The sequence below is a fragment of the Squalius cephalus genome (genome assembly GCF_949319135.1).
Source record: "Squalius cephalus genome assembly, chromosome: 2".
Classification (NCBI taxonomy): Eukaryota; Metazoa; Chordata; class Actinopteri; order Cypriniformes; family Leuciscidae; genus Squalius; species Squalius cephalus.
The window spans coordinates 4,545,899-4,617,987 of NC_137123.1; the positions used below are offsets into that span (position 1 = coordinate 4,545,899).

General features: G+C 36.9%; 2 protein-coding genes and 1 long non-coding RNA gene across 4 annotated transcripts; all 3 read left to right on the forward strand.

Annotated features, from left to right (window-relative positions):
• Positions 1–1,521: 1,521 nt before the first annotated feature.
• On the forward strand, positions 1,522–13,700 carry LOC307154789 (glutathione hydrolase 1 proenzyme-like; the record flags this gene model as incomplete). Its single annotated transcript, XM_079864873.1, has 6 exons — positions 1,522–1,529; positions 6,442–6,639; positions 6,756–6,886; positions 9,988–10,077; positions 10,265–10,423; positions 13,651–13,700. The coding sequence occupies 6 exons, from the start codon at positions 1,522–1,524 to the stop codon at positions 13,698–13,700; spliced, it is 636 nt and encodes a 211-aa protein (XP_079720999.1).
• A 409-nt stretch (positions 13,701–14,109) lies between these two features.
• LOC307154790 (glutathione hydrolase 1 proenzyme-like) lies at positions 14,110–26,367 on the forward strand (the record flags this gene model as incomplete). The annotated part of the gene is made up of 8 exons (XM_079864874.1): positions 14,110–14,161; positions 14,225–14,374; positions 17,466–17,602; positions 23,762–23,937; positions 24,595–24,707; positions 24,820–24,935; positions 25,496–25,603; positions 25,845–26,367. 8 exons carry the CDS (start codon positions 14,110–14,112, stop codon positions 25,962–25,964), a joined length of 972 nt encoding a protein of 323 aa, XP_079721000.1. The 3' UTR covers positions 25,965–26,367.
• Positions 26,368–68,018: 41,651 nt separating this feature from the next.
• Positions 68,019–69,049, forward strand: LOC307151933. 2 transcript variants are annotated; one of them, XR_013819950.1, is made up of 4 exons: positions 68,019–68,125; positions 68,336–68,457; positions 68,556–68,625; positions 68,724–69,049. It is a non-coding gene; the product is annotated as an uncharacterized lncRNA (long non-coding RNA). The 2 variants fall into 2 exon arrangements; XR_013819951.1 differs by having other exon boundaries at positions 68,024–68,125; positions 68,336–68,625.
• Positions 69,050–72,089: the final 3,040 nt, after the last annotated feature.

Here is a 72,089-nt window from a genome sequence, read left to right on the forward strand (position 1 = left end):
AAATTGAGCGGAAGTAAGAAGTCTGACGTAGTCAGGCTACTTTTTTTGATGAGGTGAGCAGAAATTCCAGAAGCTCCAGTCCTTGAATTATACCAGGTGAACCATTGATCCATAGATGGCGAGCCTTCCCAATGAGCCGTGAATCTCCACCACAGCATTCAGGAAGCCTGTGGTAGGATTGTGTCAGTTCAACTAACCGGCACCAACGAGATTTTCCCTTGACTTTGACTATTTCCCTTGACTAACTGACTTGAATTCTGGATTTAACTTTGGAATTCCTAAGGAAAATTTCCAAGGAACATTTTCAACAAAGAAAGGACATTTTATTTTATTTTATTCTAAATTTATTTTGGGCCCATAGGTATTGTGAACAAAAATTGTTGTGAAGTGTTGAAACATTTTGTTGAACTAAAAGTTTACACGTCAAACGTTACACCTGTGTTGCATGGTTATTACTGTACTTCTCAGCTCCTACGAACCTAGGGTGTACATACTCTGAAGTGGGTTACACTTGCTAGAACACAAGTGAAACCTTTTTTATAAGTCTGTTGTCTTTTACTTTTCAAACAGGATTAGACTGCACAAACCGGATAGGTCATAATTTATACAAATTTATACAAATACATAGCCTGTGGAGGAAGTCTACCTGTCCTCTTGTTATTTCTGCTCTACATGGATTACAACACTTTGACTTAAAGATCATTGGGATACAAAATACACCAGTAAGATATATCAGCTTCTACATATATTACTGTTTGTTTGTGTAGCTTGTTGAGATATATTGCTAAAATATTTCCTAACTGTATGTAACAGATACCGCTGTCTCACACAAATATGTTCTTATAACACATACTATTGTTTAGTCAAACTTTTATTTTAGAAATGCATTGTTCTAGAATAACAGGTAGAATGTGGTGAGATTACATTTGTTTAACTTTTAAAATCTCAAAACAGGGTTTAATTACAGGTTACACAAATATGAAGAACAATCTTGTTTGTCTGGTCAATCACTATCTAATTTTAATTTTAGTTTTAATTTTTTTATTGATTTAAAACCCTTGGTTTTTTTTTTTTTTTATTCTACAGATTACATCAGTCCAGTCCACTTTTCTACATGTATAAATCCATCTATACAAGAAGAGAAAATCAGTTTTAGGACATCATGGATAAGAAGTATTTTGTTTGCAAATTTCATTTGATTTAGTTTATTTAGATTTTTTTTTCATGTGAAACCCCTACCAATATGTCAATTTCTTTCCATTTTTATATTAATATTGATCAATTCCAACCCTGTTGAAACAAGCCTACATTAATGTTTGCTTTAATAGAGGATTCAAATGAAAATCAACACATGCTTCCGCTTACGAAAAGAAGTTTATTCAAGTGTGCCATTAATATACTTCTTTTAAACTAATAATAAGGTATACATTCAGTCTACTTTTTAAGTACTTCTCAGAAATATATTTTGCTAAAACAAATGTGGCATGCTAAACAGTCAGAGAAAAAAAAAACAATGTTAAAATGCAGAGGTGGGTAATCCAGGGGCCAAAGAGTAAAAGTCCTGCCATAAGTCAATCTGGTTAGTAATAAGTGAAGCTGGTAATGCTGTTTGAGTTGTTTAATCCTCCTCTGCTGAGATCTTCACAGATTAATGTCTTCTTTTCTCTTCAGTTGATTTCATCTAAGGCTGTGGCTGAAGTCAGTTGTAGTTCTTGTGTTTCTCTGTTCTTCAGTGATTCTGCTTGTTAACAGCAGGTGTTCATAATTAATGCTCAATCACCACTTAATTATCTCATTAACTTCAACACTGCTTCAATGGTACTTTAACTCTGTAGTGTGCACACATATGAACACTGAGAAGTGTTAATTTAACATGGGCGTTTTTCTGTGTACTATTACATAAATCTTATCTGTTTCATTTATATATGACTTAAAAATAGAGCTGGGAGATATATCGCAAGATATTGTTATGCGCATCTCATCAGTAAAGCCGGTTCCTTGATTAGTAGTAAATCGCCATCACCTGCTTTCAGATGAAGCGGCATTTACTACAAAGAGCCGTAGTTAACTGACAAGCTGAGCCATATCACATTAATATCGCGGACGTATCGCCAGCGATATTTAATGCGATATGGCTCAGCTTGTCAGTTAACTACGGCTCTTTGTACACAGCGAAACATCCAGTGTTAAATTAACACTCCTGGGAGTGTATGAGTCCACACTCAAGAGTGTTTAAGTTAATGAGATAATTAAGTGATTAATTTAGTCATGATTGAGCATTATTGAAGACACCTGATGTTAACAAGTAGAATCGCTGAAGGAGAAAATCGCAAATTGTAAGTTACCATTAAGGTGATGGGTGTTTGCTTTAGTTGGGCTCTGACCCTTTTATGTGTACTTTAGATTTTGTTTGGCTGTTATGTCTGAGTTAAAACTGCCAGTTGAACAAAGAATAAAAAGTGATCTGATGGTGTTGGTTATATTATGATAATCATCATTTGAACTTGTTCACTGAACTCATTAAAATCCTTCTTTCTGACTTCGATTTATGTTGTTAGTTACAGCATAACTGTGAATCTGAATAAATGGCCAGAATTTTTTATGTAATTTAAAGGATTTCTTAAAAGATGTTTAAGAAAAATCATTCTTTTAGGCACACACAGATGTCAAGATTTAGTCTATGCATCTCAACAATGGTGAGGAGCAGAATATTCAATGAGGAAAAGTAAATTACATAGACAATTCAGATCATAATTTATTCATACCGCAATGCATGATGGGAGCCATTAATGAGTTGTGATTGGTGGCAGCCACTGCAACATGCTTTATTATTGTCACCATTGTTGAGATTCACAGGCTGATTATTGATGTCTGTGTTTTAAATGAATATGTCTGAAAGTCTTTTTGATCAGAACAATGGTTATTAAATTTGAATTATAAGTAAAGTACTGATAATCATAGGCTGAAGAATCACAAAACTGCTGCTAACAAGTTAAGCCAAACTATCTCAATATGTTTCCTTTTTCAGATCACAGCATGATTATGTCAAAACGTAGCCAACACTATAAGATAACATTTTACTTTGTTCAGTTAACTGTTATAAATCAATAACAGCAGACGAACAACAGTAGGCTAAATATTAAAGTAATCATATAATGGTCTAGAGCCCAACTAAAGCAAACACCCATCACCTTAATGGTAACTTACAATTTGTGATTTTCTTCTTCAGTGATTCTGCTTGTTAACATCAGATGTCTTCAATAATGCTCAATCATCACTAAATTAATCACTTAATTATTTCCTCAGCCCTAAATGCCGCTTCATCTGAAAGCAGGTGATGGTGATTTACTACTAATCAAGGAACCGGCTTTACTGACGAGATGCGCATAACAATCTCACGATTTAAATCGCCCAGCCCTAGCAAAAACTCCTGTGTCAAATTAACACTCCTGGGAGTGTATGAGTCCACACTCAAGAGTGTTTAAGTTAATGAGATAATTAAGTGATTAATTTAGTGATGATTGAACATTATTGAAGACACCTGATGTTAACAAGCAGAATCACTGAAGGAGAAAATCACAAATTGTAAGTTACCATTATTGTGATGGGTAGTTGCTTTAGTTGGACTCTTTAGCTGGACCTCGCGGTCCTACCCCAAAGCAACAAATAAAATAAAATTCCTTATCAAAATTTATAAGGAAAGACAAGTATTCTGTTTAGGCTTGGCTTGTAGGGAATTCCAAACCTGCGTATATTCAAACGCACATAACTATAGAACCCATTCTAAATGCGCATGTGAACGCCATCAGTGTTTCTCACAGGTTCGCATTTAAAGTCTGTGTAGAGAGAATGGTGTCGTCTTAGCGGCCCCTAATTTAATAACAAATGATCATTGCGACGGAAGCAAATCAATTAAAACTAACTTTAGATGGAAATAACTTAACTCTGCTGTACAGCCGAAACAATCTCTGTTGCCTTAAATTATACGCTTATCTCTGTAAAGCTGCTTTGAGACAATCTACATTGTTAAAAGCGCTATATAAATGAAGATGACTTGACTTGACTTGACTAGACCATTATATGTTTACTTCAGATTTTGTTTGTCTGCTGTATCTGAATTATAACTGCCAGATGAACAAAGAATAAAGTAATCTGATGATGTTGGTTATATAACGACAATCATCATTTGAGCTTGATCAATGAACTCCTTATTTGCTTATTTGTGACTTAAATTTATGTTGTTGACCACAGAATAACTGTTTTTCTGCATAAATATCCAGAATTTTAGATGTAATATAAAGGATTTCTTAAAAGTTGTTTAAAAAAAATAAAAAATCTTTCTTTTAGGCACACACAGATGTCAAGATTCAGTCTATGCATCTCAACAATGGTGACGAGCAGAATATTCAATTAGGAAAAGTAAATTACATAGGCAATTCAGATCATAATTTATTCATACCGCAATGCATGATGGGAGCCATTAATGAGTTGTGATTGGTGGCAGCCACTGCAACATGCTTTATTATTGTCACCATTGTTGAGATTCACAGGCTGATTATTGATGTCTGTGTTTCTAAAAAAAATTTGAAAGTATTTTGACCAGAACAATGTTTATTATATATTATGGGTTAAAAGAAATATACTGATAATCATATGCTGTAGACTCGTAAAGCTGCTGCTAACAAGGTAAACCAAACTATCTCAATAAGTTTCATTTTTTAGATCACAGCATGATTATGTCAAAACATAACCAACACTATCAGATCACACTTTTCTTTGTTCATTTGACTGTTATAAATCAATAACAGCAGACAAACAAAATTTAAAGTGAATGTATAAAGGTCAAGAGCCCAACTAAAGCAAACACTGATCGCCAAAACGGTAACTTACAATTTGTGATTTTCTCCTTCAGTGATTCTGCTTGTTAACATCAGGTGTCTTCAATAATGCTCAAGCATCATTAAATTAATCACTTAATTATCTTGTTAACTTTAACACGCTTGAGTGTTAATTTAACACTGGAGTTTTTGCTGTGTAGTAAATGCCGCTCCATCTGAAAGCAGGTGATGGTGATTTACTACTAATCAAGGGAACCGGCTTTACTGACGAGATGCGCATAACAATATCGTGCGATATATCTCCCAGCCCTACTTAAAAATATGAATTACATTCAGATTATTAATTGGTTTATGTTAAAACTATGTAATCCAAATGGATGGAAATTCTATATGCAATTTAAATACATAAATCTTAGGTTTAGACATTTTTTTTTTTTTGAGTGTGTTCACGTTGGCCTAATTGGATTAAATTGAAATTTTTAATGTTTTTGTTTCGTTTACACTTTCATAGAGGACATCACAGCAAAATAACTATGTAGGGCTAGCACAAGATGGGAAAAGTTTGATTAATTCTTGTTTACTTGTGTTCATTTAATTCATTTTTATTTTAGAGCATTTAATGTGCTTCTTAACAATATTTTATTTATTACACACAAGTTATTTTTTTATTTTTATTTTTTTTTACCCATCAGCCCTCTGTGTCTAAATAAGAAATAAAAGTCCCAGAGTTAAAAAATGTGTAAAACGAGGCTGTGTGTGACTTGGTATGACTTGATGACTAAGTTGCGACTTGACTTGACTTGACAAAGAGTATGACTTGACTTGACTTGACTTGATTTGACTTGACCCTTACAACAGAATGACTTGGCTTGACTTTGACTTGCAATGTTAAGACTTGGACTTGACTTGAGACTTGAATTTAGTGACTTACTCCCACCTCTGCTAACCAGATTGAATTGAATTAACAGAGGTTTAGATGTTGATGTTTTATTGAAAACGTTTGGTCACCATTATGGTGATCAGTTTTTCTTTTAGTTGGGCAGTTTGACTCTTGGCTTTTTTTACGTGAGTTAGTGATTTTTGAACAACAAAGGTAGCCAGAAACAAAGATGATTATTTTAATGATTCACTAAACTCATTTCTGACCATAAAAAGGTAATTCATTATTAATAGATGATAAATATCAAATATCTTAAACATACTCATATATATCTATTGGTCGCATTTGTTATTGCAATGGTTTTGATTATCGTACAGCAGCAGACAGCAGTGGCAGCAGAGGTTCAGATTTTTAATATAGTAAACTGTAAAAGTTGATCTAGCAGTTCTCAGAGTTGTAGAGGTTCAGGATGTAGTGTATTCCATGATAACAGGATCTATTGTCATTGAATAATTTGACAATATTTGGTGATGTTTTGATGGTGAAAATTATGACATGATTTGGTCAGGTATGCCAGTTGATAATATAAGTAAGAGATAAGCGAAGCTCAGCCTACAAAATATATAAAATGATACCACAAAACATTTGATTTTTTGTTTTGTTTTTGTGTGTAATGAATAAATATGAAACTTCTCAAACTGTCCTCTGGTGGTTTACTTTCAGATATTGGTTTGCCATCGTGGTTGCAGTGGTTTTACTGGTGCTCATTCTGACACTCTCTCTGACACTCACTAAGAGACCCACTCCGACATCCACTGTTAATTGCTATGATAGAGCAGCGGATGCTGGGAATTGCTCTGTTAATTGCTATGATAGAGCAGCAGTGGCAACGGATGCTGAGAAATGCTCTGAGATCGGGAGGTACAGAACAATTACAAAGAGACACATTTATGTTTCTGGGAGAAATTTTGCAACCCTAGTCTGCATTAATAATATGAAGTTCACTTGACTTTACACAGAGCTTTTTGTGTTTGCAGGGACATGTTGGAGCGTAACGGTTCAGTAGTTGATGCTGCTATTGCTGCTCTGCTGTGTCTGAGTGTGGTTAATCCCCACAGCATGGGCATCGGAGGAGGAGTGGTTTTCACCATATACAATGCATCAACAGGTACAGATATAGGCTTTGAGAGACTTAAATCAAACTCCCACAACAATCTCCCACAACGGCTACATATCAAGAAACACAAAACATACCTCCTATGAGTGTTCATCTTTATAAAGCACACCTTGAGCTACAAAATGTTTTCTAATGTGCAGTATCTGAAGATTGTCTTGGGCTGAGCTGAAAAATAGAGCCCTTAGTTAAACAAACTTAAAGGGACACTCCACCCATTTGCATTAAGCTTTGCATTGTTAGAAACCGAGTCATACTATTGAATGGTCGTGCAACACTCTCTCATTTTCCCCTGAGACGGGAGAAATCCGTTATTTACCTCTTACACTTCCTCCTACAATGACGCAAAAATCGTCATTTTGCGTCATTGTCGGAGGAAGTGTAAGGGGGGGGGGTATTTCTGTTGAGACTACAAGCACTAGTTCCTCATCTTTCCCAGGGGGCGGGACCCGCTCACGCTACAGACCTATTACAGATCAGTGGGTGGGACTTTACTCTCTGAAACTGAAAGCAATATCCTCCATCTTGTTTGAAGCTAAGCTAACAGGCGCTGTGGAGACAGATGTAAAGTAATGACAATAGCGGAGGAGAGTGCTCAATATAGAAGAAGAGGATTTTGGAAGTCTGATGCTTGAATCAGGTGTTTGTGGCTACCTTTACAAGCCGCATTATAGCGAAGAGCAGCCGAGGCAGAAGACCTGCCTGCCGCGGACGAGGAGCCCGGACTGGCTCGAGTTAGGGCGGACTGGTGGCGCCGGTGATCTCACTATGCAACTACGAACCGCTACGAACACAGAGATAGAGTCCGTCTGCGGCAAAGAATTTCAACGATGACAATTTCTCCTGGACGAAATCTCTGAATCAGACGAGGACACGGACGTTTGTGTTGAGAACTATCCTAGTTTCGCACCGCATATGTTCTGACTGAACATCCAGGTACCATGCAATAATTCACCTTTTCGAAAGAAATACAAACGAGGAGTAATGCACTAATGAGTTCGCCAACTAACTAGACATTTTGTGTGAATGTGAAATGAATTTCAAGCTCTGGTGGTAGCTAGCCTTGTAGATGGAAGAGTGATTTCTCTTATAGGCAGATATGCGCTTTCTGGATTAGTGGGAGTGGCTTATCTCTGTAGCTGTGCAATGTGGTGCATTGTGGGAGTTGTTGTCTTTCATACAAATGCGTCCTGAATAGGGCTGGGCGATATATCGCGCGATATTGTTAGGCGCATCTCATCAGTAAAGCCGGTTCCTTTGATTACTAGTAAATCGCCATCACCTGCTTTCAGATGGAGCGGTGTTAAATTAACACTCCTGGGGCTGTGAGTGTATATGAGTCCACACTCAAGAGTGTTAAAGTTAATGAGATAATTAAGAGATTAATTAAGTGATTATTGAGCATTATTGTAGACACCTGATGTTAACAAGCAGAATCACTGAAGGAGAGAATCACAAATTGTAAGTTACCATTATTGTGATGATTGTTTGCTTTAGTTGGGCTCTTGAGCCTTATATATTTATTTTAATATTTACTGTTGTTTGTCTGCTGTTATTGATTTATAACAGTTAAATGAACAAAGTAAAATGTTATCTTATAGTGTTGTTTATGTTTTGACATAATCATGCTGTGATCTGAAAAACGAAACTTATTGAGATAGTTTGGTTTAACTTGTTAGCTGCAGTTTAGTGATTCTTCAGCCTATGATTATCAGTACTTTACTTATAATTCAAAATATTTAATAAACACTGTTCTGATCAAAAGACATTCAGATATTTCATTTAAAACACAGACATCAACAATCAGCCTGTGAATCTCAACAATGGTGACAATAATAAAGCATGTTGCAGTGGCTACCACCAATCACAACTCATTAATGGCTCCCATCATGCATTGCGGTATGAATAAATTATGATCTGAATTGTCTATGTAATTTACTTTTCCTAATTGAATATTCTGCTCCTCACCATTGTTGAGATGCATAGACTGAATCTTGACATCTGTGTGTGCCTAAAAGAATGATTTTATTTTTTAAACAACTTTTAAGAAATCTTTTATATTATATAAACAATTCTGGGCATTTATGCAGATTCACTAACAAACAACATACATCGAAGTCAGAAAGAAGGATTTTAATGAGTTCAGTGATCAAGTTCAAATGATGATTGTCATAACATAACCAACACCATCAGATCACTTTTTTCTTTGTTCAACTGGTGATTATAATTCAGAAACAACAGACAAACAATATCTAAAGTTAATAATATATGGGTCAAGAGTCCAACTAAAGCAACCATTGATCGCCATAACGGTAACTTACAATTTGTGATTTTCTCCTTCAGTGATTCTGCTTGTTAACATCAGGTGTCTTCAATAATGGTCAATCATCACTAAATTAATCACTTAATTATCTCATTAACTTAATCACTCTTGAATGTGGACTCATACACTACCAGGAGTGTTAATTTAACACTGGAGTTTTTGCTGTGCACAAAGAGCCGTAGTTAACTGACAAGCTAAGCCATATCGCATTAATTATTGCTGGCGATACGTCCGCGATATTAATGCGATATGGCTCAGCTTGTCAGTTAATTACGGCTCTGTGTAGTAAATGCCGCTTCATCTGAAAGCAGGTGATGGCGATTTACTACTAATCAAGGAACCGGCTTTACTGACGAGATGCGCATAACAATATCGCGATTTAAATCGCCCAGCCCTAGTCCTGAAGTTATTTTTTGTCTTTCCTCGGTCACGAAGGCACCAAATTAAAAATTTATTTTACATTTCGACTACATATATGACCCACTTTAAATAAAAAACAATGTTCAAATGGGTGGAATGCCCCTTTAAGGTGATGCAGATGTTATTTGCCATTCAGCAGATACAATTCAAGCAGATACGATGAATCATTAAAGAAGTGGCTTCCTGCAACATACTGTATATGACAGCCCTTTCTAAGCTGCACCCACAGCTTGCTATTAAAGATCTCAAGTTCTTAAATTCTTCAGTGTCCTATCTGGCCGAATCACTGCAACCTCTGACCACTGGGCCCCATCTTTGTGTTAAATTCAAAGTTTCATGCTTTTACCTTCAGGAAAGGTGGAGACAATTAATGCCAGAGAAACCGCTCCAATGAATGCTTCACAGAACATGTTTGGCAGTGACCCCGATAATGCAATATCAGGTAAACCACCATAAATCTACATATCTCCAAATCCAGCCTCCATTACGGTTTTAAAGCAGATTCAGTATAAGCACATTCGTCCACACATTAAAACAGCTAAGGTATGTCTCTGATTCTTTTCTTTTTTTCTTGCCCGTTTGGCCATTGAATGACTTGACTTGTCTGTTTTATATGAATCTCATGCCAGGGTTGTATATCGCTGTGCCAGGAGAACTGCGTGGTTATTGGGAGGCACACAGGAATCACGGGAGACTGCCATGGAAGGAGCTGTTTGAGCCCAGTATAAATCTGACAAAGGAGGGTTTTCGGATTGGCAAGGCCTTGGCTGATGCCATCATGGAGACTAGTGAAATAATTCTGAATAATACAGCATTGTGGTAAGAATATGTGAACTGTGAACAACCGTAAAACTAATTTTCCACAAAAAAAAAAAAAAAAAAAAAAAACTTTCTCAATGGCAAATATCCTACACAGCAAAATCCCCAGTGTTAAATTAACACTCCTCAGTGTTTATATGTGTCCACACTACAGGGTGTTAAAAATTAACACTGAAGCAGTGTTGAAGTTAATGAGATAATTAAGTTAACACTGAAGTAGTGTTGAAGTTAATGCAACAATTAAGTGATTAATTAAGTGATGATTGGCCATTAGTGGTGACACCTGATGATAATAAGCAGAATCATTGACGGAAAGAGAAACACAAGAACTACTGACTTCGAGTCATTACACATTGTTGCACTTATTATTACCAGTTTGACTTTATTTCTGTCATACATCGACAAAAGTTCTTGAGAGTCAACAGAAGTTTAGACGGTAATATTTTATGGAATTTTTCTTTTCAAGTTACCATTTTGGTGGTCAGTGTTTGCTTTAGTTGGGCTCTTGACACTTTTCATTTTTTAAGTTTTTCTCTGATTGCTACAACTCAGTGTTTATAAAACACATTTGTTATTGCAAGAGAAAACATGACCTGCTCACAATATGTTTTGATGATAAAAACATTATCATCGTGTAGTGTCCTGATTCACTGATGTGAGAGTCTAAATTTTTGACTATATGCTTGATGTCTTGTTTTAGTATTGGTGGTTGTAGCTCTGAGATTCTATAGTTTGAGATCCAACAGCAATATCAAAAATTTTGAAAATACTTTGAGCAAAGAAGTTATTGTGTTTAAAAACACAGACATCAAGTATCAGCATATGAATCTCAACAATGGTGACGATAAACAAACTAGTGACGAACAGATCAACTCTGAACATCACAAAACAAGCTACTAAAGTCAGAACAAAACAATAGCAAAATAAAAGCAAACAGAAAAAAACAATGAAAATTACAGGACAATTCAGCTGCATAATTTATTCATGCTGCAATGCATGATGTCAGCCATTGATGCGTTCTGATTGGTGGCTCCCATCATGCACTGCAACATTAAGCATTTGTTTGATTGTCACCATTGTTGAGATTCATATGTAGATTCTTGATGTCTGTGTGTGATTTTAAATCCTTCAGATCATTAAAACATTGCTGGAAGTAACTACTGTAGAGAAAAATTAATAAAACAATTAGATAATTAGTTTATAATGCTGGGTGACATCATTGAATCAGGTCACTAGTAATTTCATCATTGAAACATAACCAGGGCTGCTTTTTCAAAAGCATCTTAAACTTAACTTGATTGCAGACCAACTGCAACATATGGTCTGTACGATCAAATTAGGCTTGTGATGTTTTCAGGAAACACAGCCCAAATCATAGTTACTCTTGCCACAACACATATGCTCTATAAACACAGAGTTGGAGCAGCCAGAGAAATACTAATGTTACAAAGTAAAGGGTCAAGAGCCCAACTAAAGCAACCACTGACCACCATAATGGTGACATGAAACGAAACATTCCATAAAACATTACCATCTAACCTTCTGTTAAATCTAAATAAGACCGTGTGTAGATGTATGACAGAAATAAAGTCAAACTGGTAAAATAATAAGTGCAATAATGGTTCAAAGTCAGTAGTTCTTGTGTTTCTCTTTTTTCTGTTCTTGTGTTTCTCTTTCCTTCAGTGAGTCTGCTTGTTATCATCAGGTGTCACCACTAATGGCCAATCATCACTTAATTAATCACTTAATTATCGCATTAACTTCAACACTGCTTCAGTGTATTATAATTATCTCATTAACTTCACCACTGCTTCAGTGTTAACTTAATTAACTCATTAACTTCAACACTGCTTCAGTGTTAATTTTTAACACCCTGTAGTGTGGACACATATAAACACTGAGGAGTGTTAATTTAACACTGGGGATTTTGCTGTGTACTGTCAGGAGAATGCTCTGTTTCATTGTGTTTGTTCTTCACTTGACATATTTTCTAGTTTGTGTCAGTTTCATTCAGTTCACCTGTTGTTCGTTAATTAACTCATTAGTTCCCTCGTTTAGTTCTGGTATAAGTATTCCCTGTTTTGTTCAGTTCTTTGTTCTTTCTTGTCAGCACTGAGTGGTTGTTTTTCTGTGTTTTTGCTTTTATTGTTGGATTTAAGACTATTTCCTGGTGTTCTCATTCGCTGTGTGCTTCCTTGCAACAGCCACCAGTGACACTACAACACAGATCTGACACTATTATAATATTATATATCTCTACTTACAGCATGTTCCCTAAAGCATTAGCCTTTTAATTTATGGAATTATCTTCTGTTCTTCTTTTTCTTCTTTCCAGTGAAGTATTTTGCAATAAATCAGATAATAAAACACTCTTGAAGGAAAATGACAATATAAGTTTTCCTGAACTAGCTGTCACATATGAGAAGATCGCAAAAGGAAAAGCAGATGTCTTTTATAATGGGTCATTAACTCAGACTATAGTGGATGATATCAAGGCTGCAGGTTATTTCATGCTTAAATTTGACTTTATTCATCTAATGTCGAGTTCACACTACACGATTTTAGGCACGATTTTCACTCGCCAACCGGTTTTGCGAGATCCTCGACAAATGCCCGAAATCATAGGCTAGTCAGTGCTCATTCACGGAGTGACAATCACTAAAAAATTTCACACAGTGTGAATGATCAAAACTTGATCTGAGAGAATCCTGCTGTGTGAATGTGTTCAAAATCCTGTTGTGTGAATGTGTTTAAAATCCTGTTGTGTGAATGTGTTCAAAATCCTGTTGTGTGAATGTGTTTAAAATCCTGTTGTGTGAATGTGTTCAAAATCCTGTTGTGTGAATGTGTTTAAAATCCTGTTGTGTGAATGTGTTCAAAATCCTGTTGTGTGAATGTGTTTAAAATCCTGTTGTGTGAATGTGTTCAAAATCCTGTTGTGTGAATGTGTTTAAAATCCTGTTGTGTGAATGTGTTCAAAATCCTGTTGTGTGAATGTGTTTAAAATCCTGTTGTGTGAATGTGTTCAAAATCCTGTTGTGTGAATGTGTTCAAAATCCTGTTGTGTGAATGTGTTCAAAATCCTGTTGTGTGAATGTGTTTAAAATCCTGTTGTGTGAATGTGTTCAAAATCCTGTTGTGTGAATGTGTTTAAAATCCTGTTGTGTGAATGTGTTCTGACTGAAAACTACTGCAGCCAATGAGAGCAAGATACAGGACAGCGGGAAGTTCGAGGAGGAGTTATAGACCAGAATATCAGTGTTTTAATAAATATATTTACAATTATATCAAACAGAAACAAAGCAGAACCATTTGCTTGAACATCAGCACATTGCAAAATTATTTATTTACCCCGACTCTCTTTGCAGAAACACAATCCTTGCTCCCCTCGTCTCCTCAACCATTCCCTCCTGCATAATCTGTTTTTTTCTTTCTTCCTTCTTTTCGCTGCAAATCAGCACACAGACAATTTGGATCACAGACTTCTTTCAGGCTATCATTTTTAATAACAATTTCAGTGTTGCGCGAGAACTCCTGTCTCACGCACACGTGATCTTGCGTTATTTCCTGATTACTTCTCGCGTGTGTTTGGTTGTGAAACGTAGTTTGCGGACCAGAAGCAGAAGTTGTCTGCGATTCTATCTTGTGTAAAGTCATGCAGTGTGAAACCTCCTGTTGCCGATCCATCGTGCAGTGTGAACACAGCAGTGACTGAATGTTCCCCAGATAATCCTGCAGTGTGAAAACAACTGTGATCTTTCATTACACAGGAGGCAATATAACACGTAAGGACCTACTGGATTATAAGCCAGTGGTGACTGAGTATGCATTAAACTTTACTGTGGAGAATTACACATTTCTTGCTCCTGATGCTCCATTCGGTGGACCTGTACTCGCTCTGATACTCAACATTCTCAAAGGTCAGTGAGTGTGTGTGTGTCTATGACAACGTTCACACAGAAACAGAATAAGGTTGTCAGTCCTATATTTAAGTCCTTATGGTTACATTCACACATAATTTAGTTATTTTCAGGACTCACCCTAGTGAAAAAAATACTTATACTTTATTGTATTTTAAATATATTCCCTTTTTCAATAGTACATTGCAAATATACTAACAAAAATTTTACTATCTTTAAATATATTCAAAGTGTATTAACATCACGCTTTGAATTATTTACACACTTTAAAAATAATTGTACTGTACTATATTTTCAAAAATTATATTTTAGAAAAATATACTTGGAGTGAAAATTCTGTTTATTTTTTAAAAGTGTAGTTATTTGCACTTTATTAAAACTATATTTTTAGTATATTTTAACTGTGTGCTGGAAATGATCATTGCATTGAAAGTACACTTTCAAAATACATTGTAGTATACAATAGTATTTTGTATAAAGCATAGCTAAGTATAGTCTTATTTTTCTATTAATGTCCAGTTGTTATTGAAGTTAAAGTGTGCAATTTGTAATATACACTTGTGTTTGGCTCCGATAGCCCCGTGGGCAAGTGCACTGACCTGAAGTGAGGGAGCCCCGAGTTCGAGTTTCGGCTATTCATGACTGCTCCAACTCAGAATCGGTCGTACATTTGATTGTACAGACCATTTGTTGAAATTGTTCTACGATCAATCGATCATGTTAGGCTTAAGATGCTTTTGAGAAATGTCAACAACGGTGACAATCAAACAAATGCTTAAAGGTTGTCTAAGCGATGTCAGGCCAAAACATTTTTTGTCACATACAGCAAACATCTCCTCACTATCCGCTAGCTGCCTGTCCCCTGAACACACTGTAAAAAAACGCGGTCTCTGTAGACACCACAGGCTCCACAAACGGCAACAAAAACAAACTGTGCTCACCCGCACCACGAAACATAACAAACAGAGCTCCAGCCAATAACCGACAAGAAGTGTTGGAGGGTGGGGTTTGCGCGTTTGCGGGGTTAGTGCGCGTGCACATGAGGTGGGTGTGTGGAGGAGAGAGATGAAGAGGGAAGTTTGAATTATGGCCGACACACGACCAAAGAGACGACGTTCCGATGAACAGAACAACTTGCAAGAGGGACAAGGATAAGGAACGTGCGAAGTCCCGAATTTACATCGGAAAAACCTTTGAAATGTGGCGAGACCTCCGCCGGCAGAAGGGATTAGCTACTATCCGACATTCAGTTGCTCTGTTTTTGCAGAACAGGTAACGTTAAATCCACTTTTCTTTCTAAACTGACGTTCATGTTCGCCAAACCAACACAAGGATGTAATTAGCTAGATTTATGCAGTCAGCGTTAACTTTGGTGAATACAACATGTAGCCTACGTTATGTTTCTAGCAGCGATCAAGCAAATTCACAGTAACGTTAGGGCGACAATTTGTGTAAGTTAAGGGTTGTTTTCATCCACGGTTTGTCGTGAATTTGAATGTTCATTTATAGGCTATTGACAACTTTGACTAAATTGGTTTACAACGCCGCCGTTGTTTATGCTCACTGGGAAACGCGAAGCTAACGTTATCTTGCTATCATTGCGTCCTTGTATGGGAGCTATTTATAACCTCAGGTGGCAAAACGATTTTAAGATAATTTTTCTCTTTTTCTGCATTCTGTTCTGCAATATATAAAAGCATTTATCTAACTTGGCGACATTACACATTGAATGAAGTATCAGTAAAACTTAACTTTGTAGTGACTATTTTGACTTTCCTTTATGCCGGAAGGGAGGGGAGGAGGGAGGAGACGGGATGAGGAGGAGGGAGGGTCTAGCCAGCCTCCGTTTTGTTCGACAATAATTCGAATGTCAACAAGAAGAAACGTCTCCCGGGATCGCTTAGACAACCTTTAATGTTGCAGTGCATGATGGGAGCCACCAATCAGAACGCATCATTGGCTGACATCATGCATTGCAGCATGAATAAATTATGCAGCTGAATTGTCCTGTAATTTTCATTGTTTTTTCTGTTGGCTTTTATTTTGCTATTGTTTTATTATGACTTTAGTTTTGTGATGTTCAGAGTTGATCTGTTTGCCACTAGTTTGTTTATTGTCACCATTGTTGAGATTCATATGCTGATTCTTGATGTCTGTGTGTTTAAACACAGTAACTTCTTTGCTCAAAGTATTTTCAAAATTTTTCATATTGCTGTTGGATCTCAAACTGTAGAATCTCAGAGCTACAATCACCAATACTAACATGAAACATCAAGCATATGGTCAAAGCTTTAGACTCTGAATGACAACAGTGAATCAGGTCACTACATGATAATGTCATCATAAAAAACACATTGTGAGCAGGTTTTCTCTTGCAGTAACAAATGTGCTTTATAAACACAATATTGGAATAGTTGGAGAAAAACTAACACTAAAAAAGAAAAGGGTCAAGAGCTCACCTGAATCAAACACTGACCACCATAATGGTGACTTGAAAAGAAAAACAAAACATAAAACATTACCGTCTAAACTTCTGTTGATTCTCAATAACTTTTGTAGATGAATGACAGAAATAAAGTCAACCTGGTAATAATAAGTGCAATAATGTGTAATGATTTGAAGTCAGTTGTAGTTCTTGTGTTTCTCTTTTTTCGGTTATTGTTGTTTCTCTTTCCTTCAGTGATTCTTATTAACATCAGGTGTCACCACTAATGGCCAATCATCTCTTAATTAATCACTTAATTATCTCATTAACTTCAACACTGCTTCAGTGTTAATTTTAACACTCTGTAGTGTGGACACATATGTACACTGAGTTAATTTAACACTGGGGATTTTGCTGGGGAAACACCTTTCTCATAAAATTACATTTTTGGATATACACACAGTTATTCAAAACCTAAAGCTATGTACATTTCTGTACAAGATTGAAAGTATTTGAAAAATTCACGGTAAACACATAGTAAATACAAGAATTAGTGTATGGTTTTGCAGATTTGGTGTGTGGTTCTGTTGTTTGAGTGTCAGGTTTCAGAAATTGTGTGACAAGAAAGGATTTTGTGTGTAAGTAGTTGAAAAACTGTAATTTCAGGTTACAACATCTCAAGCAGCAGTATGTCCGCAAGAGAAAACAAGACTTTGATGTATCATCGTATAATAGAGACCTTCCGCTTCGCCGATGCCCAAAAGAATAAACTGGGTGACCCATATTTTGAAAACATCACTGAGGTGAGTTCAACTCTTCTTATGGATTCTTATGGTTTTAAAGAGATAGTTCAACAAAAAAATAACAATTCTGGGACCCCAAAAAGACAAGATGGGGAAACTTTTCCCTCCATACTAGGGCTGTGCGATATATATCGTGAGATTGTTATGCGCATCTCGTCAGTAAAGCCGGTTCCTTGATTAGTAGTAAATCACCATCACCTGCTTTCAGATGGAGCGGCATTTAGGGCTGAGGAGATAATTAAGTGATTAATTTAGTGATGATTGAGCATTATTGAAGACACCTGATGTTAACAAGCAGAATCACTGAAGAAGAAACTCACAAATTGTAAGTTACCATTAAGGTGATGGGTGTTTGCTTTAGTTGGGCTCTAGACCATTATATGTTTACTTTAATATTTACTGTTGTTTGTCTGCTGTTATTGATTTATAACAGTTAAATGAACAAAGTAAAATGTTATCTATCTTATAGTGTTGGTTATGTTTTGACATAATCATGCTGTGATTTGAAAAAGGAAACTTATTGAGATAGTTTGGTTTAACTTGTTAGCTGCAGTTTAGTGATTCTTCAGCCTATGATTATCAGTATTTTACTTATAATTCTAAATATTTAATAAACATTGTTCTGATCAAAAGACATTCAGATAAATTCATTTAAAACACAGACATCAATAATCAGCCTGTGAATCTCAACAATGGTGACAATAATAAAGCATGTTGCAGTGGCTGCCACCAATCACAACTCATTAATGGCTCCCATCATGCATTGCGGTATGAATAAATTATGATCTGAATTGTCTATGTAATTTACTTTTCCTAATTGAATATTCTGCTCCTCACCATTGTTGAGATGCATAGACTGAATCTTGACATCTGTGTGTGCCTAAAAGAATGATTTTTTTTTTTAAGCAACTTTTAAGAAATCCTTTATATTATATCAAAAATGCTGGGCATTTATGCAGATTCACTAACCAACAACATAAATCGAAGTCAGAAAGAAGGATTTTAATGAGTTCAGTGATCAAGTTCAAATGATGATTGTCATAATACCTACACCATCAGATCACTTTTTTTTTCTTTGTTTATCTGTCAGTTATAACTCAGATACAGCAGCCAAATAAAATCTAAAGTACACATATAATGGTCTAGAGCCCAACTAAAGCAAACACCCATCACCTTAATGGTAACTTACAATTTGTGATTTTCTCCTTCAGTGATTCTGCTTGTTAACATCAGGTGTCTTCAATAATGTTCAATCATCACTAAATTAATCACTTAATTATCTCATTAACTTAAACACTCTTGAGTGTGGACTCATACACTCCCAGGAGTGTTAATTTAACACTGGAGTTTTTGCTGTGAAAGAGCCGTAGTTAACTGACAAGCTGAGCCATATCGCATTAAGTATCGCTGGCGATACGTCCGCGATATTAATGCGATATGGCTCAGCTTGTCAGTTAATTACGGCTCTTTGTAGTAAATGCCGCTTCATCTGAAAGCAGGTGATGGTGATTTACTACTAATCAAGGAACCGGCTTTACTGACGAGATGCGCATAACAATCTCACGATATATATCGCACAGCCCTACTCCATACTATAGCAGTTCAGTGTGACCCTTTCAAACTCCAAACACATCAAACATGTTCCACAGATGTTGGATCAATAGCCTTGTTGGCAGCGGTTTGACATATAGCACGACCCCAGCCCGGGTCCCGACTCAGGATCCTTTGCTGATCTTGTTTCACTCTCTCTGCCGTGTTGTTTCTTGTCTCATCTACACTGTCTTGTTCAATAAAGGAATACAAGTTTGATGACTTGTCAAACATCATGACTTGTCCACTTTTTTCCAAATGTTAAATCCATACAATAGCTTTGTGTGAGAAGCAGATTGAAAATCACTTGTTTATTCACTGATAATGTTCATATGAACCAAATGATGTAAGCAGTGACATGACACACAAGATCTGAAAACCTGCAGTTAGTGACATCAGACTGATGCGATTGAATCATGTTGTGATTGTCATGGTCAGAACCCAGTCAACATGTTGATCTCAGAGTGATGTCACCATGTGGTCACACCATCAGCAATCTGAGTTCACAGTGATCTAAAAGTGTAACAGCGCTCTCACTGTGTGCTCAAACTATGACCACAATATGAGCTCATCCCAGCTAGAAATGTTATTGTTCTATGAATGTTTTGAGAGCATTATGTTATGTTCTTGTAATATTTTCTGTAGCTAATTTGATTTTTTGTTGCCAGAATGTTCTCCTAAAAGGTAGGATAACACTCTCTAAAAACATTTTAAACATGTTCAGTGATAACATTGATAGAACATTATCCCCTAACATTATAAAGTTTTAGTGGGAAGTTTCCCAGCAGACACAGGACTGAACCTCTTAAAACAGTTTGTGAAAGTAATAGTTTGATTTGGTCATCATTGTAGAGGTCAGTGTTTGCTGACCTTTCTTTGCTGCTGCAAAAGTCTTTGACAAACACACTGTCACAGCGGCCAAAAAAGACAAAAGGTATAATAAGAGTTAAGAGCCCAACTAATGGAAACACTAATCACTGTTGTGACGACTTCAAATGAAACACATTAGAGTTAAACCTCTGTTAATTCTCAATAAAAACTTCTGTACCCAGTCAACACTATGATCTCACAGTGATGTCACCATGTGGTCACACCGTCAGCAATCTGAGTTCACAGTGATCTACAAGTGTAACCTCACAGCGCTCTCACTGTGTGCTCAAACTATGACCACAATATGAGCTCATCCCAGCTAGAAATGTTATTGTTCTATGAATGTTTTGAGAGCATTATGTTATGTTCTTGTAATATTTTCTGTAGCTAATTTTATTTTTGTAACCAGAATGTTCTCCTAAAAGGTAGGATAACACTCTCTATAAACATTTCAAACATGTTTAGTGATGACATTGATAGAACATTATCCCCCCTAACATTCTTAGACAGTTATAGCGGGAAGTTTCGATGTTTAGAAATTATGTTTAAGAGGTTTACATGTTGAAGTTTGTTTGAAGAGTTTGGTTTGGTCACCATTGTAGAGGTCAGTGTTTGCTGTAGTTGGGCTCTTTGGTCTTGACTAGGGTTGGGCGATTTAAATCGCGATATTGTTATGCGCATCTCATCAGTAAAGCTGGTTCCTTGATTAGTAGTAAATCGCCATCACCTGCTTTCAGATGGAGCGGCATTTACTACAAAGAGCCGTAGTTAACTGACAAGCTGAGCCATATCGCATTAATATCGCGGACGTATCGCCAGCAATAATTAATGCGATATGGCTCAGCTTGTCAGTTAACTACGGCTCTTTGTACACAGCAAAAACTCCAGTGTTAAATTAACACTCCTGGGAGTGTATGAGTCCACACTCAAGAGTGTTTAAGTTAATGAGATAATTAAGTGATTAATTTAGTGATGATTGAACATTATTGAAGACACCTGATGATAACAAGCAGAATCACTGAAGGAGAAAATCACAAATTGTAAGTTACCGTTATGATGATCAATGGTTGCTTTAGTTGGACTCTAGACCCATATATTATTAACTTTAGATTTTGTTTGAATCATCATTTGAGCTTGATCACTGAACTCATTAAAATCCTTCTTTCTGACTTCGATTTATGTTGTTGGTTAGTGAATCTGCATAAATGCCCAGAATTTTTGATATAATATAAAGGATTTCTTAAAAGTTGTTTAAAAAAAATCATTCTTTTAGGCACACACAGACGTCAAGATTCAGTCTATGCATCTCAACAATGGTGAGGAGCAGAATATTCAATTAGGAAAAGTAAATTACATAGACAATTCAGATCATAATTTATTCATACCGCAATGCATGATGGGAGCCATTAATGAGTTGTGATTGGTGGCAGCCACTGCAACATGCTTTATTATTGTCACCATTGTTGAGATTCACAGGCTGATTATTGATGTCTGTGTTTTAAATTAATTTATCTGAATGTCTCTTGATCAGAACAATGTTTATTAAATATTTTGAATTATAAGTAAAGTACTGATAATCATAGGCTGAAGAATCACTATACTGCAGCTAACAAGTTAAATCAAACTATCTCAATAAGTCTCCTTTTTCAGATCACAGCATGATTATATCAAAACATAACCAACACTATAAGATAATATTTTACTTTGTTCATTTAACTGTTATAAATCAATAACAGCAGACAAACAACAGTAAATATTAAAGTAAACATATAATGGTCTAGAGCCCAACTAAAGCAAACACCCATCACCTTAATGGTAACTTACAATTTGTGTCCATCCATGTCCAATTACATTTCTAGCTGGGGTGACTCACATCGTGTCCATAATATGAGCACACAGTGAGTGCACTGTGCGGTTACACTTTTAGCTCACTGTGAACTCACATTGTGGTCATATGGAGAGATCACTGTGAGATCAACATGTTGACTGGGTAGACGTCTGACAGAAATAAAGTCAGTCTGGTTAGTAATAAGTGAAGCTGGTAATGCTGTTTGTGGAGTTGTTTAATCCTCCTCTGCTGAGATCTTCACAGATTTAATGTCTTCTTTTCTCTTCAGTTGATTTCATCTTAGACTGTGTCTGAAGTCAGTTGTAGTTCTTGTGTTTCTGCTCGTCTCTTTTTCTGTTCTCTTCTTTCTTTCAGTGTTTCTGCTTGTTAACAGGCTTATTAAGGCTGAGATGACTTCATATTTAATATACACAGATTTTGTGGCTCAGATAAGGTCCGGTTCTGGTTTATTTCTTTGCTCTTGGCTGACATGTGGCATTGCTATGGCCTGCTTGTGGCCCAGATCTGGCAAACAGGAGCGGCCCACCCAAGTGCCGTAATTCCACACTGCATGTGGGCCAGATCATCTTTCCACGTGTGCCAGATCTGGCCAAAATGACTGAATTTTTAGTTTTGGGTGAACTTTACCTTTAAAGCTACACTGTGTAACTTTTTTAGTTGATTCTTAGCTAAAAACACTTAGTTCTTTCAAAAATATATGTGCTCATTAATGTATATTTACTTCTTTCAAGTAATAAAGTATTCTCTTAAGTTTATAATCTGCCATTGAAAGTACATACGGGTGAGGGGTTCGAATGCCGGTCGCCATGTTGCCCCTCCATCTTGAAACTACATTAGCCAAAGAGGGACATACCTGTAAATTCAAGCTTCGCCTTTTGCGTTTTTCACTCAGTGACACCTGACGAATGCGAGGGGGAGATTACTCGCGAGCTCGCGAGTGCCGGCAGATTTGAAAGATAGTGTGGTGTGTGTGTGTGTGTGTGTACTCACATTTGAAAGAGAGAATTAAAACGTCAACACGACAGACAAATCAGCAAGACCAAAGTCAATATTGGAGTAACTTTTCCCAGATGGAAAGAGCTCATGAGGAGAAAAGATTTTAAACCGGACGCCGAGGTTGCCTGCTTTCTTCTCGACAGGTAATTCAGCCTGTTGTAATTCATTTGTGTAAATTCGAAGTTTTACAGTTGCTTGTCTAACCATAGCATGGTTGTGCATAACGCCAGAATGACCTCTAGTATAACTTCATCCTTGCGTCAATGGTGAAAAAGTATTGTTTACCTTGTAACATAAATCTGTGCTGCGACGGATCACAGGTGATGAATAGTTTTAAAGGCGCAATTTTTTAAGCTATATATAAAAAGAACACTGTAAATTTTAGTTATTTTTAATTGCTTTTACTTTGTACACATTGTAACGTTAGCCTAATCTGATTATGCTGGGATAGCCGATTCCAAGGGTGACGTTTACCTCCTGACATCTGTCCTGTAGTTTTATTCATTTTAGACGTATTGTTTATTATTGTCATGGACGAAGTCGATAACTGGAAGCCATGTTAATCTTGGAATAATACGGCCACCGTAGGAGTTAAAACGCCCTCGGAATTGAGAGGAACAGAAACTAATATTCACTGGGTAGTCATATACAATTTCACCGCTAGATGGGGGTAAAAATCACACAGTGTAGCTTTAAGCCATATCAAAGATATCAGATATCAAATACAGTATTTCTGAATTGTCTTTAGTATCTTTGCCACATCTGATCTAGCAGGAGTAACTTGTGTCATAGCAGACGTCATTTTATCAAAGCTTTTCCTGTTCCTTACGTTTTTTGTCAATTTTGTTTCACAGTTGGTCAAAAATATGACCTCAAACAACTTTGCAGACCACATCAGGAGTAAGATTAAAGATGACATCAAACAAAACATCTATGATGTGACGGAGAACATTGACCGTGGCACATCTCACCTGTCTATTATCGCAGAAGATGGGAGTGCAGTGGCAGTCACCAGCAGCATCAATAACGAGTAAGAGAAATATAAAGAGACAAAGAGATCAAGGTTTCTTAATTATGGTCTTGATCTAACACACCATATTCAGTTATTGAGCACTCCTCATTACACCTCTAACAATATTTACATCCATAACACTAGTGCTTTATGCAGACTTCCCACTAGATTAGTTTGTAGCCTTTTGTTTAGTAGTCTAATTTGCATAGTTACTAATCAGATGGAATGGGAGTGAGTGTGCTGTGTTACTTAGCAGGGAAACATTAATAAGTCCAACGACTGAACTCCCTACCAACTGACTCAAATAACCTGTTGAAAGCTGTAAGAGAGTCAGCAGAGTCATTGACTCTCTGGGAACTTTTTTCATGTTTGATATTTTCAGAGTCTAATCCAGAGGGAACAAATGCCTCATGCACCTTTATATGGTGGGATTACAACATGAGCTACATTTTAATTTTTGTAGTTTAATTTTACAATTCAACACTTTGTCTATGTTCATGCAGTACTCCAGTTTTTATATTATATTATATTATATTATATTATATTATATTATATTATATTATATTATATTATATTATATTATATTAATATACTCTTGTTGTCTAGTTTATGAAGCTCTGTTGCTTTGCTGTTCTTTTGAATCTTGTTGTCTGGATCTTTTTTGTGTCCTCACAGGTTTGGCTCTAAAGTGATGTCACCCTCAACAGGCATTATATTTAATGACCAAATGAGGGATTTCAGTAAACCTAAGGATATAAATGTTAACAAAAGGAACTTTATAAAACCAGGTAAAGAAAATGGCATGCCTTGAGTTTAAATGAGTTACAGTGTTAAGAATAAGTAAAACCACCTAAATAAATGTAAAAGTTCACATGTAAAATCCTATTTGTTCTTGACAAGGTAAAAGTCCACTTTCATCAATGTGTCCCACAATAATATTGGACAAACAAAGCAGACAAGTCAGAATGGTGGTTGGAGGTTCAGGTGGGACAAACATCACCACTGCAACTGCTCAGGTAACAAAGACACACTGTCGAGCGCTGAACAATTAAAGCTTTGCTCAACTTTACATAACAGCACATTACAGAAAGCAACATAAATACATTGACATTTGATTATTCTGGATTACTATTCTGATCTTGAAAAACATTAGTTTATTCTGAATTGGCCAATGGCTAAGATTGTGTTTTAATAAATAAACAATAGAGCAAACCGTTCAATGAAGATGGATGAGGAAGTCAGGGGTGGCGAGAAATCCAGTCTTTATTTACTCATAAAATAAACACAAAATAAATCATGTGGGCTCTCTGCCAAACACAGTCACACAACCATCTCTGAATCAATCAGACTCTTTCCCTGTCCCAGGTCTGAGGAGCGCTTACACCCGTCTCTCTGACAAACACTGGAGTTAGAGACACATGTCATGCACTTGACTTCCTTGTTCCCGTTCGTCTCCGCACTCGTTCTCCCGCTGCAGACTTTGCATTACCTTGCACTAATAGTTTGTGTGATTTTTAAATGTATTTGTCTGTTATCTAAAAACACTTTTCTCTCTGTTCTGTCTCTCTCATCTCAGGTGATCCTAAACTATCTATTCTTTGATTATGACCTGAAGAAAGCTGTTGCAGAACCCAGAGTTCAGACCCAGATGAACGAGACAAATGTAGACGATTATTTTGATATGGTAGGATTCTTACACAACAAAAGTTTGTCATCTAAATACAGCTTTCCTGTAGCTCAAACTTGCAATGCCAAGGTCATGTGTTCGATTCCCAGGGAAAGCAAGAACTGATAAGAATGTAAATGAGTAACTTGAAATGCAATGGAAGTCGCTTTGGATAAAGGTGTCTGCCAAATGCATACATGTAAAATAGATTCACAAAGTGAGCAATATTAACATTTTCTCTCTGTGTTTATGAATTCAGGGTGTAATTAAAGGCTTGAAGGAGAAGAATCATAAAATCTGTGTAAATACTGAATTGAGAGGGGACAAACTCTGTGCTGAATCTGACGAGAGGAAAGGCGGTCGTCCTGCTGGATACTGAGAACTGCTCCTGTGCTCACGCTGATGTTGTCAAATCTGTGTTTGATCCAGCAAAAGTAAAACCGTTGTCTAGTGACAGATCCAGACTTGTTTGTTGGGGTGTTTAATGGGTGCCAATAAATCTTAAGCAGGCAACGTGCAAAAAGCTATTCATAACATTGTTTCAGCCATCCTGCATTATGATATCACACAGCTCATACAAATACTGCAAATATTCATACTATTTCAGCTTGTACATTTTTTTTTTTTTTTAGTTTATCTATTGCTATCATTAGCATTTTGATATCTGCTATATACTCAATATATGTATATATGTAAGCTTTACTGAAAAGAGGTTGATTTGCATTGTCTTTTAATGTCTTTTGATTGAGTTGTTTCAAATCAATAAAGTATGCAGTCATCATAAGCCTGATAAGTGTTGTTCAATGTAACTTTGGTGAGCAAGTGCAGAAATGGATGAACACAATGCAGCATGTCCTGCTGTGCACACCATCTCTGCTCTTTTTCACATAGGAATTGTTTCATCATGTGGATCGACTCCAGTCCAGTTACCCACAATCCTCTCTGATGAGCTCCTGTACTGTCAGTTTCCAGAAGCATGAAGAGTCTCTCAGTGAAGCTTCAGTCTCTGTCAGCAACGAGGAGATTCACTCTGATTACACCACGCTCATTTACCACACCAAATTAATATTATTATATGAAGAAACTCTGGGGTTGCTTTACACCTCCACACTGACGCCAATACATGCGTTCCCTTAATATCTGCTGTTAGAAATCACTCCTGCTGTTTTATTCTTTAGGAAAAGAGCTGGCGACACCTACAGGCACTGTTGGGTAAAAGCTGCAATGTTTCCATCACTGACTGCTTTGATTGTATAAAACTTTTTACACAGAAAGCTTTGGCTTCTTGAGTTGAAAGATCAAATTAAGATGCTTGTCAAGAGTCCAAGAGATTTTGATTTTTTCCCAACTAGCAGACCATGAGGTAGAGCTCTAATCTGTATCCAATTCTCCTGTGCAATCATACAGTATGTGTCTCTTCATAGTGTTTAGCCAAAGTATTCATATAAACTTTTTGAATAAATATTTTAGCCTTATTTACTTACTTATTTACTTTGTACACACATGTGTAGCCTACAATGTTTGGTATCAATGAGTTTCTGTTTTAATGACCTGAATGATCATTTACATTATATGTCGATATATATGCAGCTTGTTAGTATTATAAGAATCTTTAATATTTTCTCCATCAAACGTATGCAAAACACCCTGCTAGAAGACAAAAGATCATAAAGTTTCTCTTGAAAGGAACAACTCCTCACTGGCTAACTCACGTCCCGAGGGTGAGAGATCTTCATGCTTTAAAAGAGATCACGTTGAGCTAGAAGTCTTCTCGTCTTTACATTCATCAAAGATCGTCTGACTCAAACTGGTTCTCTCTCATCACACAACATCAGCAAACATCAACTGGAGCCTCAACAAACATCAGGATAGTTTCACTTAAATGGGCGAGACATGCAAGTATCAAACTTAGTCTCATCATCTGATATATTAAGAATCCTTTCCTACTCCTTTAAAGAAGTGTGTGTTAAACTGATGCTTTGCTCAAGGCTGTTGATCTGCTGAATTTAAAACAATGCTATAACTTCTTGCTTTCCTGTATGCTGCTTCTCTTTCAATTGCTAAATTGTAAGTGTGTGTATGTGAGATTAGTCTAAGTGTTTAGTCTAGTTAATAAAGTCTTGTTCGTGTCACATGTAAAGTTGTTTGTGGTTCATGTTCATATAAATCGTGCAGATTTTGGATGCTCTGAGTATTTCTGTGCAGAAAGTTATTTCCCATACCTCGGGAATTTACTTAACACTGAGTGTTCACTGGACGAACTAGTTGATTGTGGTAATAATTCTTCAACATCAAGTTAATTCTTACAGCTGATTAAATATGTATAATTAATTATAACTATTTATACTTAATTCATATTTTCTTTTTGGGCTAATTATTTATTCATATATAATTTCAGAAGTGAGGGGGATAGAAATGTCAATACCAATTTCTTCGGCACTTTGTCAAAAAACTTAAAAGAAACAAATACACGGCTGAACAACCACCTATAATTTGTATTCTATAATATTTGTTCCTATATTTTCCTATGATTGGTGTGTGGCCCTCAGTGTTTATTTACAGTTTAAAAGATACAGACAAACTAAGTAATGACAGAGTTCTGACAATAATGAGCCTACTGTGACATTTTCTGATAATACTGTTGCGAAACTTGCGATACATTTTTAAAGAGCTTCACCAATAGAGGGCGCCCTCAGCGTTACGCTAGCCGTGGATTGCTCACTGACGCTAGTAGAGTGAGAGAGCGCTCAGTACGGAATGACACGCAACGGAGAGGGTTTCCAACATAACATGTCTTTATTATCTATTTTTCCAGGTAAGCTGACAATAATTAGTCATCTAGTAAGACACAACAGTATTATGTGCTAATAGAACTGTAGTTTGTGCCACAGATATTAAGAGATGTCGAACTTTACGGTGGTCAGAGCAACTGCCCCTCAAAATTCCTGTGCACGTCCCTGAAGCTGACTTACAGATTTCGCCATGACTCATCTCGATTACAATATGATCACTTTTTAATAACTTCGTTTCACTCATTCACACGGGGCATCGACGACGTCGCTTTACTGAAGGCGTGTCTGTAGCGCCATTACTTGAATAAGCCCCACTCTTCCATTAACATATAATTTGCATACAGGTCGTGAAAATGAAAACTAAAACTGCGAAATAAAAGAGGAAATAAAATGACAACTAAACTTTACATTTGAATTTGAATTGTCACTTATTGCGTGAGCGCTAATAAAACGCTTTGTAAAATTTCATTTTAATATTGGCAGTCTTGCCTCGAGATTGAAGTGAAAATGAAGTGTGAAAGCAACAATTGCATTTTATTTTTCAATTTGACAGGGATGATGCATTGTCACCATGAAAATTAAATCATTTAATTTCATTCTCAATTCTCAGTTTTCTGTAATGAAATGGTTAATCTGGTTTTAGTTTTAGTTTTTATCATTTAATTGATTTATTTAATTTAGGCAGAAAATGCCTTGACCCGGGGATCCATTCCTTGTCGGATGTTTTGCGCTTTCTACAGCACAGAATGGATAGCGGGTGTCAGCTATATGTGTCACGGTCACCAATCAAATGAGTTACTCGACAAAAGTGCATTATTGTTACTTAGCAACAGCATTCTTTGACACAAGCTGTCCAATCAGTTACAAGGAATGTTTTAAGTAGTACCAATAAAAATATGTTTTACAATCCACCCGCCACTGTGGTGGTATACAAGGCAAAGTCACCCGCCATTGGCTGGTGGCGGGTGCTAATTTCCCACCCTGTTATTACTTCTATCCGTTTCTGACTTTCTGTGTGAGAGCACCTTCTGGCTTCCAGTGTGAATGAAACACATTAGAGCGGTCACACAACCATCTCAAGAACGCGCTTCGCAGAGCTGGAGCAAGGAGAGTGTTTTTAGTTAAAGAGTGTATACATTTTTAGTTTTTTTTTTCTTAACATGACTGACTGTATCGCTTGAAGACCTTTATTCATCGGCTAGGTCATGTGGAGTCCTCTGAAGCTGCATAAACGCATTTGGACCGTTTGTTGTCCATCTTTAAATGTTTTCCTCCAAAAATGAGATAAACGGGTCCAAAACGGACCCGGGCCAGATGAGGCAGAATTTTTATGAGTCCGTTGCGGGTCCGCGGTGGATGAATGTAGCAATTTGCGGGTCCCAAACGGACCCGCCGCGGATGCAAGGTTTTAATCGCGGATGCGGAGCGGATGCAGCGCGGAGCCACGGCGGATCCGCGATCCGCCTTCGTTGCGGATCCGTCACTGTGCGCAAGTGGACGCCGATACGGGTCTGTTTCACGGGTCCGTTCCGGAAGCCGCGATACCTCCACGGCCGATCCGCTGCGGAGTCCTTTTGCTGTGTGGGCGGAGACTGCTGTTGACAGATACAATAAAAAATTCATTCTGATAGCCATTATGATTTGTCTGATTTCTTCAAGCGTTCATATTTACCATGTTTACTATGGTAATGGTTAGCGTGCTTAGTCTAGCGTGCTTAGTCTTAGTCTCTTAGTCTAGTTAAAAATCATATCACCGTTATTGAAAAAAATTATATCGCGATATATATTGATATTGAATTATTGTCCAGCCCTATTATATCTGTTATTTCAACAGTTGATATGTTTCTTTAATGCTCTGCTAACTAGCAGAAAACACTTAAACCAGGGTTTAAATCCCAGTTGCGCTGGAGGGGAACATTGTAACACTACAACGAGCCCCTATTCAGAGGTGTATAGTCCAGGGGTCAGAAAGTAGAAGTCCTGCCATATGTTTATTCCACCCATGAACTCATCCAGCTGATTTCACTAATTATTGTAGTCCTGTCTCCTGGCTGGAAAACTGTGCTAATTAGCAAATCCAGGTGATTGGAACAAAATACTGAGGAGGACTTTTACTTTCTGAACCTGGACTTTACACCTCTGCCCCTATTAGAAATATGCTATTCTATTCTATTCTATACTTTTATGAATTTTATTGAGAAACCATGAGAAAAAAGATGAATAAAGGCTGAGTCAATGTTCAGAAATTATTCATTATTAATTAGTTTTGAACTATGCTGTATAACTGTGTTTTGCGGTGTTTGTTGTCACAATAATATTTTATTTTAAATTATTTTAAAAATGCCATTATATGAAAAAGTTAAGAATTGTATTTTATTGACACAATATTTGAGTTTATCTTGGATATCTATTTTTTTATTAGATCAGATAACATTACAATGTTACAATTAGGGTTGCAAAGGGGCGGAAAGTTTCCGGTAAATTTCCATGGGAAGTTAAGCTGGGGAATTTTGGAAATATTCATTACCAGGGCAACCGCTTGCGCATCCACTCTGAAAGTAACTGTACACATAAGAGACGGATAGATACATTATTTAAGGTTATTTCTATTCGTTAGAATATTGATATATGAACTTGTTGTCAAGTAAGCCCCGTTGCGAGCATGTGCCCTCTCTAAACTTTCAGTGTGCTGCACTGCTGTAGTTGACTTCTGCAGTGTGCACCTTCCCCCCCGAAAATATCACGTTAATTTTGAAAACGTAATTCCTTTTGTGGATCCTCTTAGTCTTTCTTCATGTTTCTTTGACAAATATCAGTGTCTCAGTATCGCGCACGTGAGTTACTTATTTACATGTCGCGGTATACACGGAATAAAACAATCTGTTACGGTTGACATTTTCTTCTGTGGTAACGATATATACCGTCATACCGCCCAGCCCTACTTATGTGGTAAATAAAGTTATGCTAGCTTATTTAGCATCTAACTTATCAGCTTGCTATCTACTAGATGAATACATTTGTATGTGATATTTGCAATTTAAATATTTAATAAAAATATTTCCCCATAATATCATCAAAACTTACTTCACTTTGTTTAGTCCACAGGCTCAAATGTGTGCCTTCAATAGTCTTGTGCTTTGGGCTTCTGTACATGTGATGGAGGCGTGCCCAGTGCCAGTAGGGGTGTGGTCTCAATAGCCATGCAGTAAGCAGAGTGCTATGTGCATGTGATTGAGGAATGGCATGGATATTCAAGTGTATTTGAATGGCATCTTTTTGTTTTAGTCAAGATTATGCTAAAATATACTTTCCTCAACTATATTTAAGTTCCCTATGAAGAGCCAACCCTCAACTTTAAGAAATTCCCAGTTTATTCCCGTTTATTCCCATAAATTCCTGTTAATTCCCTTAAATTCCCATTAATTCCCATGGAAAGTTTCCATCTTTGAAAATTCCCAGAATTTTGCAACCCTAGTTACAATGTGCCCCTCACATGTTAGGTGGGGCATGTTGTCACATTTCACTTCCATTCTTTCGGGGTATATCAAGAAAAACGTATACACTGTATTAATGAAACAAAAGCACATAATTGTACTAGACTTGTGTGAAATCAATGCAGGGAAAAATATATACTCTGAACCCTAAGTAGATTTACACAAACTGAGAAAGTCAAAAAGCGTTAGGTTGTGCCCCACTCTCTTTGGCATGGTAATCAGCAAACCAAGACCTATTGAACCTTTAAATCTGGATACCAGAGTGATCAATGAAAACAGCGGTGGGATTGCAAAAATATACATTTATTCAGCAGAGATTTTTATTGAAAATGATGAGAATAATACAAACATATTGCTAAATCAAAGCAGAACACAAGCACAATCATTAATACAAATTAAAGTAAACTGATGCTGACAAAGATTAAAGATGATTTTTAAAAATAAGTTCTGTCGTCAGTTTAACATTTCAGGAGAAGTCAATGTTTCCTTGTGTCTCTGAGAGAAACATTTCAGCTTCTTTCCCAACAGTGACCTGTAAGTGTCACAACTGATCCAGAACCTGTTCTAATAACTGATCCATAACCTGTTCTAATAACTGATCCAGAACCTGTTCTAATAACTGATCCAGAACCTGTTCTAATAACTGATCCAGAACCTGTTCTAATAACTGATCCATAACCTGTTCTAATAAATGATCCAGAACCTGTTCTAATAACTGATCCAGAACCTGTTCTAATAACTGATCCAGAACCTGTTCTAATAACTGATCCAGAACCTGTTCTAATAACTGATCCAGAACCTGTTCTAATAACTGATCAATAACCTGTTCTAATAAATGATCCAGAACCTGTTCTAATAACTGATCCAGAACCTGTTCTAATAACTGATCAATAACCTGTTCTAATAAATGATCCAGAACCTGTTCTAATAACTGATCCAGAACCTGTTCTAATAACTGATCCAGAACCTGTTCTAATAACTGATCCAGAACCTGTTCTAATAACTGATCAATAACCTGTTCTAATAAATGATCCAGAACCTGTTCTAATAACTGATCCAGAACCTGTTCTAATAACTGATCCAGAACCTGTTCTAATAACTGATCCAGAACCTGTTCTAATAACTGATCCAGAACCTGTTCTAATAACTGATCAATAACCTGTTCTAATAACTGATCCAGAACCTGTTCAATGACACTGAATTATTGCACGTGGCTCAGTCATTATTCTCAGTGACTGACACGGTTCTAGATTTGAGTAAAAAACATAATGGTAAGTTTAGTTTGGTGTGTTGCTGTGTTTGACAGATGCATAATCAGAGTGAGTCTCGTTCTTGCTGAAGGAGACTGTAGCGTCACTGAGAGACTCTTCATGCTTCTGGAAACTGACAGATGCGTAAAGGACCCTGTCAGAGGGGATTCTGGGTAACTGGCCTGTTGAATATAGAGGAGTTGATGTAGGATCTGAGTCTTGAACCTGTAAGAGAAGCAAAATCCCCCAAACATGAAGTCTCAGTTTAAAGGTACAGCAAACATGCTCACTTATCTGACATCATGAAGTAGATCAGTTCTGAAACTCACCATTTCATGATCTCCGGTCTCTCTTCTGTCTGATGATGAGATGATGCCTGTGTGAACAAGAGCCACATCTCAGACTGAGACAATGAGAGATAATTTAACTGTGTGTGTATTTCTGAACAGCAGAGGGCGACACACTCAGATGTACTAAATGTGTAGTGTGTGTGTGTCTTCTTGTGTGTGTGTGTGTGTGTGTGTGTGTGTGTGTGTGTGTGTGTGTGTGTGTCTCACCATGTTTACAGCTGTATTTTATTTTGAACAACATGAGCACTAAACACACAGCCAGCAGGATCAAACCCACAGAAACCACAACTATCACAGAGGAACCTGAAATCACACAAATAGATTTTCATGGAGAAACAAGGTGAGAATATTACATCATGTATGAGTATTCTTCCACATGCTGTACATCCATCACTTTTGCAATTACAGACACAATTTTGCAATTACAGACAGTGAATCTGAAACTTTTATTTGTTCTGTTTGAGTGTCTTATATTTGAGAGGGTTGTCACTCAATGCATAGAAAATAAGTAATAAAAAAGAGACCGACGCACTACAGGCTAGTGAAGGATTGGCTTTGCTTTGCTAGCGTCGTCGTTGCTAGGGTTGGGTAGCTACAGACAGACACGGAGCTAATACGGCACTGGTGGAGGACGCTGGCGCACTGTGGCTGCCGCTTCTCCATCAGCGCGTTAAATTGTTATTTTAAGGTGCCGCTGCTGGTTTTATATCGGCTGATATCTGCTAATATGCAGCTTTGCTGGATTTTATTTGTTTTTATACTGGCTGCATTTGGGGTCTACGGCAAGATTCACTACCTCCTGTACTCCACTATGATAAAATACTGTGCCACGGAACTTTTACAGCTTCGTCATTTTCTGCCCCTTGCCACTGGTGTTTTGGAAATACACAATCAGGTTTGCACATCTGAACACTCGCTCTATTAACAACAAAGCGGCTTCACTTTGTGACATTGTTTTGGATAAAAAACTTGACTTCTTCTGCCTCTGTGAAACATGGCATCAGCCTAATGACTATCTCAATTTAAATATGTGTACTCTGCCTGGCTACACTTATCTTGACCGGCCGCGGTGGCAGTCTTGCTGTCATTTATAGATCTGATGTTGCAGTAACTGAGGTTTCATTGCCTTGCTTTTCATCATTTGAATGCTTGGCTTTCAAACTGACTGGTCTTTCATCAGTTCTTGTGTTGAATATCTACCGTCCTCCCAAACTTAACTCTGCATTTTTCTCTGAATTTACTGAGTGTTTGACACTTGCCAGTGCACTCTGTCCAGTTATTCTTTTAACTGGTGATCTAAATTTTCATGTTGACAATTTGGCTTGCAATAATGCTGTGTGCCTCATGGATGCACTTGAATGTTTTAACTTCACTCAGCATGTTGACTTTCCGACACACAAACACGGACATACATTAGATCTAGTCTGCACTTCAGGAGTATTTATTGAACAACTTGAGTGTACTGATGTATGTATAAGTGATCACAAGCTCCTCATGTTCAATCTGACTCCTCCTTCTTTGCAGGCTGTGAAAGAACGTGTTATCCGTTTCAGGAAAATCAGTGATATTGATTTTGATCTCCTTAGTCATACCTTGGGTGACTTACCAGTTGCGGCCTCTATCGACCAGTATAATGTTGCTCTTACATCTATTCTGGATGAGTTTGCTCCTTTGAAAAAACGTGTTGTGTCTTTTAAGAGATCATCTCCCTGGTACACATCTGAGTTGCGCAAATTGAAGATGTTAGGCAGGCAGTTGGAGCGGAAATATAAAAAATCTGGTCTAACAGTTCATAGATTAATGTTTAATCAGCATCAGATTGAGTATCAAAATGCTCTCAAAACCGCAAAAGGGGCATATTATTCTACTATTATTAGTAGTAACATCTCTAATCCCCGTGTTCTGTTTAGAACAGTCAATAATTTAATTAAACCTCCTAGTGACTGTAACTGTTCCACCATTGAGCAGTGTAATGCATTTCTCAATTTTTTTTCAACAAAAATTGAGAATATCCATAACGCTATTGCCTGTGAGGTTGCTCCTGAGCTTGCTGCACTCTAAAAAGAGATGTGTTAAAAAACAACACACAGCATGTGTTGATGGTATTTTGACACATGTTGTGTAGATTTTTAACACACAATGTGTGTTAAAATGTAACTCTGGATAGAATAGCACTGGGTGGAGGAGAGTTTGTGTTTATGAAAAAAATTATAGGTATATTTTATATGGCATCCCATAAAATGCTCTAAAATAAATAAAGCAATATATTCAAATAAATAAATTAAATCTTAATTAATGAAAACTTAACGGGTGTTTTTTTTTCAGCCAATCACATCATGCCTCTTTTTCAATGTCTTTTTCAAACGCCGCTTTCACTTGTTATTAATAACCAGATTAACTTTATTTCTGTCAGACTCTACAGAAGCTCTTATTGAGAATGAACAGGTTTTGGTGTTGACGATTCATTGAATGTTTCATTTAAAGTCACCAGAATCGTGATTAGTGTCAGCTTTATATGAGCTATTGACTCTTTAATATTAGTTTTCTCTGATTGCTGTAAATGTGTATTTAATCTGCGCATTTGAAAGAGCAGAAATAATCATGAGAAAAATATGCTCAGATGATAATATTATCATCATGGACATGTAAGATTATTCAAATGGAGCTCAGAAAGAGTTTAATATTTGAAAGATGAGTGTAACACACAAAAGATTAGCATAATGCACTTAGCTTAAAATTAATTTTTAAATACACAGTTCGTACAGAATCTTACAGTCTAAGGTATCAAACAGACATCAAGAATCAGCGTATGAATCTCAACAATGGTGACAAACGAAAAGCTTCATGCCGCAATGCATGCTGGGTGCCACAATAGTGCAAATCTCATCCATGACTCCCAGCATGCATTGCGGCATGAAGCTTTTTGTTTGTCACCATTGTTGAGATTAATATGCTGATTCTTGAGGTCTGTGTTTGACTAATTTCTGCTGCAGATTAATATTTTCAGAAAACATGTACTTTATTTTTCTGCACTGCTGGATAGCATGATGTAGTGTCACAAGATCATTATAACTGACAGCACATAAATAAATTAAATGAGCACCATCCATTTACTCATAAACCTGATCAGATCAGCACTTGTTGATTATGACATCATCAAGAAAAATCTGATCATCTTTTCACGCGCCATAACAAATGTATTTTATTAAAATACAGTTACAGCAAGAGAAAAACTAAAAGCAGAGTAAAGGGTCAAGAGCTCAAATAAAGGAGCCATTAATCACGATTCTGGTGACTTCAAATAAAACATTCAGTGAAACATCAACATCTAAACCTCTGTTAATTCTCAATAAGAGCTTGTCTATGTAGATTCATGATGTCTAAAACATCCAAATGTTCAAACAAACTCTTTATTAAACGTCACTGGACTCCAGAAACACAAGTTAACAATACGTTTCAGTTTTCATCCAAACACTCAGTTGTAAAAACACAGGAAGTGACTCTGGCAAATACACACCGACTACAGTCACATGTGACACATATCTGACACAAGTTGTGTAACTTTAACACATTAGTGTGTAAAAGGTTTCAACACACTTCTGTGTAAGAGGAATAACACATTAGTTGTGTTAAAGGTAACACAAAATGTGTAGTCCTTATAAACACAGAGATGTGTTAAGAATCGACACAGGTTGTGTGTTAAATTTGACACAACATGTGTTGTCCCTGAGCACACACACTACATGTGTTAAAATCTACACAACATGTGTTAAAATCTACACAACATGTGTTGTCCCTGAGCACACACACTACATGTGTTAAAATCTACACAACATGTGTCATTTTTAACATCTCTTTCTACAGGTTGTGTTGTTTTCAACTCCTCATTTTGAGTGCCGACACTCACCATCACTGTGAATGGTATGCAGTGTTTGCTATGTTCTCAAACAAACAGGCCAGTGAAAATACAAGTTATTAATATACAATATTTTGTCAGTTGTTACATTTTAATTAAATTCAAAGTGCAAACTCAGTTAACTGTTTCTCTTCATGAACTTTTGTCAAAAGCAGCATTATCAGTTAGGGGTTGACGCGTGAATAACTGAATAATGTCCAGTACAGTGAGTGTGTCCAGTCATTGAGTTTGAAACATTGTACTTTGTGTTCACATACATTCTGTACTCGACTATTGATTAAACGGTTAATATTTTTGCATCTGGCCCTTTCGCTTTATTTTTTAAAATGACACAATTTGTGTGTTAAAATGACTTACACATTTATTGTGTTAAATTTGACACAACATGTGTTGTCCCTGAGCACACTCACTACATGTGTTAAAACTGACACAACATGTGTCATTTTTAACACATCTCTTTTTAGAGTGTGAGGTGCATCCTCCTAATCTCTCTGGTCTTGTTTTTTCAAGTTTCAGTGCTGTTGACTCTGATTTTATTTCTAAACTTGTCTTGTCTATGAACTCTACTACTTGCATACTTGATCCACTCCCTACGATTGTTTTAAAAAATTGTCTGCCTGTCTTTTTTACCTCACATCACTTCTATTGTAAATGCCTCACTCATTACAGGAAATGTCTCTTCTGCTCTAAAAATGGCTGCAGTTACGCCAGTTCTTAAAAAAGCTGGTAGCGATATCACTGACATGTCAAATTATCGACCCATTTCTTATTTACCTTTCCTGGCAAAAGTGCTTGAGCGTGTGGTTGTTGGGCAACTCCATACTCATCTCCGTACAAATAGCCTATTAGAAAGATTTCAATCCGGGTTTAGATCTGGACACAGTACAGAGACTGCTCTGGTCAGGGTTCTGAATGACCTCCTCGTTATAGCTGACTCTGGGGCTTGTGGCATTTTGGTCATGTTAGACCAGGGCTATTCAAATGGCGGCAAACGGGCCAAATGCGGCCCACCAATCATCTCCATGCGGCCCGACGGCATCAACCTCCCTCCTCCTCTTTTCCTGGCGGTGAGCTAATTCAGTTTGATACTCGCTCCGATTGACCTGAGAAACGTTTTACGTGCGAAGATTTCAGCAGTTATTATATGTGTCCCGAATTTATGTAGACTGAACCAGCGATAGGCTACCAATCATTCGTGAATGAAACATTCTTTTGGTTCGATTCTAAACGCGCTTGCATAACGGTCTAAAACTATTCGGATTCATTCGGACCGCTCCGTCACTGAATCATCTGAAGCGGTTTCTCGGTCAGTACAGTATAACAACAAATAGCGATGTTTTCAGTTGTTTCACTAGTTGTTTCAGCACGGCCCTGCACGGAGTTGCGTTTACTCCCGGTCCCGGACACTATAGTAAACAGCGTTGCGACAACCAGTGGGAAGCGTTTCAGTTCGACAGAAACCTCTCTGCTACAAACCACAAATCACTCGATGATTTTATTAGTATTAAATCGGATGAAACAGCCTCAACATTCCCAACAAGACTGATGAGGAAAGCAGGAGAAACATTGTGGCATGAACGAAATTAGAAGACTTTAAATCCCCTAATCACCCTTACATTTACTATGAATGTACTGTAGTAATTTACCATGGTTGGGCAGAAATGTGCAATATTTATATTGAATACTATGTAGTAATAAATAAATATAGTAAATATACTATAATATTATATAGAATAATAGTAAATATAGTGATTTATATTGCATTAGTTTTATTAGGTGGGTAGAGGAATATATAATTAATGCTTGTTATGAAATTATGTCAGTTTCTTTGTAAAGGTGCGTATAGTTTTAACTTGTGTTCAGGCATTTTTTATACAGTGGGAGCAAGTAGCCTGTGGTTAACAAGTCTCACTGTCAGAATATTTTCATTTAAGCATAACAATTATAAATAAAATAATTATTATTTCTTACCAACAGCTATAAGTTTGTATAAATAATTTATTTGTTCGAAGGAAAATAGTTGTACACAGCTGTAAATTATCAAGTTTTTTATTTATTATGGTTATATATTTGCATACTGTTGGGTACCACATTTCCAAGTAAATACCACACTTCTTTAGGGTTACTTCAACTTACTTATTGAAACTGTTATGTTTCAATAAATAAGCTAAACCAACCCACCGGCCCACCTCAACTTTTCGATTTGATAATGCGGCCCTCGAATGAAACTAACTGAATAGCCCTGTGTTAGACCTTACTGCTGCATTCGATACCATATGTCATAGTATATTATTGGATAGATTGCATAAGTGGACCGGTCTGTCTGGAACGGTTTTAAACTGATTTGAATCTTACCTCTCAGGTCGTTCACAATTTGTCTACCTGGGTTCAAACAGATCTCAGACTGTTTCTCTGTGTCAGGGTGTCCCTCAGGGGTCAGTCTTGGGTCCTACTTTATTTAGTGTTTATATGTTGCCTCTCGGGCAGATCATTCAGAAATATGGCCTGAGCTATCACTGCTATGCTGAAGACACCCAGATTTATATCAGCTCTCAGCCTGATCTTAATTCTTCCTCTTCAAAACTGTCTGACTGCTTGATGGAAATTAAAGGGTGGATGAAACTCAACTTTCTGAAACTAAACTGCTCCAAAACTGAAGTCTTGTTAATTGACACTCCTTTGAATGTCAGTAAATGTAAGGATTTTAGAATCTCAGTAGACAACACCCAATTGTCCCCTTCTGGCCAGGTTCATAACTTGGGCGTTATTTTTGATGCCCAGCTAACTTTTAATTCTCATTTTAAAAACATAACGAAGGTTGCTTTTTTCCATCTGAGAAACATTGCGCGCATTAGACCGTTTCTCTCTAGGCCTGATGCAGAGAGGCTTATCCATGCCTTTATCACGTCAAGGCTTGATTATTGTAACTCTCTCTTTGCGGGTTTACCAGCAAACTCTATTAAGAGGTTGCAATATATACAGAACTCTGCCGCACGTGTTTTGACTCACACATCATCACGCCATCACATTACACCTGTGCTCCAGCAACTGCATTGGCTTCCAGTTCAGTCACGTATTGATTTTAAAGTTCTGATTTTAACTTATAAAACAGTACATGCATGGCTCCAGGTTACATCTGTGATTTGGTTACTCCATCCATTCCTGCTCGCTCTCTCCGCTCTGACGGCTCTCTCTCTCTGTGTCAGCCTCATTGTAAATTAAAAACTATGGGGGGAAGGGCCTTTTCCTGTAATGCGCCAAAGTTATGGAATACATTACCTGCGTCTATCAGAGATGCTGCTTCTATGGATTGTTTTAAGAGACTTCTTAAGACACATCTTTTTAGTCAAGCTTTTAATTTATAAATTGTGTATTTCTGATGCTTATTTTTTTACTGTAATGTTTGTTTGATTGTTTGATTATTTTGTTATGTATGCTGTAGCGCTTTGAGTATGTGAAAGGCGCATTATAAATAAAATGTATTATTATTATTATTATTATTATTACTGGTGCCTTAACGACCGTTATCTACTGGACCGAATATCAATGCGGATTTCTGTGCTTCAATTCGGTGCTACTGTTATGCCTGTGCTTCTCTTGGATGCTCTGAAAACGGACGTTAGAATAACAGAAACATCACTTCGCTGCACGTGACGCTAGTCAGCAGCTAACTTTAGCATACTGTTAGCTAGTAGCTGGATTAAACACGGTTAACATGCTGGCCAAACAGTGTAATGTGTGACTGTATTTCACTGTAGACTAGGGGTGGAACGGTACATGTATTCGTATTGAAACGGTACGGGCGTCACGGTTTGTTGTATAAATTTACACGGAAAATACACGGTATAAAAATAAATAAAACTCACGTGCAAATTAAAGTAATGCGGAACTACTGTTAGATACGCGGGTTCTTTAGATTCTCCGCCTCAGCTCTGAAGCAGGCTGCGATGTAAAGATTGCAATGCTGGAATATGTTGTGTGTGTGAGAGAGAGAGAGGCGCGGGCGCGATCGAAAAGTCGCGTGTGTTTAAAGTCGCAAAGTGTTTACTTATATGTGTGTGTGTGTGTGTGTGTGTGTGTGAGGCGCAGATGCGATCGAACATTGGAAACATCAAAAACATACTCCCGTCATTTTGTTTATACAAGACATCATTCAAAGTGTTTAAGTTACTGTTTATTAAAATTAAGGAAAACAAATATATTAATCTGAAATGTAGCAAATTCATTTTCAATTCATTCAGGTACAATTACCAAACATATCTCAAGGTCTTTTTGTCTTTTGTACAAGTGCAGATTGGTCAAGTGTTCAATAAATGTTTTTGTTGAGAAATCTTGTCTATCTTAAGTAATTATTTGTGTTACATTTTATCTTTCAAATAGAGTTTAAAAACAAGCACATAATCGGCCAAATATCGGGCAAAATAAATCGGCAGCATTTATCAGCCATCGGCCGACCCGGATTTCAAAAGATCGGCATCAGCCTGAAAAAACCCATATCGGTCGACCTCTACTGTGGAACACAAATCTGATTGTCTGAAGAATATTTTCTGTACATTGAAAGCAGACAGCAACTAATCAAGCTCCCAAAAGGACAAAGAAAGCCATAAAAGTGCCCATGTGACTCGTTTCATTTCAAGTCACATTTATTTATATAGGCTAGTGCTTTGCTTTGAGAGATTTATTGTCGTCTTTTATTTGCAGTTGATTTCAGGCTGTGTGGCTTTAAGTCTGATTGACACATTGACACATTAGCATAATGTTGATTGATTAGGTGTGCCTAATCAAACACACCTGAACCAGCCAGGCCCGGGGTGGGGAATCGGGAGAATCGGGAGAATTCCCGGTGGGCCGCTTCACTTTTGGTCCGGTCGAGGATTTTTTTTTTTTTCACATTTGTCACGTTAGTTACATTACACGTTCCGCATTCTGACACCGCAGCGCACAGCCTCTGCATGGGTTGTACCATGTGAGAGAGTTCTCTCCTCCCCTTCTATAGAGTTGGTTGGGTCCATAGCCCGTCTTTTCCAAAACGTTTTCTCAGGTAGGCTACCGTGGCACCGCCAGCGCCTACCGATAGCTGGGCCGGCCCTACCGTAACGGTACGCGTCAGGGAGGATGGATGGGAGGAAGAGGCCAGGAGGTATGGAAGCTTGTTTCCGCCACAGAATAAAACATTTTAAAAGATAATTGCGACTTTTTAATCTCACAATTCTGACTTTATTTCTCAGAATTGCGAGATATAAAATCAGAATTGCGTGAAATAAAGTCGCAATTGCGTGTTATAAAGTCAGAATTGCAAGATATAAAGTCAGAACTGCATGAAATAAAGTCACAATTGCTTCTTATAAAGTCAGAATTGCGAGATATAGAGTCAGAATTGTGCGATTTAAAGTCGCAATTGCGTGTTATAAAGTCAGAATTGTGTGAAATAAAGTCGCAGTTGCTTCTTATAAAGTCAGAATTGCGAGATATAGAGTCAGAATTGTGCAATTTAAAGTCGCAATTGCGTGTTATAAAGTAAGAATTGTGTGAAATAAAGTCGCAGTTGCTTCTTATAAAGTCAGAATTGCGAGATATAGAGTCAGAATTGTGCAATTTAAAGTCGCAATTGCGTGATATAAAGTCAGAATTGTGTGAAATAAAGTCGCAGTTGCTTCTTATAAAGTCAGAATTGCAAGATATAAAGTCAGAATTGTGAGATATAAAGTCGCAAAATTTGCGTGTTATAAAGTCAGAATTGTGTGAAATAAAGTCGCAATTGCTTCTTATAAAGTCGAAGTGAATTATTATTTAACCTTGTTGAACCATGGTATTAATACAAACTACACATTAGTAAGAGCTGAACTGTTGCTTCATTTATCCAATTTGGAAAAAGTACTAATTTGGAATTCCACCATGGAAAAAGTGGGCCGGTCTTGGGCCTGAAACTCCCGGGCTGAAAAGTGGCCCCACTCCGGCCCTAAATACAGCTGATCAATGTCTTCAGGATTACTAGAAAGCTACAGACAGGAGAGTTTATCAGGGTTGGAGCTAAACTCTGCAGGACAGTGGCCCTCCAGGACAGCATTTGCCCATCCCGCTGTATGAGAATGGTGAGATGTCACTGTGATCATGACCCCAAGTGTTGACTGGGAAGGAAACATCTAAATGTGTCTGGTGTCGGGACATCTGCTAACAGTTTATCACTGCAAAGGTATTTCAGAATTCTGTTTACCCTCGAGCGAACACAAAAAAAGGATGTTGCAATGATTATACGAGGGCCTATAAAGACAATAGAGTCAGTATTCAGCTCAATTCAGTTCAGTGTTGATTCAGTTCAACAACAGTGTGAATGTTCAAATGTATGATTAATTGCAAATAGCAAATTTGTATCCGATGATATCAAGTATGTGCCAAGACATATTTACAGTGCATAGCGATTTAAATTCAGACAAACTATTTCAGTGTATGGAAAAGAGCAGCAAGAATGTAAAGGTGTGGGTTATTTTTGCACATCTGTAAACAGAAATGCTTTCTCTGTGTTAAACTAAAAAAAACTAAAACACAAGTGTTACTATGGTTTTGGTAGCTTCCGGTTCTCTGTGGTTTTCATGTTCATCAGGCTTAATCTGCAGACTTCACCACAGCATGTTGCTTTAAAGGGACAGTTCACCCAAAAATGAACACAATGTAAGAAGAAAAGCTGCAGAGAACCGTGTGTGACTCAAGCATGATCTATACGGAACAAAAATATATGGGAATATACTGCAAAATATAATGTGATATATTACATAATACATTTACATATATGGGAAACTAGTGCTTATGTTTTTCAATATACTGCAATATGTTAATACATATAAGGCATTTATAAATTAAGACAAAAACAACATTACATGTAATAATCAAAAAGTTGTATCCTTTATTGTGTGCATGTATTGCACATTCATATTCCCATATAAATGTGAATGTATGTTCACTGTTCACACACACACACATATAAACACACATTCATGGAATAAGTTACAGCAGATTTCCAGTTCCCAGCATGCTTTGCTTCTGACTGTTAAAGGAGAGCATGTTAAAATTAAGTTATTTAATGTGTTTTGCTCAATATTAATATAGGGGGAGATTTGTTAGTGTTTCATTTTCTATTATTTTGGAATTTAAAAAGTTTTCTGGTATGTCTGAGTTTTTGTGCTGAAAGAGTATTTTACCTTGAGTCACATGTAGATGAACTTCAGTGAATACGAACGACCCAGAAGTCTCCTCTGCGCACCAGTATTTCCCAGAATCCTCTTCTGTCAGATTGCTGATGTCCACAGTAAAGACTCCAGCTGAGGTTTCGTCCGTCAGAGAGAATCGGCCGTTTGTTCTCGTATTGGATGAAACATGAACTCCGTCTCGGACACAGATGTTGGGCTGATCTCCTCTGCAGAAAAGCCTCTGTGTTTGACTCCTGATGTTCTTACAGCTGATGGACACCGATCCTCCGACAGACGCATGAGTGAAGAGCGCTGGAGAGAACAAACACATGAGGATGATGACAGAAAACATTGAGATGATCCCCAGAAAACACTCTCACCATCTTTCAGGACGATCATGAGCTCAATGGGAAGGTTAAACGCTTCTCCCACTGCACACCAGTATATCCCAGCATCCTCTGCTCTCAGGTCACTCAAGGTCACAGTGAAGAGACTGAGTTCAGTGTCGTCCTTTACTGAAATCTTTGGTTTATTAACATGGGCTTCATCGGATCGAATGATATGTTGAGCATCTTTAGTGAAACACTTTCCTTTACAAAGATGCTTTATTTCTGTTGAATGGTTTCCATCATAAGGGCATTTGATCTCAGTTGAATCTCCTTCACGTCCGACCACTGGAGGCACTAATAGTCAAAGAAAAGGAGAAGTATTTATATGCTGTAATATATGCATATGTTATTTGATTTATGGTCACTGTACGTACAAGTTAAAGTGAGTTGATGTTGATTGGTGAGCGAGACAGAAGTCAGATGTGTGTCTCTGGTTTCGGCTCCACACCAGTAAACTCCAGCATCTCTCACGCTCACATTACTGATGCTCACTGTGAAAACTCCTGCTGGACCGGCAGAAAACTCAAAGCGCTTCTTCTCTAATGAACTGATGCTTTCACAGATCTTCTCCTTGTTCTCTTTGCAGATGTGTGTGAAGGTCTCGTCGTGTTTCTCGGGGAAATTGCAGGTGAGTTTCACACTTTCACCAATAATAGCAGATGTGTTGCTTGATGCTGGAAAATGATCAACTATACACACAAAACAATGAAAAATATGTAATATCAGAAATATGTCTTTCTTATAAGTCTCTAAAATGAAGGTCCTCCCAGAAGCTCTTTACCTTGATTTACTGTCAGTTTAATCTCAGTGAACAGATCATGATCAGGGATATTCACTCCACATCTGTACGTCGCTTCATCAGCTGGGATTAAATTACTGATGAAAACCTTCAAACGTCCTTCACTGGAATCATCATACATGTGCACTTTATCATGAGGAACCCACTGATTCTGTTCATCAACGAGGATCTTCTTCTGTGAATCTTTCTGGATAAACTTCTTGTTTCCTTTGAATTTTTGTGGAAATTTACACGAGATGAAGACTGATTTACTGGAGTAGGCCTGAACCTGGACACACGTTTGACCTGCAAAATGAGATTTATTTATTCTTTATTTATTACATTATATTATTATTATTCATTAAAAGTCAGGAGAGATTTCAATTCCTTATTTAGAGATGTAAGGATATTTTCATTTAAAAGAAACTAAACTCACCATAAACATTCAGCTGAATCTCTTTAATGAAGGTTATGTGAGTAATTGATTGATCTGACCCGCCTCTCTCCACTCCACATAAATAAACTCCACCGTCCGCTGCAGAAATATCTCTAATGGTCACAGTAAAATGATCTTTACGACTGTCAGACAGACTGAACTTCTCCTCAGATGATTGTGATGATCGTGAGCTGTTCAGAACATGGACAGGATACTCGTTCAGTCTGTAGAAAACTTTGGTGTGTGTTTTAAACTTCTCATCATATTCACAATGGAAAGTGATCGTCTTTTGTCCAAGATACCCGTCCCGGATAACAGACTTTCCACAACGAGACTCTGAAAATGATTTCAACAAAACCTTGTGACATAAACTTAAATCTAAAATATTATTAGTGTTATTAAAGCTGCACTCGGGAACTTTGTCCTCTCTATCGCCATCTCTGTGTGAAACATACAATGTCATGATCCTTGCAGTGTTTTTTTAAAATGTGTATTGTGGTTGTTTTTAGGTATATTTATAGTTGCCTGAGATCAGAGTCGTGACATCCCAGCAAACACAGAACGTTGGCACGAAGCGCGAAAATCAGCCTTTTAAATCCCAACCACCTGTTGGGCTCATTGTGTTCTCATTCATCATCGAGCAAGGATATGTGAGTATTGCGTTTAGCCTACCTCAGCTATCAAACACAACCAACTTTAATTTCTAATTTGATTAATGTAGCATCGCTCGCACTGTTTAGTTTTTCGTTTGATTTTTCCGCTATTTAGTCTCATTCGTTTCTTTGCTCCTCTGGATTTGTGGATGTTTCCCCGGTGACACCTGCTTTCGGCTACTGTCCACCATACAGACCTGGTTTTGTTCATTAAATGTTCTGATCTGCCTTTGCTTTTTATGTTTTATTTATTATACTTAAAATAAATTTGTATATTCGTTTATTTATTTATTTATTTATTTATTTCACAAATGTATGACTTTTGGAAGTGCAATTTGATTATATGCAGTTTTAATAAAGTTGAATTAACGAAACCTTTTGTCATTTTTACTCTTCAGAGTGTAGGCTACACTTGCAGGTGTTGATAGCCCCATTAAATAATAATATAAACAATAAACGATAAAAAGTATATAAATATCTAACAAAATGCACCATATAAAAATATTGTCAGAACGTCATCTCTCAGTTGCTGAATGTCGCGCAACAACGTTGCTACAGCCCTGTCACGTCTTACAATTCTACGTTGTTACAATGTTGCGAGCACGTATGCAGCGACGTTGCCATAGCAGAAATGCAACGTGCCAGAGACGTTGCCACAACGTAAATGTGTTTGCTGGGATCCTACGTCAAGACATACTGACAGAAAAAGACACATCTGAAAATGTTATCTGAACAGATAAATTAATAAGAATTAATTAGTTATTAATTAATGTAAATTGAGCGTCAGCGTCAGTTCTGGCAGGCCAGGTAGTCAAGATGCTGCTAATGCTATTTGCTAACAACACTGTCCTGTCAGCTGATCTGCATTAGCTCGTTAACTCCCCTCGCTACTCAATGGCCAAGCTCAAACAAGGCGCCCTATTTAAAGCACATTCAGTTTGATCATACATGCTGGCTGCTCGCTTCTGCTGCCCGCCACCTCCCCAGCTCCTCCTTATGCATAACATGGCATTTGCTTTGTCATGTTGCCTGCTCTGGTCACAGGGGGATATTTTAGCTCTCACAGTCCTAAACTGTGAGCATTCCCTATGCTGCTGCTGTCCTCTGACTCTCTGCTATTTCATGGTGCTCATGAAAGGTCAGAGGACTCCCTGAACAGAGCCATACCGCCAAATTTCAATTGAAGAACATCAACTTGTTTGCAATCTATTCAATAAAAATTCTTAAATTATTTTTATTGTCTGTGTGTTCTTGACTTAATGGACCTGACAGAACTGAATTAAAGTCCGCGTGAACCGGAAGTTGCAAACGACTTTTCTCCAGTGTTGTGACGTATTTCCCAGTGAAAGGGAATATTGAACAGAGGGCAGGGTTTTACTCTAGCGCTCCTCTTCTCCATCTCTGCTCATAACAGACTAACGGTTTGAGGGGAGTGGTTAAGCGTTGCCCAAACCAATTCCTCAAACCTACGTCATCAGAGAAGGTCCTCCAATGCAGAGGGGAGGGGCATTTTCAGATTTTGATTAAAGATTACGAAGCCAAACATTTTTTTTGTGTGGATTGACTTGCATGGATGAATTGTTCACCACAAAACGATCAATTTAGGCAAACAAAGTAAATATGGTCAATTTTGATTTCATGTGGACTTTAATAAGTTGCATATATATTTTTTTCTTTTTACAGAAGTAACATCCCAGTCAACACTATGATCTCACAGTGATGTCACCATGTGGTCACAACGTCTGCAATCTGAGTTCACAGTGTTCTAAAAGTGTAACCGCACAGCGCTCTCACTGTGTGCTCAAACTATGACCACAATATGAGCTCATCCCAGCTAGAAATGTTATTGTTCTATGAATGTTTTGAGAGCATTATGTTATGTTCTTGTAATATTTTCTGTAGTTAATTTTATTTTTGTAACCAGAATGTTCTCCTAAAAGGTAGGATAACACTCTCTATAAACATTTCAAACATGTTTAGTGATGACATTGATAGAACATTATCCCCCCTAACATTCTTAGACAGTTATAGCGGGAAGTTTCGATGTTTAGAAATTATGTTTAAGAGGTTTACATGTTGAAGTTTGTTTGAAGAGTTTGGTCACCATTGTAGAGGTCAGTGTTTGCTGTAGTTGGGCTCTTTGGTCTTAGGGCTGGGCGCTTTAAATCGCGATATTGTCATGCGCATCTCGTCAGTAAAGCCGGTTCCTTGATTAGTAGTAAATCACCATCACCTGCTTTCAGATGGAGTGGCATTGACTACAAAGATCCGTAGTTAACTGACAAGCTGAGCCATATCGCATTAATATCACGGATGTATCGCCAGCGATAATTAATGCGATATGGCTCAGCTTGTCAGTTAACTACGGCTCTTTGTACACAGCAAAAACTCCAGTGTTAAATTAACACTCCTGGGAGTGTATGAGTCCACACTCAAGAGTGTTGAAGTTAATGAGATAATTAAGTGATTAATTTTGTGATGATTGAACATTATTGAAGTCACCTGATGTTAACAAGCAGAATCACTGAAGGAGAAAATCTCAAATTGTAAGTTACCGTTATGACGATCAATGGTTGCTTTAGTTGGGCTCTAGGCCCATATATTATTAACTTTAGATTTTGTTTGGCTGTTGTTTCTGAATTATAATCATCAGTTGAACAAAGAATAAAGTGATCTGATGATGTTGATTATGTTATGACAATCATCATTTGAACTTGATCACTGAACTCATTAAAATCCTTCTTTCTGACTTTGATTTATGTTGTTGGTTAGTGAATCTGCATAAATGCCCAGAATTTTTTTATATAATATAAAGGATTTCTTAAAAGTTGTTCAAAAAAAAAAAAAAAATCATTCTTTTAGGCACACACAGATGTCAAGATTCAGTCTATGCATCTCAACAATGGTGAGGAGCAGAATATTCAATTAGGAAAAGTAAATTACATAGACAATTCAGATCATAATTTATTCATACCGCAATGCATGATGGGAGCCATTAATGAGTTGTGATTGGTGGCAGCCACTGCAACATGCTTTATTATTGTCACCATTGTTGAGATTCACAGGCTGATTATTGATGTCTGTGTTTTAAATGAATTTATCTGAATGTCTATTGATCAGAAAAATGTTTATTAAATATTTTGAATTATAAGTAAAGTACTGATAATCATAGGCTGAAGAATCACTAAACTGCTGCTAACAAGTTAAACCAAACTATCTCAATAAGTTTCCTTTTTCAGATCACAGCATGATTATGTCAAAACATAACCAACACTATAACATAACATTTTACTTTGTTCATGTAACTGTTATAAATCAATAACAGCAGACAAACAACAGTAAATATTAAAGTAAACATATAATGGTCTAGAGCCCAACTAAAGCAAACACCCATCACCTTAATGGTAACTTACAATTTGTGATTTTCTTCTTCAGTGATTCTGCTTGTTAACATCAGGTGTCTTCAATAATGCTCAATCATCACTAAATTAATCACTTAATTATCTCCTCAGTCCTAAATGCCGCTTCATCTGAAAGCAGGTGATGGTGATTTACTACTAATCAAGGAACCGGCTTTACTGACGAGATGCGCATAACAATATCGCGATTTAAATCGCCCAGCCCTAGTGTCCATAATATGAGCACACAGTGAGTGCACAGTGCGGTTACACTTTTAGCTCACTGTGAACTCACATTGTGGTCATATGGAGAGATCACTGTGAGATAAACGTGTTGGGTGGGATGAACATACAAAGAAGAATGACATAAACCCTAAAACTGACATTTTCCCTGCATAATCCAACCTGACAGCTCGAAATATGGATTATTATTATAATCTGACCGTTTTGAATCATTGTAAGGCATGGAAACGGTTTTAATTTTTTTCAGTAATTCATTTTTGTTCATTTTTACTCAAAATCTTCCGTACTGCACCTTTTATAGTACTATAAATAATTGCTGTTGGAAGTTATAAAGTGTCACACGTACCTTTCTTCTCCACTAACTTAACATAATGACTCCATGTCTGATTGTTTCCACATGTATATTCACCATAATCCTCTCTGCTGAGGTTCCTGATAAACACTGTGAAGAATCTGCTGTTTTCATCATCATACAGAGCGAATCTCCCGTTATAAACCCATCGCCTCTGAACATCAGCACTGATGCCCATCTTACAGCGCCTGTCTCTGCAGAAATACTTCCCTTTATGTTGATCATTAGTCTTGCTCTCCTTCTTGTACATGCACTTGAACATTAAACTCCCTCTATTGCATCCAAACACACTGAAACAAAGTACTTGACCTGCCAAACACAAGTTAATTTGCTCTGGGTTATTATATATCATCAATCTGGGTAATATAGTGTATTATTTGACCCAGACTGAGCAGTGAAGAACTGACCTGAGATCAGGCAGAGGGTGATGAAGATGAAGAGGATGATGACAGCCTTCATTCCAGATTGACTTCAGTCTCAGATATCCAGAGAAAAACCAGATCCGATCCCGATCCAGTGAAAGCAAGAACTGATCAAATGTGTTCCTTGAATGTGATGTAAGTCACTATCATTAGAAGTGCACAGATCCTCCGTCAGTCTTTCTCACGTTTCTTCTTCCTTATTCTCTAACGGTTCCACCCAGATCTGCACTGTTAACAGGGCGGAGAGTGATGAGATATGTGTGAAAGATAAGCAGAGAAACACAGATGACAGAGGACACATCCGTATATTAATATAAACATATACATTAAGAGTGACAGAAGGGTGTAAAGACTTCATCCTGCATTCATCATGAAAACCACAGAGAAACTGACGTGTGTGAAACAGTTTTAGTGGACCTCAGTCATCTTTAAACATGACAACATTTCCGGTAAGAGGGCATACAGACGCACTGTGAGGATCTAATGTGCATTGGATGTTGTGAAAGATCTCTAAGAGATTACTCTTTTATAAACGTGCCTTAGAAAAAAAAAAAAAACATTTCTGATGTGCATCTTGAGACAAAACAACGACAGTGACATATTTTAAGATAAGCCAGTGCAAGTCTCATTTAAAACAGGCATTTTAGGCTGGGACTAAGCTTAAGGCTTGTCTTTGAAGCTGGGGTCAAGTGTCATTTGAATGTCATTTATTACGATCGATTTACTATTTGTTGATCCCACATTATTTCACTTCTGCTTTCAGAGGAAATAAAAATCACCCACATCTTCTTGTAAACATTTTCTCCTGACACACATTGAGGGTTGAAGGCCATTGCAGAAGCATTTCTGATGTTTATGATTGTGTTTGCTCTTGTCTCATTCATGTCTATTTTTTTTTTTATATATATAAACTTATGTCCCTTTCACGCATATCCACCTTATTTTGTGAGGCAATAAGCTATTTTATAGCTGTTATATGCAAATGGTTAAAAGAACAACAAAGTGCAGTAAATGGTAAAACTAGTCACGCTGTGTAAACAAGATAAAATGCCATGATATCGCATACAGTTTGCAATATCAAGCAGCATAACAGACAGATTTTGTAGAGCTAGATTGTATGGATAAAAGCCTGCCCGCACTAACAATTGATTTGTTGGGTCCTTACATGCGGTTTGTGAAGCACACTAGCACACACACGCAAGGTCTCTCGCTCTCTCTCTCTGCCGTGCGCGCGCTCTTGCTCGCTCGCTCTAGATTCCGGGAGATTTTAACTGATTTGCGGGCATCAGGGAGCCGCTATCGACATGCGGGAGACTCCCGGAACTTCCGGGAGACTTGGGATGTCTGCATAGAAAAATACAGTTAGTTAATCATGTATTAATTTAGGGCATAACATATCGCCAGCGTCGAGTCGTCTCTTCACGGGTGTTGGGGCATCCGAAGGTTCCATGATAGGCTGGATACAAACTGGAGCTGACGAACTCTATTTACCTAACAACAGAAAAGCAGATGGGAAATAATTAGCATAGCTGCTGTTCATAATATTAATGCATTCGGTATGATTTAACTGTAGTATAAAAGGTAGTATTATGCGAACGCTTGGCTAAAGAGATGCGTCTTTAATCTACACTGTTAACCCTTGCTGTAAAAAAAAGGCCAAATTCTGACAATATCATACCATTTTCCATTAAAACAGTAATATACCGTAGAAATCAAAACTAGCCTACAGGACTATACTGTGAATTAACATTGCTCAAAATCGACACTCAGAGGCTGTTTTCCCAGTCACACCCTATACCCTCATTCACTATTCCCTACATTAGTTCACTAATATAGTCCCCTTGACAGAGTGAATGAAAAGAAGTGAGTGAATTGAGACACTGATGAACACCTGATAAGCAGAATCACTGAAGGACAGAGAAACAAGAACAGAAAAAATAGAAACACAAAAACTACAACTGACTTCCAGCAACACTGAGTGTGAAAACAGTTTACGATTATTTCTTTCATACATGTACAAAAGTTCTTGTTGAGAATTAACAGAGATATAGTTAATAATAAAGTTTGTTGTCACCATGATGGAGATCAGTATTTGCTTTAGTTGGTCTCTTGTCCCTTGACTTCTTACCGTTCATCTCTCTCTGGCTGCTGTAACAGTGAGTTTATAAAACACAATTGTTATGACAAGAAAGAGCCAAGAGGAAGATGATCAGGTGTTTTTGGCTTTTGTAATAATGTCACAATCATCCTGGACATGTCTGATTCTCTGATCTTTTCTGTATTTATTCTTTGAATTTATGGGTATTTCATATTTAGCATATATCTGTAAATCTACAACATAAAATCAATACTTCTGTAATCAGGTCTTCTGAAGAATATCGTAATCATATAGTGCATTAAAAAACTCCTGCTTGACTCAGACACACACAGACATCAACAATCAGCACATGAATCTCAACAATGGTGACAATCAAAAGTTTCATGTCGCAATGCATGCTGGGTTCCAGGATAATATAAAACTCCCAGCATGCACTGCTGCATGAATAAAAAAATATATATTGCCACCATTGTTGAGATTCATGTGCTAAATTGTGATATCTCTGTGTTTCTAAAAGACAGTGTAGCTCTGTTTCTCTGGTTATGCATGATGTGTTAAAAAAAATGAATCATTGTAATTTATTGTTGTGGTTTCACAGTGGTGGTAATGTAACACTTTTAATTGAGAATGAATTCCTTAGTGAATGAACAGGCAATATGATGATTTTGTCATCATAATCATTATAACCGCAATCATTCATAAACTGTGTGTGTGCACAAGTGTGACTTGCACAAACACAGCTCAAGCAACAAAAGCAAAACTAACGTTTTCGCATCAACATCCCAACTAAAGCAAGCACTGATCTCTATAATGGTAACTTCAAACCAAACATTTTCAATTAAACATCTTAATAACAACTTCTGTAGATGTATGACAGAAATAAAGTCATACTGGTTAATAATAAGTGTAATAATGTGTAATGGCTGGAAGTCAGTTGTAGTTCTTGTGTTTCTCTATTTTCTGTTCTAACAGCAGGTGTTTATCACTAATGCTCAACAATCACTTACATATTCCCTTCATTATCTCACTGCAACACTGTCTCAATTAGGGCTGTGCGATATATATCGTGAGATTGTTATGCGCATCTCGTCAGTGAAGCCGGTTCCTTGATTAGTAGTAAATCGCCATCACCTGCTTTCAGATGAAGCGGCATTTACTACACAGAGCCGTAGTTAACTGACAAGCTGAGCCATATCGCATTAATATCGCGGACGTATCGCCAGCGATACTTAATGCGATATGGCTCAGCTTGTCAGTTAACTACGGCTCTTTGTACACAGCAAAAACTCCAGTGATAATTTAACACTCCTGGGAGTGTATGAGTCCACACTCAAGAGTAGGGCTGTGCGATATATATCGTGAGATTGTTATGCGCATCTCGTCAGTAAAGCCGGTTCCTTGATTAGTAGTAAATCACCATCACCTGCTTTCAGATGAAGCGGTATTTAGGGCTGAGGAGATAATTAAGTGATTAATTTAGTGATGATTGAGCATTATTGAAGACACCTGATGTTAACAAGCAGAATCACTGAAGAAGAAAATCACAAATTGTAAGTTACCGTTAAGGTGATGGGTGTTTGCTTTAGTTGGGCTCTAGACCATTATATGTTTACTTTAATATTTACTGTTGTTTGTCTGCTGTTGTTGATTTATAACAGTTAAATGAACAAAGTAAAATGTTATCTTATAGTGTTGGTTATGTTTTGACATAATCATGCTGTGATCTGAAAAAGGAAACTTATTGTGAATGTTTGGTTTAACTTGTTAGCAGCAGTTTAGTGATTCTTCAGCCTATGATTATCAGTACTTTACTTATAATTCTAAATATTTAATAAACATTGTTCTGATCAAAAGACATTCAGATAAATTCATTTAAAACACAGACATCAATAATCAACCTGTGAATCTCAACAATGGTGACAATAATAAAGCATGTTGCAGTGGCTGCCACCAATCACAACTCATTAATGGCTCCCATCATGCATTGCGGTATGAATAAATTATGATCTGAATTGTCTATGTAATTTACTTTTCCTAATTGAATATTCTGCTCCTCACCATTGTTGAGATGCATAGACTGAATCTTGACATCTGTGTGTGCCTAAAAGAATGATTTCTTTTTTTTTTAAGCAACTTTTAAGAAATCCTTTATATTATATCAAAAATGCTGGGCATTTATGCAGATTCACTAACCAACAACATAAATCGAAGTTAGAAAGAAGGATTTTAATGAGTTCAGTGATCAAGTTCAAATGATGATTGTCATAATATAACCTACACCATCAGATCACTTTTTTTTTCTTTGTTTATCTGTCAGTTATAACTCAGATACAGCAGCCAAATAAAATCTAAAGTACACATATAATGGTCTAGAGCCCAACTAAAGCAAACACCCATCACCTTAATGGTAACTTACAATTTGTGATTTTCTCCTTCAGTGATTCTGCTTGTTAACATCAGGTGTCTTCAATAATGTTCAATCATCACTAAATTAATCACTTAATTATCTCATTAACTTAAACACTCTTGAGTGTGGACTCATACACTCCCAGGAGTGTTAATTTAACACTGGATGTTTCGCTGTGTACAAAGAGCCGTAGTTAACTGACAAGCTGAGCCATATCGCATTAAGTATCGCTGGCGATACGTCCGCGATATTAATGCGATATGGCTCAGCTTGTCAGTTAACTACGGCTCTTTGTAGTAAATGCCGCTTCATCTGAAAGCAGGTGATGGCGATTTACTACTAATCAAGGAACCGGCTTTACTGACGAGATGCGCATAACAATCTCACGATATATATCGCACAGCCCTACTCAAGAGTGTTTAAGTTAATGATATAATTAAGTGATTAATTTAGTGATGATTGAACATTATTGAAGACTCCTGATGTTAACAAGCAGAATCACTGAAGGAGAAAATCACAAATTGTAAGTTACCATTAAGGTGATGGGTGTTTGCTTTAGTTGGACTCTAGACCATTATATGTTTACTTTAGATTTTATTTGGCTGTTGTATCTGAGTTATAACTGACAGATAAACAAAGAAAAAAAAAGTGATCTGATGGTGTTGGTTGTGTTATGACAATCATCATTTGAACTTGATCACTGAACTCATTAAAATCCTTCTTTCTGACTTCGATTTATGTTGTTGGTTAGTGAATCTGCATAAATGCCCAGAATTTTTGATATAATATAAAGGATTTCTTAAAAGTTGCTTAAAAAAAAAAATCATTCTTTTAGGCACACACAGATGTCAAGATTCAGTCTATCCATCTCAACAATGGTGAGGAGCAGAATATTCAATTAGGAAAAGTAAATTACATAGACAATTCAGATCATAATTTATTCATACCGCAATGCATGATGGGAGCCATTAATGAGTTGTGATTGGTGGCAGCCACTGCAACATGCTTTATTATTGTCACCATTGTTGAGATTCACAGGCTGATTATTGATGTCTGTGTTTTAAATGAATTAATCTGAATGTCTTTTGATCAGAACAATGTTTATTAAATATTTAGAATTATAAGTAAAGTTCTGAAAATCATTGGCTGAAGGATCACTAAACTGCAGCTAACAAGTTAAACCAAACTATCGCAATAAGTTTCCTTTTTCAGATCACAGCATGATTATGTCAAGACATAACCAACACTATAAGATAACATTTTACTTTGTTCATTTAACTGTTATAAATCAATAACAGCAGACAGACAAACAACAGTAAATATTAAAGTAAACATATAATGGTCTAGAGTCCAACTAAAGCAAACACCCATCACCTTAATGGTAACTTACAATTTGTGATTTTCTTCTTCAGTGATTCTGCTTGTTAACATCAGATGTCTTCAATAATGCTCAATCATCACTAAATTAATCACTTAATTATCTCATCAGCCCTAAATGCCGCTCCATCTGAAAGCAGGTGAAGGCGATTTACTACTAATCAAGGAACCGGCTTTACTGACGAGATGCGCATAACAATCTCACGATATATATCGCACAGCCCTAGTCTCAATGTTACTTTTACTCTTTGTAGTGTGGATTTTCCTGTGGGGTTGAAAGAGTTAACAGTGTAAGATAAAAAGACACACCCACAAAATGTATTTTAACAGTAATAAACTGTAAGTTAAAAAACAGGTATATACTGGCAACACTGTTGCCAGTAGTTTACTGTAAAATGTATTTTTTGGGTCACCGTTGTGCAGAAGAGTAGAGCCTGTGCTTCAGTCCAGGAGAAGATCTACAAACATTGATGATTTGCTGCATGTTGCTTTATTTAACAGGCGGTGACTGTGTAGTTGCTGGGCCACACTGTAAAAAATAAAATCGTAAAAAAACAGTCATTGACTGTCAGCTACGGCTGCCAAACAAAAACCGTAAAAATAAAGTAAAATATCCTAATTTAAATTAAGTGCAAAAAACTTTTACAGAAATTTTCCTTACATTTTTTACGGAAAAACAGTGTTATTTTACAGCTATTTCCTGAATTATTACGATCAAATGCCTTCATTGTAAAAAAATCCCATAAAAAACAGTCAAATGACTGTCAGCAATGGCTACCATACAAAAACCGTAAAATTACTGTAAAATATCCTAATTTAAATAAGTGCAAAATACTTTTACAGAAATCTTCATTAATCTTTTTTAACAGAAACACACAGTTAAAACACAGTTAATTCACATTTTTTCTGATTTTTTACTGAAAAACATGCAGTTAATTATATGCATGATTTGCTGTGACTATACGTCACTACATCAGCAACTACACAGTTACTGTCTGTTAAATAAAGCAACATGCAGCATATCATCAGTGTTTCTCTGCTCATCCTGGACTGAAGATCAGGCTTTACTCTTCATCATATCATCAGTGTTTCTCTGCTCATCCTGGACTGAAGCTCAGGCTCTACTCTTCAACACAATGGTGACACACGAAACACACCATACAGAAACACTTTAAACCCCAACAGAACATTAAACACTAACAGATCTCTCAGGATCTCAGCATCTTCACTTATTACAATCCAGACTTTATTTCTTTCATACTAACATTCTTATTGAGAATTAACAGAGGTTTAGAAGTTGAAGCTTTATTGAAAAGAATAAAGTTTGATGTCAACATGATGGAGATTAGTGTTTGTTTTAGTTGGGCTCTTGACCTTTTAGTGTTTAACAAGTTTTTCTCTGGCTGCTTTAACTGTATGTCTTTGATGCATGTTATGGTAGGAATCCAAGAGAAACTCAGATCAGATGATGTTGGTCTCTTTTTAGTGATAATAGTCATCATAGTGTCCTGCTTCATTGATACCACCTGAAGTGTAAATCTGATTAAGTAATTAAATATTAGTTGTTAATTTTTGCATGATAAAACTGCTATGGAAGATCCTGCAGTGTTGTGATACTCAGATTTTATGAAGTCATTATACAGAAAATGTTTTGACAGGATCATATAGACTCACTCAGACATCAATAATCAGCATATGAATCGCAACAGTGGTGACAACGAAAAAAAATCTGAACTACTATAAAGTCACAAAAAGGCTTTGTTGGTTGTCACCATTGCTGAGATTCATATGTTGATTCTTGATGTCTATACTACAAAAAAAATTAACCAGCTCAAAACTTTTTCCATATAATATATATATTTTTAAATTTCAGATTATTACAATATTGTTGCCAAGGATCATGTGAGAAATTATGACATTATAGACTTTGTATAAAGCTAAAATCCATCTACATATTATGTAATCTAAACTAATATATTCAGAGATTTGGCTGTCATATCAGTGAATCAGATCATTACGATGACTGTAACATCACTGATGACTGACCAAGATCATCTGATATTTCTCCTGCATTTATTGCTATAACAAATGTGTATTAAATACACAGTTAAAGCAGCATGAGAAATCTAATGTTAAAAACTCACGGGTCATGAGCCCAACTAAAGCAGACACTGATCTCAATCATGGTGGCATCAAATTTATTTTAAAGCTGTCAGCTGCGGCTGTCAAACAAAAACCGTAAAAATAAAGTAAAATATCCTATTTTAGAAGTGCAAAAAACTTTTACTGAAATTTTCCTTCAATGTTTTACAGAAAAACACTGTTATTTTACAGCTATTTCCTGAATTATTACGATTGTAAATTTTATAAAAAATTTTTTTAAATTATATGCATGTGAGAAATTATGATATTATAGACTTTGTATAAAGCTAAATTTCATCTACATGTAATCTAAGCTAATATATTCATATTTTTGACTGTCATATCAGAGAGTCAAGCCATCATATGATGACATCATCTTAAATTTTCTCCAGCATTTATTGCTATAACAAATGTGCATCAAATACACAGTTAAAGCAGCCAAAGCAAAACGTAAGTTAAAAATTGAAGTCATGAGCCCAACTAAAGCAGACACTAATCTCAATCATGGTGACATCAAAATTTATTTAAAAGTTTTTTACAATTTATTTAAATTAGCATATTTGACTTTAATTTTAGGGTTTTTGTTTGGCAGCCGCAGCTGCCAGTCATTTGACCCTTTTTTTACGATTTTTTTACAATGAAGGTATTTGATCATAATAATGCAGGAAATACCTGTGAAATAACAGTGTTTTTTCGGTTTATTTAAATTACCATATTTGACTTTAATTTTAAGGTTTTTGTTTGGCAGCCGCAGCTGCCAGTCATTTGACCCTTTTTTTACGATTTTTTTTACAATGAAGGTATATGATCGTGATTATTCAGGAAATACCTGTAAAATAACAGTGTTTTTCAGTTTATTTAATTTAGGATGTTTTACAGTTTTTTGGGGAGCTGACAGTCATTTGACCATTTTATCATTTAACTGTTTTGTTTCTGTTAAATTACAGATTATATTTGTAATTTTACATACATTTTATGTAATTTAAGAAAACAGAAAAAATACTGTATGAAAAATACAATACATTTTCTGTATAAAAAGTGTGAATTACTGTAATTTGTCATTAATGTCACAATACCTAAAATAACAGCTGAATTTTTATTTTACAGATATTATTTGTAATTTTACAGTGTTTTGAGTACAATTTAAAATTAAAGAAAATGATCGTAAAAAAATCACAGTTATTTTCTGTACAATTAGGATTTTTTTTTACAGTGCAGTGAAAATCTCTTTATTTACAAAAGTTTTGTTGTGGTTTCAAATGAAATAAGTTCACAGTAGTGATGGGAAGTTCGGATCATTTTACTGACTCTCTTGTTCGATCTCGTTCATCAAAATGAACGAATCTTTATTTGAGTCATTTCGTTCATTTAAGTGGCTTTAAATGTTATACTTTTAACAGCCAAATTCCCCGAAAACATCCACCTACGCAATCTCGATCATATTTTGAATGAAGAAATCATTATAATGCAGCCAAAGATAATTTACAGGGAACATAAATATTTAATTTACCTTCCGAGTCTTTGGTTCATTTGTCATGTGACGCACGCAATGAACGGATCGTTCGCGAACGACACATCACTAGTTCACAGTAATACTTTTCTCATGTTATAAATGCATTATAAATTTTAGTTAATACATTTAAATGACAGTTGGTCAATTTAAGGCAGTCGGTTTCTGCAAGTGAAATTAGTTAATTCGAGTTTTAGTGCATTTTTACAGTAACATACTGTAGATTACAGTAAAGAACTGCACAATTAACAGTAAATTACTGGCAACAGTGTTGCCAGTATTTTACTGTAAAAAAACCCGGTAAGGTCTAACAGTGTACACTCTAAAAAGAGATGTGTTAAAAATGACACATGTTGTGTCAGTTTTAACACATGTGGTGAGTGTGCTCAGGGACAACACATGTTGTGTCAAATTTAACACAATAAATGTGTAAGTCATTTTAACACACAAATTGTGTCATTTTAAAAAATAAAGCGAAAGGGCCAGATGCAACAATATTAACCGTTTAATCAATAGTCGAGTACAGAATGCATGTGCACACAAAGTACAACACAATGTTTCAAGCTCAATGACTGGACAGACTCACTGTACTGGACATTATTCAGTTATTCACACTTCAACCCCTAATTGATAATGCTGCTTTTGACAAAAGTTCATGAAGAGATAACAGTTCACAGAGTTTGCACTTTGAATTTAATTAAAATGTAACAACTGACACAATATTGTATATTAATAACTTGTATTTTCACTGGTCTGTTTGTTTGAGAACATAGCAAACACTGCACACCATTCACAGTGATGGTGAGTGTCAGCACTCTCTTATAAAATGATGAGTTGAAAACAACACAACCTGTAGAAAGAGATGTTAAAAATGACACATGTTGTGTAGATTTTAACACATGTAGTGTGTGTGCTCAGGGACAACACATGTTGTGTAGATTTTAACACATGTAGTGAGTGTGCTCAGGGACAACACATGTTGTGTCAAATTTAACACACAACCTGTGTCGATTCTTAACACATCTCTGTGTTTATAAGGACTACACATTTTGTATTACCTTTAACACAACTAATGTGTTATTCCTCTTACACAGAAGTGTGTTGAAACCTTTTACACACTAATGTGTTATAGTTACACAACTTGTGTCAGATATGTCACATATGACTGTAGTCGGTGTGTATTTGCCAGAGTTACTTCCTGTGTTTTTACAACTGAGTGTTTGGATTGTTAACTTGTGTTTATGGAGTCCAGTGACGTTTAATAAAGAGTTTGTTTGAACATTTGGATGGTTTAGACATCATGAATCTACATAGACAAGCTCTTATTGAGAATTAACTGAGGTTTAGATGTTGATGTTTCACTGAATGTTTTATTTGAAGTCACCAGAATCGTGATTAATGGCTCCTTTATTTGAGCTCTTGACCCTCTACTCTTCTTTTAGTTTTTCTCTGGCTGCTTTAACTGTATTTAAATAAAATACATTTGTTATGGAGAGTGAAAATATGATCAGATTTTTCTTGATGATGACATAATCAACAAGTGCAGATCTGATCAGGTTTATGAGTAAATGGATGGTGCTCATTTAGTTTATTTATGTGCTGTCAGTTATAATGATCTTGTAACACTACATCATGCTATCCAGCAGTGCAGAAAAATAAAATAAATGTTTTCTGAAAATATAAATCTGCAGCAGAAATTAGTCAAACACAGACCTCAAGAATCAGCGCATGAATCTCAACAATGGTGACAAACAAAAAGCTTCATGCCGCAATGCATGCTGGGAGTCATGGATGAGATTTGCACTATTGTGGCACCCAGCATGCATTGCGGCATGAAGCTTTTAGTTTGTCACCATTGTTGAGATTCATACGCTGATTCTTGATGTCTGTTTGATACCTTAGACTGTAAAGTTCTGTACAAACTGTGTATTTAAAAATTAATTTTAAGCTAAGTGCATTATGCTAATCTTTTGTGTGTTACACTCATCTTTCAAATATTAAACTATTTCTGAGCTCCATTTGAATAATCTTACATGTCCATGATGATAATATTATCATCTGAGCATATTTTTCTCATGATTATTTCTGCTTTTTCAAATGCGCAGATTAAATACACATTTACAGCAATCAGAGAAAACTAATGTTAAAGAGTCAATAGCTCAAATAAAGCTGACACTAATCACGATTCTGGTGACTTTAAATGAAACATTCAATGAATCATCAACACCAAAACCTGTTCATTCTCAATAAGAGCTTCTGTAGAGTCTGACAGAAATAAAGTTAATCTGGTTATTAATAACAAGTGAAAGCAGCATTTGAAAAAGACATTGAAAAAGAGGCATGATGTGATTGGCTGAAAAAAAAACACCCGTTAAGTTTTCATTAATTAAGATTTAATTTATTTATTTGAATATATTGCTTTATTTATTTTAGAGCATTTTATGGGATGCCATATAAAATATACCTATAATTTTTTTCATAAAAACAAACTCTCCTCCACCAGTGCTATTCTATCCAGAGTTACATTTTAACACACATTGTGTGTTAAAAATCTACACAACATGTGTCAAATTCCATCAACACATCTTGTGTGTTGTTTTTTAACACATCTCTTTTTAGAGTGTAGTATTACTGCTAAAAGAAGCTGTAGCTGAGATGTGTGTTTACACAAGAATAATATGGCAAATAAATAAAACTAGGCTATATCAGACACTGATCAGCACATTAAGCTGTCAACAAAATAAAAAATAAAAAGTTTTTCCATCCAGAGGATTAATTTCTTTGCAGCAAATATCTTACCTGACATGGTGGCACAAATGCTCTGGGAAAACACTTGAAATTGAAAATTAATAACATTGTGTGAGAGGAAAACCATGTCTCTTTCTTGATTAAATAATGTTTAAAATCCCAATGAAAATCATCCAACAATGGAAAAAATGGTGCAATTGCCTTACAATCATCCTTGAGCCACTTTCAACACTTAACACACGTTTATCAGCGTTATGAAATCCAGGAACTCATAGATACTATTTTGAGGGTTTTTAATAGATCAAGTTCAATCAATCTCTCAAGTTTAAGATACAATCATTGTTCTATTCTGTCCAACACAACTTCATTTACAGAGTTTAGTTCAATCCATCTCTAATCTCTCAATCCACAAGCTCAATGTGACACTGCCTCCTACTGGCAGAAAGAGCTCAATGTACAGTTTCAGGAGGAGCTCAATGAGTCTTTATCCAGATTTACTGATGAAAAGACATTATGGGGCGGTTTCCTGGAGATAGATAAAGCCTTGTCTTCAGATTAACAGAAATCTGACTTATCTGTCATGGTTTTAAATAGTCCTAGACTTAGTCTTGTCCAGAGTTTAAGATCGTAAGTAATACCATTGTTGAGATTCATACGCTGATTGTTGATAACTCTGTGTGTCACTGAAGGTAAAATTTATGTGCTTATGTTTGATTGAAATAATATAACTGATTGTTATAATATTTACGGCCTTGAATGTGAGGTCGTAACAGTTCACTCAGAGGACACAGAGAATCCCTAGACATCCTAAAGTTCTCACGCCTCTCCTCGGGCACGACAGTCACACACACAAAGTTATCCCAAAATCTCCACTCGAGTTTCGCCGCTGAACAACAACTGCGAGTAAACCTCCGTCTCCTTTGAAGAAAAGCTATATCTGCAGAATGTACAAACTGACATCGCTCTTTAACAAGGCTGGCAAAGCGGAGAGCAGCAAAAAACAACTGCTGTACGATGTCGTCCACCATCTTGACTGAATTGGTCACATGACTGCATCACATGACTTGAAATGCGTCATCGTCTTCAAAAAAACTCCGTTTTCACAGTCCACATGGTGATGGAAAAACTGTGTTTTCAAATTCATCAAATTTGGAGAGTGTTTTCAAAACACTACGTTTTCGTTGACTCAAAACGCCGACTCATAGACGGTGGGCCGAACGCTGCTATCTGCTTTAGTTTTTGAAATGATAGATCCTCGAGGATAGAGTAGCTGCTTTTTTCACATAAACTAAATATTTTTTTTCTGAACATGTATTCGTTTGTTGGCAGTGTGAAGTCGATCATATTTTTTTTGAAAACTAAATTTACGTTTAATAACGGATTAGGCAAACGCGAGGGAGTACTATACATCTAACCAATGAAAAAACGAATTCTATCGTCACGTGACTAACGTCTGCCAATAATATTCGTTCAAAATATCCCATTACCACGACTGCAGCGGTAGCACATGCGTTCGCTAGCTACATCCATGCCATAAAAGCGGGAGCACTTTCTATGGTGTAAAATCTTCTCTACAGAAAACTACACAATCAAACATTTTCCTGCAGGAAAATGAAATTTTCCTAACAGCGGCATCCAAGATTCCAGGTGTAATGGCTCCGGTAAGTACTGCGTGTAACTGCTGTTTGTACCTATCTTATAACGTTAGCTAATGTTAGTTTAGTGCATGAACTCTGTAAACCGTTAACGTATAACGTTATTCCGTTTTATGTTTGTATTTACAGGTAACGTTACACTTGTTAGAAATGACATAATGTTACAGATCACAGAAAAGAAAACATTTGTAGTGAGGAGATGCAGAGCTTACGTGTTAGCGTGTAAATGTTAGCTAGATGTAATTTTAGTAGTGCATGTATGAGGTGCCCCTAGGGACATTATTCAGAATTGCAATGCATATACTTTTCCTCTCACATACACACATATGAAACCAAATTCATTCACATACTATAATGAAATGCTCACACACATACAAGTGAAATGCTTTTACAAACACAACTGAAACGCGCTCACACACACACACACACACACACACACACGCACACACACACACACACAACTGAAATGCTTGCATACAACATACTGAAATGCTTTTCAGTTGTGTGAGTGAGAGCGTTTCAGTTGTGTGAGTGAGAGCGTTTCAGTTGTGTTTGTAAAAGCATTTCACTTGTATGTGTGTGAGCATTTGTGTGTGTGAGCGTAATATTTTATTCTATCAGGCTGTAGCGCCGTAAATTAGGATATGAAAGACGATTACTAGACAGAGATTGAAGTGAAAAAGATAACATTTATTATATAAGTTTACATCTATTAGCTACACCACCCAATAGCTAGTCATGGAAGAGATACCATGTAACTTTATTAGCTAGCTACATAGGATTATATCAACTATAGACAACCTAATGTTACTAGCTAGGCATGGAAGAGATAACATGTAGGCTATTAAATAGGTTTACATCAACAGCAGATAACCTAATAGCTAGTCATGGGAGCGATACCATGTATCAAATAACATTACATTACAATATTTATCCTAAATGTTATACATTTTATCAAACAACAACAAAGTAATTAAATTTTTTTTTTTTTTTTTTTACATTTCTCTTTCCGCTTGCTAGAAAGACGCCTACACTGATACCTAATTTGGGAAGTTCTCACAGTCCACACAAAGACACATGTCTGTACATGGGAGCTCGTTCAATTTGCATGTGCATCTCCCTTTGACACATTGTGTTTTTTTACAGGAGCAGTACACAAGCTCCAAGATGCCGACAGGGGCTGGGGGAAGTGTCATCCAGTCAATCCTCAAGAAGTCTCCCTCAATCTTCCAACCATGGGCCATTGGTGGGGGAACATCAGGCTGACTCTTCAGGGACCTTCTGTATATGGCTGCCTGGTAGTTTGCCCGCTGGGTGTGGTTATGCAAGGCATCCCTGTTTGGTGGTAGACTTCTGTCTGTGCACTTTCCACTCTTGAACAGCTGAGACCTTGCATAATTGACATCCCTACAGTCTTTAACGTCATAGAGTGCACACGTAAATGCTTCTGTAGCTTCATACAGATCTGCTGGCAGTTGAAAAGCTGTTCCCAGCCTGCTCATTGTGGCACAATGGTCTTCGTTAGAAAGCAGTGTTTTAATTGCCTTCACTTTACCAACGCCATACAGTGCACTTACTGTATCACAGCCAGTGAAACAGTGAAGTCCAATCAGAGCATCTGATATTTTATCACCTAGATGGCTCTGTATTTGCTGTACATGTATGGTGCGTTTGTTTTCTCCTTTACCTGTGTGAAAGTAGATGTTTGCTTCAATTTCCCTGCAGAATGAAATGGCCAATACAAACACATCAGTGTCAGGACTGTTGATCACAATATTTGTACTGTACTGTGAGGCATGCGCACAGTGAAGCAACAGCCGAGTGTCTGCCTCCTCCTGTGTCGTAGACAGTGCTGGCAGTGGTAACACCTCAAGGTCTGTGCCACTGTTGTTTATTCTGATTACGTGACACTCAGAGCCATGTCCAACTACCAATGTAATGTCCTCAATTTGATCTATCCTAGACTTAGACCACGACTCAAAGAAAAACTGTTGCAGTTGCTCCTTGTTGTCACCACAAGACAAGAACTTGGACCATTGTTTTGGTGTTTTCTGGTCAGCTGAATATATTTTAGTCAACTGACATCCTTTTGTAGCTCGTCTGTCTCGTTCCGCGTTCTTTATGCTCATCTGTTTGTAGGTATCAGGGACAAAATGCACAACTTTTGATTTACTTGCTTTGGCTGCATTGATCAGGTACATAAGTACATTGTTGGCAAATCTTCCAAATGTATTTTGGGGTTTCATGGCTTGTACTAGAGCCATTGCATCACACACCCAGGTTGAGCCATCAGGGATTTCAACTGTGGCTGGTGGATTTACTGACCCTTCTAGAAAGTGCATTAATTTGGCTTTGTCTGTTTTTACAATCGAGCCATCAACGTTTGCAATTGCTGCAGGCAAGGGCCCCAGACTATAGACCAGCATTTCCCCTATGTCTATCTTCCTCACTGTTCCAACCACAATAAGCCTTGCGAAGAGATCTCTATCTGCTTTGAGGGCTATCTCTCGGCCTTTCACTTTGGTGACACTGGAGGTAGCTGTGTCCTTAAATGTCTTGAGTTTCATTTTTTTCAATGGTGCATGAAATTCAACCTTATCTGTGTTGAGACGTTGCTGAAAGAATTCAACAAATGCCTTCTCACCTATTTCCTTTGCATTCAGCAGATCTGCAGAGATGGCTTCTGATGCTACCTGACCTGATGTAACATGGTAAAGATGTTCTTTTTCCAGTGTTTGGTCAAATGGGTTCATCATGTGATGTATGGTTGACAGAATGCTCTGAACATCTTTTTCATCCTGTTCCTTTCTTTTCTCATCCAATTCTGTTCTCTGTCTAGTTGATGTGTTCTGCCCAGCCATGTCCTTGACCTCCATTGTGATGGCTGCTCTCTCGTGCTGTGTCAGTGTCCACCTGTGGATTGCACCTTTGTTCAACGAAAAACCTGTAAGCCCACCTTTGGTCTTTGAGTCCCTGTTTGCTGTCTGTTCTATTACCTGGTCACATGCAGTGCCTGTAAAGGCATATGCCTGCTGCCTCTGTGCCACAAAGTCACCTGATTGGACCTGTGTGTAGATTCTTGGATGAGTTTCCTTTAGAATGTTCATCTCCTGCCAGTATGCTGATAGGTATCTACTGTAATTGATTCTGTCGTAGGAAAAGAACCACGGCAGCATGAACCGAATGCTGGAAAGATGCAGACCCCAGTTTGCCTCTCGTGTGGCCCTGATGAATGATAGCAGATCCTCTACCATTTCAATGTAGGAACTCCAAAACTGGTATGTCTTGCTTTCTTGTTGTTTGTTGAATTTGTCATAGCCTTCAAGGATTGTGTTGAACACCTGTGATTCAATAATTACTTGACATTTTTCTTCAGGAAATGCACTTTGGAGGTCAGCAGCAACTTTTAAAGCAGCTTCACGGCAGTCTTGAGAAAGGGTTTCAAGGTAGGCTTGCCAGCGTAACCTGTGTAGTGCCTCACACATCAACTTGTGGCTTCGGATGCTTCTGTTATATTGGTGACCTGTTATAACTCCTCCAACAGACCCAGCAGCAATAACATCAGCCTCAATCAGAATGTCTTGTAAGCCAGCATCTCCAAATCGCTTGCCAATACAGGACAGGAAAGCCATACATGTGTGAAACTCCCCCATTCTAATTGTAAGTCTTTCCTTGTATGTTTCACTTTTCCACCGTATCTCCTGAGCTTTGGCATAGATGGCTTGGTCAAAGACTAGAACTATCTCTTGAAGTTGGAGTCTGTCTGCAATTTCTGTTGATCTTTTAAGGATGGTTTTTACAGTTCCCAATTCTGTAGGACTTGCATCAATCACTGGAAGGTACCCAATGTTGGTTGGTGGTGGAATTGGATCTCCACAGATTACGGTGTTAAAACCAGTCCAGGAAGGAAGGACTTTGCCATGGACTGCAGTCTTCATCAGGAAGTAGGCACCATCTAATTTTTGTGTTGATTTCCTGGTAAGGATGTGGGTGTCTCGATTTAGTTCCACTTCTTTTCCAAAGTGTTCTGGGCCTGTTCTCTTCCCTCTGATGTATGTCTCAAGGTTAGTAGAGGGTGGATCAAGAGACCTCTTTCTTGTTTTCTGTAAACACTGATGGTCAGGGGTAGGTTCGTTACATGGAATCATTTTTTGAATTATAATGCCATTTGTATTGTGTGTAGTCCCTTTACCAGACAATGTTTCCTCTCCAAAATCATTATTGTCCCAAACTAGAGTTGCTTGCAACTGTACTTGCATGTTTTGGGGGATGTAAGTGTCACCTCGTAGTATTTGTAGCTGTGCTAAAGCTGTGTCATGTTCAAGTACCTGCGAGTTAGAGGAACAGTGCCCAAGACCATTCAATAAGCCTATCAGCTGAGCTGATCCTGTCATGTGTCTAACAGCCATGGCTAATGCACAATGTTTGGGCATAAGCCATCTCCCTTTCATTGTTAGCTTAATAACATCCTGGCCAATTGACACAATCTTCTCAGCCTCCTCTTCACTAACATTCACTCTTTCATTGTCAGTAGAGGGATCTGTTGTCATCGCTGTAGTCCATGCAATGAAATTGAAAAGCTTATCTGGGACCAGATTTGATGCAGCTGACATCGTAAGTTGCTGTGCTGTTGGTGGCCATGTGAGTTTGGGTGTTGCCTTACACTTTTCAACTATGGCATCTTTCAGTGTCATGGCTGCATGGAACAAGAGGCGGCTCTCATTTGTGTCATCTGTTTCAATTCTTCTTGTGCTCTCTTCATCTGATGATGAGGATGAAGATGCTGATGACAAAGATGATCCAGCTGTGGCAACTTCATCTTGGACCATTTCGTGTGGTGTCAAATCCTCAACATAGACAAAGTCATGCCTTGATAGTTTTTGAAACTTTAGAAAAGGATATGACTTTTTTAGTCTCGTTTTTAAGGAACCAGATTTGTAGGAGGAGATGTCAATTCCTTCTGTTTCAAGGACACATTTCTTGAACAGTGCATTCAACTTTGATAACTTTAGCACCTTCCGCTTTCTTAGCAAACTTTCCTCCACCACTGTTGTACAGAAATGCTTGTATCCAGTCTGAAACTGGTTGTTTCCTGTGCAGTCATGTTCATCTGTTTTGTACAGAAATACAGTGTAGTTTCTGTAGCATCTGAAATGATACATTGCTTCTGAGGCAACAAGGTCCATTCCACGTATTTGTAACAGAAGATTTTCATCCCTGCGTGACTCCGCTGCAAGAAGCAGCTTACCAGCTGTCAGTGTTTCACATTTCTGAAGATTCTTCTTTACCCTCTTCCGGTTATATTTCTGGGTGAAATATTTATCTCTTCTGCATATTATGCACTGCCTTGGAAGGAGATGTGGTGCTCTTTTTAGATGACCCGGAACCTCTGTTGTGGTTGAGCGGAGAACTCTAACCTCTGTTGGCGTATTTGTGGTGTAGGCTTCTTCATCTAATATATTGTAATGGAAAAGATAAGGGAAAAATAAAAAATGTGATGACTGCATGGATTGTAGTAGTAATGCTTTCATCTTTATAGTTTTACAACCTATTAGACTGTGAACCAATAATTTTACTACACTGTTTACAACTCTGCTAATCTGTTTCCCCAGGTTTTCCCAGATCCTCAGCCCTGCTGCGAGACATCTTCTTGACCTGATCTAAGCCCTGATACATCTATTCTGATGAAACAATGAAAATGTCCTTTGTTTTTCACAGTTCATCATAAAACTCTTTTAATGTTTTGCTCATCTGATTGGTGGAGCACATTTTCAGTCGCTGTGTATATAGTAGCCTTTTATAAGAATAAATATATAAGTAACTTAACATGTATGTATGGAATAATTGATGACAGAACGTTGAATTATTAGAATTTTTTTTTTTACTGCTGAGCCCTAATGGTATGCTTTTATTATTCATATTGACGCAAGGTGTGATTACTGTATGCATTTTAATCTGGGCTCATCCAGTTACTCTTACTTTTTTTTTTTTTTTTTAAGTGCCTAATAAATGTAAATCCTCATTTATTAGACCATGAACCAATAATTTTACTACACTGTTTACAACTCTGCTAATCTGTTTCCCCAGATCCTCAGCCCTGCTGTGAGACATCTTGACCTGATCTAAGCCCTGATACATCTATTCTGATGAAACAATGAAAATGTCCTTTGTTTTTCACAGTTCATCATAAAACTCTTTTAATGTTTTGCTCATCTGATTGGTGGAGCACATTTTCAGTCGCTATATGTTAAAAAATGTGTCCACTAGATGTCGCTGTCTATAGTAGCCTTTTATAAGAATAAATATATAATAATTAACTTAATATATTTTTCACTATTTCTGAGATGTAAATATCAATCATTTGTTTGGGGTTAAAGGGGATTCTAAGCATTTACACCATGATTAATCCAAACGTATGAGGTCAAACAACTACACTTAGGCTAACCACTAACTTATAAAGCTGCTTTACAAACCTTCAGCTTCCTGTACTGTCTTTTCTTTCTTCTTGTTGGCTCTCTCAATATTTCTTTTGTTAGCATACTGCATGTAGCATTCTCTATGGTAGCCAACATGAATTGGTACATCTGGAATGTGGCCTTCTGTGATTTTATATTTTTCCACAGCTTTTTGGGCGATTTGGCTTTCTTTTGTATTTAAATTCACCCACTCTAAAGAACATTGTACAAACTTGATCCAACTTGTTACTGAAAAGGGTATGATGTTTGTTGATGAACAGCTAGTAACATGCACACAACACTCCATTATCCAAGATAAATCGTGTCAAATTTATGTTAGATATATAAATATAACGTTAGATCTACAATATAAATTATTGCTAAGTCACTCCCGCCCATTTCGGGGTCCTAGTCTGGCCGTCTGCGATTGGTTAGAATTTTTAATGACGTTAAAA